The sequence below is a fragment of the Telmatherina bonti genome, assembly GCF_933228915.1.
Source record: "Telmatherina bonti genome assembly, chromosome: 23".
In the NCBI taxonomy this organism is placed as follows: Eukaryota; Metazoa; Chordata; class Actinopteri; order Atheriniformes; family Telmatherinidae; genus Telmatherina; species Telmatherina bonti.
Window position 1 is genome coordinate 7,557,685 of NC_136632.1, and position 72,089 is coordinate 7,629,773.

At 39.5% G+C, this 72,089-nt stretch overlaps 3 protein-coding genes across 3 annotated transcripts; all 3 read right to left on the minus strand.

Moving 5' to 3' along the window:
• Positions 1–7,753: 7,753 nt before the first annotated feature.
• kera (keratocan) lies at positions 7,754–8,902 on the minus strand (the record flags this gene model as incomplete). Its single annotated transcript, XM_079262887.1, has 2 exons — positions 7,754–7,923; positions 8,041–8,902. 2 exons carry the CDS (start codon positions 8,900–8,902, stop codon positions 7,754–7,756), a joined length of 1,032 nt encoding a protein of 343 aa, XP_079119013.1.
• A 7,592-nt stretch (positions 8,903–16,494) lies between these two features.
• lum (lumican) lies at positions 16,495–21,554 on the minus strand. Its single transcript, XM_079262917.1, has 3 exons — positions 21,436–21,554; positions 19,789–20,667; positions 16,495–17,670 (listed from the first exon to the last, which is right to left on the minus strand). Exons 2-3 carry the CDS (start codon positions 20,660–20,662, stop codon positions 17,516–17,518), a joined length of 1,029 nt encoding a protein of 342 aa, XP_079119043.1. The 5' UTR covers positions 20,663–20,667; positions 21,436–21,554; the 3' UTR covers positions 16,495–17,515.
• A 13,988-nt stretch (positions 21,555–35,542) lies between these two features.
• Positions 35,543–54,365, minus strand: dcn (decorin). Its single transcript, XM_079263310.1, has 8 exons — positions 53,975–54,365; positions 45,214–45,446; positions 41,942–42,054; positions 40,845–41,058; positions 39,374–39,487; positions 38,932–39,025; positions 38,034–38,172; positions 35,543–36,853 (listed from the first exon to the last, which is right to left on the minus strand). Exons 2-8 carry the CDS (start codon positions 45,425–45,427, stop codon positions 36,653–36,655), a joined length of 1,089 nt encoding a protein of 362 aa, XP_079119436.1. The 5' UTR covers positions 45,428–45,446; positions 53,975–54,365; the 3' UTR covers positions 35,543–36,652.
• Positions 54,366–72,089: the final 17,724 nt, after the last annotated feature.

The following is a 72,089-nucleotide window of genomic DNA, read 5'->3' on the forward strand; positions in this document are numbered from 1 at the left end:
GCATGTCCACTAAAGTGAGACAACACTAATGGACATTAGGGACTGGCTTCAAATAATCTCTGATTTTAGTTCAAAAAGGCATAAACCTCTGTCATGAAATATAATTAAAACAGATTAAATGAACTAAAAGGATTCCCTTCCTCTTTGTACTGGTGGTCGAAATAATTTAATAATCCAAAGGTAGAAATTGTCAGAGAAACCCACCTCTGTTTGGTCAGCTTACAAAGACAAGTTTCTCACTCTCAGCTTGTCACATACTGACACTTAAGGTTCTGTACATCAGTTTTTAATGCACATGGTACCTGCTTGTTTTAACTCACAACACACTGCGTGTTGTCCTTCTGTGGTGCCAACTTTTAGCTTTACTGTCATAAAACAAGTAACAAAAATCATATGGGGAGTTTGGATGGGACTTGGTTGATAGAGACTCATTCGAGTTCATCCATGAAACTGCTGTCTTTACCCTTTTTAATTTGACTTTTTTTTAAATTTACTCCTGTATTATTTCAGTGGGAATTAAAAGAACTTGGCTCAAGTTCGGGAATAGTCATGGCTAGAGGCTTCTAGAGGCTTACGAAGACACATCACAACTTGGGAAACCCTTTATTTTCAGATTGGATGTTTTTGGGCCAGCTTCATGATTCAACACCAATGCTTAAGGCTCCTGACCAAGTCTTAGAGATGTGTTAGCAATGCTAATGGCTAAATTCTTATCTAAATATGTAGTTTGGCTAATCGCCAAATGATGTCCATGTTTCATGGATTTGCCACAAATACAGATCAGACTGGTTTAAACTGATAAATGATCCTAGAAGAAACAAAGTTCCTGAGTTTGTTTGGAGTTATTTCCACCAAATGACTTTATGGCTTAGCTAGAGATAGGCACACAGACAAAGCTTCGGTTTTAGGTTAAAGTCATGTAAATTGAGTTTCCATACATTTATAAACCATTTAAAGAAGGCAGCAATGGGGTGAGGCTCATCCCCATGGAAACCAAGATAAAAATTAAGAAGCTTCCATGGTCCTTGCACGTTATGTTGACTTCACATTGGTGTTTCCGTCGACTAAAGCAGCATTTGAATTCCTGTGTTTTTGGCATTAGAGGCTTTGATTATTTTCCCCAATCAGACCAAAAAGCTGTTGGCAAGAACACAGAACCAAAGTCTTGGCAACAAAGTTAAAATAAAGACCCAGACAAGAATGCCTGCTTGAGTTTAAAATGAGCATGTTTGATTTTCATGCGCAGAGCTACTTTGCATTGCCCTGACCCAGATAGCAGCTGTTAATAATCTCATTAATTTCCTCTGCAGAACAGGCCTCATGAGTTAAGTTCACAAGGGCTATTTTACTGTGGGAAGAACAATGAAGACTAGCATATTTTAATTACTACTTAATTAGCTTGGCACCTGGGGATTAATCAACAGCGTGTCAGTATTTAAAGCACAATAACAGCAGCTGTTGCCATGTTGCAGCTCGCCTCAGGAAATAAATGTCAGGCCCAAGAAATGGCAGAAGAGTTTAAAGAGAGTCCTCCAGGCCAGGGCAGAGAAATGGAGAGCAAGGGAGGAGAAGAAGAAGAAAGGAAGAGCAGGACAGAAAAGGACATGCAGACAAGATGTTGGCCCTCAGGGTTAGATGGAGAAAGAGAGGAAAAGACGGAGAAGGAGAGCTCAAGTAAGTGAGAAAAAGAGAGACAGGTTTTAAGCTAACCCGACCCCTCGCCCTTTACAGAGGGCCTTTATGAGGCCCGGTCGCTGCCTGTCTCAGCACTCAAACTCCAAATTCCACCGAGGTTTGTGGACAGGATGGCTGCAAGTTACTGCTGCAAGGAAAAGCTTCATTCAGCAGCGACTGTGCTCATATACACACACACGTACACACACGTACACACACGTACATACACTCTTGGAAAGCTGCAATCCTCTCACAGATGCACACTCTGTCTTAACACACCTATCTTTCAGGGAGGGGAAAAAAAATGAAGAAACCTCAGAGGTTATTTTGGGAAAAGGACAGATATAAAACAAAAAGGAAACACCTTTCTTGTTGTTTTTAAAGTCACGAATACATCCATGTTGATATAAGGGCGAGGGGGCGGTGGGGGGGTTATTATGCAAACCAATCCCTTCATTATCTGCAAGGTGAACTTGGTGCACCATGTTAAGAAGATTGCAGCTGAAATAGACTTTCCATCATGAGGCATCCAGCAGCGCTGCTGAAAGAAGGACTACACTGAAGACAGCGCAGAGCTTTATGCAGGCCATCACAGCACACAGTGTGTGGAAAATGTATATGTATGTCCTCCAGACTACCTCCTTGTTATATTTGGCTTCACGCTGGACATTCCTGATTGCCAGTCAATCCACCTTTGCCCTTCAAAAACCACAAGCAAACTTAACGATGCCCCCTTTTTGCTGCAGGTTGCAGGACAATTAAGTTAATTTGCACCAGAAAAAAAAAAGATGTTTTCAAACCTCTGACCAAACAGGTGACTCATCAATGCAATAAATCACATGTGCATATGACTGGGTTAGATGTAACACATGGAGTTATCATTACAGTTTCTAGGGTTAGGAGTTCTTTAATGCAAAAGGTTCATCTGTAGAGATGAAATTTACTTTGCGACACTTGAAATTTAAGCAAAATAAGTTTTAAAAAAATTCAAAATAATAATTTACACCTGACCAAACAGAAGGTATTTTCAGACAGATGTAATTACAGAACAAACAATCAAAATTTTAGACAGCTATAAGACTCCCAAAGCGACCCAAGGAGTTCAATGAATGCATCTGCACCACCAACCAGTTAGTGAAACCGCTCCTGTTTAAACGCCTGACAGCAGTAGTTTTGAATGGGCCAGTCATGCACCTCTGCCTCCCTAATCCCCCGCACCAGAAAGCCACTTGGCCAGCGTGAACATAGCTCCAAGAACGCTTACCTCTGTCTCCTGCTTTCCCGAATGGCCCCTTCAGCCGTGATGGAGATGCTGAGGGCTCCGGGATTCGGCCAATGGTGAGAGGTCGCGCAGGGTGCCTTGAAAAGGGAGGGTGGGTGCGTAAAATGTGTAAAAGGTGTGTGTTTCTGTGTGTGAATGTGACAAGTGTCTAGGTGTGTGTATGGGTCGGTCTGTGCGCTCCGGCGGACCTGAGTGCCTTGCCGCTTATGTGTGAAGGTAGGCACTGAGGCTGATTGGGCCAGAGCAGATTGCTTTTGGTCACTCTGAGTGCACCCACCCCACACTGTACACCAGCATGCATAAGCCTCTCAAACACCACACACACACACACACACACACACATATCAGACACAAAGAGAAACTGAGAGCAAAGCCCCCCCCCCAATAGCAAAAAAGTGTTTTATCCTTTACAAGAGTACCTTTTATTTTTTTAAGAGTCAAATCAGACTGAAGTATTTGTCCTTCTTTTCCTGAGGTGAAACTCTGGCATGTGTTACTTTCATGTATGGGGGGATCCACGGGGCCCTTGTACACAATGGGACCTCTGTGAGGAGCCCCTGTTAGCATGGTGCTGAGAGGAAGTCCGAGCCTGGAGGAAGGCCTCTACCCTCCCTGTTGGTTGAGGCTGCTTTCTCTTTGCGTCGTAACTCGCTCAGTGATCTGCTAAAACTACGGATCTGCGTGCAGCCGTGGGAGAAGGGTAGCAGGGTCAGATCTGTGCTCAATGCGCCAAACAACCAAGGCATGTAGTTCTCTGCAGATCTACAAGTGGCTTCAGACAGTTTGTCATTGGAGTCTTTTGTTTAGGATAAATAAGAAACAAATTCCCCCCCCAAAAAAACCCAAAAAACCAGAACACACAGACACACAAAGACACAGGAAACCACTCAGTTTGATTTGGCCAGAACTTTGTCTAAACCTGCCCTCCTCTCCCACTCACTCATCCCATGGAAACTTTAGACCTTTTGATGACAGATAGGCAAAGGACGTGGAGGGATAGCCAGAAATCAGTCTGCACCTGTCATATAAGCAGCGATTTCTATTGCAGAGTTCTCCTACTGCTCAGTGTTTCAAGTAAAGCAAAGTACTGGATGAAATTTAGCTCTAAATATTTTGTCTTCGGATAATGATTGATGGATCCGAAACATGACAGAACGCATTGTGCTGTGGCTGAAAAGCCTTGAATAGCTGGATGCATTCGTGTAATAATTGATGATGAAATGGAAATTCTATAGCAGCAAAGGCAATGAGTTAATTAATCTAGCTAACTAGCTAACCAACAGAGCTGATCTCAGCATTTTGAATTAGGAAGAAGTGAGTCAGTGTTGTTTAGACCAGATCTGTCACTAACCTAATCATTACCATGAAGAACTCTGTTTAGAAGCTGACAGAGAAAGGATCAGTGGGTTGTGTGGAAACTTCAAGGGTTTAGAGAGAGGATTTTTTTAAATTACATTTTAGTTTTTAAAATCTCCTTCCTCACAGAGGCATGTAGAGGCAATCTCAGACTGATAGCCAGCTTTCCTAAAACAAAACAACTGCAGAAAATCTAAAAAAAGCTAAATGTAATAATCAGAAGTCACATGAAGTTTGTATTAAGTTTAACAATACAAAGGAATTCTTGCAAAGTTTCATTTCGAAACTTTGCAAGAAGGTCTTTTTAAAATGTTCATATTGAAACATTGGACTCTAGGCTATAAAACTATGTGAAGCAATAACCCAGAATAATGTATAATTTTTGCCTTTTGAAAATTCAGCTACATGCCATATATATTCAATGGGCGAGAAAGTTAGAAAAAAAAAGAGAGATCTTTTTAAGTGTTAGATATTTAGTTTTTTCCAATGACTTTTATTTTGAAACTGGAAGTCCTTTAGTAAGCTTTATGCTGCAACCAAATCCAGAATGTGGGATTTTGTTGGATTTCAATCTGTTCCCTGACTTCTGTTCTGGGTTCTTGTTTTATTTCATTCGGCATAATTTCTTCCTGCGTTCATTTCTACTTAACTACATCTGCTCTTCATTTGATTGTCACACCTGTTCTTCATTTGGCTCTTACCTCACTGTGCATTTATACCCCTTGGTTTCCTTTGTTCAGTGCTACATCGTCATCGTCAGCTCTATATTGGTTTTCCTTCATTTTCCCAGTTTCAAACTTCCAGTGTCTCACCCAATTTGTATTGGTGCATTCGGATTTTTGGTGATCTGCCTTTGCATCCCATTACTTTATTAAAAAAAAAATAAAACCAAACTTTTGGTGCGACTTAGCATAGAACTGGATTCAGCTGATATCAGATATGACTTAAACTTTACATTTCATTCATGAAATTAAAGAAATCTCAACCAATAATTTGACTTTATAATTAAATGACCCAGTGATGAACCTAAACAGTGATTTTATGACATTTACGTTCTCCCTGGATTATTTCACACTGTGTAACACAGATGCTTGGTGCAGATGTTTTCTTCATGCTCTTGCCACACAAAAAACTTCTACTTCCAGTCAGAGGAACTGTAGAGGAAGGCTCGGCAACCTGTACAGGTCTATGAAACTCATGCTAGAGAAAGACTACTAAAGCTCAACCAGACAGATCCTTGTTAACATTCTGCAACTTACTTCGACTCTGTAAAACCTCAGGAAGCATCTGCAGATGGTATGACCCCAACATATTAGAATGCTGTCAGTAAAAATATATTTGTGATGTACTTTACTTACTAAGGAATCATACTGAGATTAAGCCAGCTGCAGATGATGCGTCCAGAGGCAGAGGACATGTGTCGTTGTTATTGCGCTAGGTCTCATCATATTGCTGGAATCATCCAGCTGCTGGAAGTGTAATTCTAGCAACCCAACACGTGGTCTTTGTGCCATGAAATTGTTGAACCATTTTCCTCAGTCTTCTATTTCACAAAGGCTAGCTAATGGCTCTGCACCAAATTTTGCAACATACATAAAATTCACATCAGGATAGCCCGCTGGACTCGGTCCGATCGGTGACTCGATTCAGTTGTAGGGGGGTGTATCCATCCAGACTGAGATCGTATTCACGCTGTACTTTGGTCAAACAAGCCAAACCAGTAGAATAATATATCCCCATTCTTATAGAAGGTGGCACTGCTCTTAGCAAAAGAAAAGACAAGACTCACATGAAGAAGAAAACTCAGTTTCCTCCTCTTGCGTCCTAAACATGGAGACACTTCTTTGGTTCAAATCAGAATTTGTTTGGTGCATTCACATTTCCCAAAACAAAGTGGACTTTCCGGCAAACGAACTCGGATTCGAATAAAAAAGGCTGATGTGAATGTGTCCTCAGAGGCACAGCCATGACTTGGACAAAATGTGTGGCTTGACAGGATCTGTGTAATGTCTATAAGCCTCCAATGCCATTCAACAGCTTTACGGTGGGTGTGCAAAGTATCTAGTAATGGTGACAGATTGCAGGGTGTGGGTTTGTGCAACAGAAAGTCATGCAGCTAACATGGTCTGTAGACCAGGTGATCCTTTTCTATGGATGTTTTGGGCAAACTGGTTCTTTTTTTTGCTGCAGCAGAGGAGAAGTCTATCTTATGGCCAACCTCCCCCAGTACTTTCCCTACACTACTGGGCAGCATCCAGTAAACTGGAACATAGGTGACAGTTTTAGTCCCTCTGATGCAGCTTTGATTTTAAAAGCAAAGCCCCAGCATGTGTCTGGTATTCAGTAATGCCATGTGCACTGGGCACCATCCACCTGTCCAGAGGAGTTTAGGATGAAGCGTGGCATAAGAGGTTTGTTGGGCGTTGAGAGTGCAAAACCTGAAAGATACCATAACACAAACTTTATTTAAAGCTAAAATAGTTAGTCAATTAGACACTTGTTTCATGTCGTAGTTCATGAAATGGGCAACAGAATTCTGCAAATCAAGTTTTGCAATTCATGCCTTTTTAATTAACCTAAGTAAACTTAGACATCTCTTCTATTTCATGCATTTCCTATAGAACTTGCATAATGAGGTGAAAATCACAGCCTTCCTCCAAACAACAGGCGACATTTGCACATTCATGCAACTCAAAATCACTTCAGGAGAGATGCTTATTTTGAGGTGTTTTATTCATATTGAAGACAATTTTAACATCAAATCACCTGGTTAGTTTATTCAGAGAAACGACCAGAAATAAAAAGTGTGTTGGCATTTTCTCAAGAACAAGAATTCACATGTCTTTTTTGTATACAAAACATTAAGGAGTGTTGGCCATAAATATCCACAGGATTCTACCTATTTCCCCCCAGTGTTTTACAAAAATAAGTTACCTACAGTTATCTGCAAAAATGTAAAACAAAGAATTTGATTTAAGTAAATAAGAACACAAAACTAGAGCATAAAACCAGTCATTTTGCTTCAAGTCTACAAATATAAAGTTTTCAAAGAGGAAAAAAATCAAATGTTACATCTTGCAGACATATTCAGAAGCTTTGGTTCCTGCTCAGAGTGGTAAAATAACCCAGAGTCCTCGAAGCTCTGCTTGCTACAAGCAAATACCAACATTTTTTTGTTTGTTCATAAATGGATTCATGCAAATTTGGGTAAAAACTCTACATGCAAATATTTCTACCAGTATAAGGCACAACTAGCAGTCAGCAGATTGTCACAATTCCATCCACTAGCACAAATCCAAGATGTTTCCAAGATACAAGATGATGTCCACTAGCGTCGGATATTCCATAAAAATGTGAGTTTAGTTTAACGGGTATAATCAGCATCCAAGTGGGTTAATGAAATGTGGGAATTTACACCTAGCTTACAACACGATTTTGTGTTCAGATGACGATAGACCTGAGAAGACGGAAGCATGACATGATATCCCTGGGAATCGGAGGAGCAATCTCATTGCCATCCAACCTCAGGTACCGCAGTCGAGGTGTGCTTTCGTTGAGCGAGTCGTCCACAGCATCGACAGGGACTGGGCAGATGTTGGATGCACTCACATCTGCAAATTAGCAAATGTGAACAGAATAAGATTATTTTCTAATCAACAACTACTTGCATCGATAATTTTTAAAGAGATTTCCTGCATGTATCTATAGAAAGCAACACTTGATCTTACCTTTGATCTTGTTGTGGTCGAGGTGAAGGTGTTCAAGGCCTGAAGGGATGATGGGAACCTCAGTCAGCTGATTGTGGGACAACTGCAAGTCCAAAATACTGGAGACATTAAACACATCGTTTGGAATGCCGCTGCTGCCAAGCTTGTTGTAGTTGAGCCTTAGAAATGCCACTTTTGGCAACCCTTTAAAGTAGCCAGTTGGGATCTTATCGATGTTATTGCCATCTAGGAAAAGCTGGGTAGTGGTGGGTGGTAATCCAAGTGGCATGCTACTCAGCTGATTCTTGGCAAGATTGATCTGTACCAGGTTGTTGAGACCCTTTAGGCTCACTTCAGTCACCGCATCATCCATCAGCTTATTTCCCTGGAGATCCAGGAGGCTAAGCTTATCCAGACCAGCAAAGACACCCGCAGGGATCTTAGAGATCCGATTGCGAGAGAAACGTAGTTGCTCCAGGCTGGCTGGTAGAGGGGATGGCACAGAAGACAGGAGATTATCATCCATGTAAAGGTGTACCAGATGTGTCATTGCACCCAGGATGCCTTCTGCCACTCCTTCATTTGTGATTTTGTTGCGGTTTATGTTGAGCCAGCGCAGCTGCGTTGCATTCTGAAGGGCATCTGATGGCAGGGTTTCGATCAGATTGTTCTGCAGATAAAGGTACCAGGTGTAAGGAGGGATTTTGGGGACGCTCTTTAGGCTTTTATTGTCACAGTAGACGGCACGAGGGAAGTTTGGTGGGCAGTGGCATTCCTTGGGGCAGGCTTTGATCTGGGCCATAAATTCTTCATAAGGCATGTCCTGGCTGACAATGAGTCCTACCAGGCACAAGATGCAGAAAAGGTTCTGGAGAAGGGCCATTTCACTGCTCGATCTCTGTTGGTAAGAGAATAAAAACAATATTGTAAGTCAATTGCAGTGGGTTAGAATATCACAAAGGGTTAAGAAATAGTTTCATGAACATGTTAACGAATACAAAGCACCGGGAATTTTGAGAATTTACACCCATACTGTAACCAGTAACCTTGGTAGGACCATTTTGTGATGTTGTATAACTTAAACACAGGAATAATGGAGTTTGATATTCCACCAGCAAGCATCAAATGCACATGATTCAGCCAAGTGTGACTGTATGCAAACTGTGTCCTAAATTAGCCACCTCTAATGCAAGTAACCTACTCTGCCACTAATGCCATTATCGCTCATATAAAAGGTCAGCTGCCAGACTGAGGTTGCCAGGTCTTCCCAAATCATTACCTTACACGTCAGTGTTGTACTGTAGCTCAAGAATCAGGATGCAGAGACAGGTCAACTTTAATTGCATTAGACCGTCCTTAGAGTTTAGTCTTGAGGAGTTCGCCTGTCAGTTGTAAGATCTGTGGCAAGGCATGCCATACTTCTTCCCTGACCTGCTTTTATGCAGCTGATGCAATGATGCATAGAAATAATATATGCAATTTGTAGGAATAAGAAGTCGGAAAGGTAAAGGAATGGAGAAGGCGTCAATGCAATAAAACTGACAAAAATCGTAAAAAAAAAAAAATCTAATAGAATAAGCACAATCTTGAGTGAACTCTCCCCCATTTGTCTATCCATCTCTTAAACTTCCATTTGATTTCTCTCAGCTGCCATCTGGTGCTTGTTTAAATTCTTGATGCGCTCCACATCTGTCTGGAACTCATTTCAAGTGGGCCATGCTCTTTCCATCGGTGGGTGGACTTCAAAGACAAAGCCGGATCACTTCTTTTTAGAGTCTTGCCTTTGGTTACAGAAGACGGACCTTCATGACCCCGCATCAGAGTGCAAGATGTGGTTAAGTGGAAGAGATGTGATCACATAGAGTAATAACACTTTTAATAGAGCTGCAAGATAAAAACTACCTGCCAGCCCCTGCCACTAAAAACGCATCGCTATCAGCATCTTGGAGAATTTAATTAAAAATGGGCATTTTAAAAACAAACATCCTCACTAAGAATAGTAAAGAAACTATCTTTTCTTTTGGGCCATCCTTACCTTCAGCTCTACAAGTTTCTCTTGTACTTCCTGCAGTACTTTTCCTCAGCAAGTTATCAAGCGTGGTCTCAGATGACAAGGATGGAAGTCTCACCTCCCCAGTATTTGTACTACAGGCTCATTCATTCAGCGTGCGCCAACCAATTACTTAGCATGTCACCAAAGCTTCTCCTGGCCAATCAGCTTCCAGCATCAGGGGTCATAATCTTAAGGAGGTGTGTAGGTTGCTAAGCCTTTTTAGAACTTGAGACTTGGCCCACTTAATGCAGGTGTACCTGTTCTTAGATTGCTGATTTCCACATGTACAACCCTTGCTCCCTTTGATCTCCACCCACACATCTGATGTCCTCTGCCCACCTTTGTGCTAATTCTGGGCCTGTGTTGTCAGCAGCGTGATTGGGATTATTTACTTTGTAAATGTCAATGTCGGTTTGCAATCAACAGTGATCATGAAGTATACAAACACAAGTCAATAAGTATGTACAATGTATCATGTAAATATGATACACAAATGCTCTAACTAGAGTTAGAAACAGGTCCTGCAAGAGGCCCTTTCCGCCAAAACGGAGTAAGGGTAAATTTGGAAGGATAAAGCTTTCTGAAAGCTTGAATTTATTTTGAATATATTTAGCAGCTAAATGTACTTCTGTGCAAAGAATACATCCAAATGCAATAAAGCATCAGTATCTGCAGGATACTACAGAGTAAGAACATAAACATGGTTTAATGACTGGAGTTAATGGGAATTTGTTACTTGATAAAAGTCACTGAAGCTGAATCCATGTTTCTATTCATTTTTGACAGACATTTCAGTTATTGTTTATGTAGGAAAGACATGTTCAGCGCTAATTCTACTGCATCAAGTACAAAGATGACGCAGTCTAAGTACAAGATATTTCCTGCAGACATAAGAGATAAGGGTTTTATGAGAGAGAGGTCAGACTTAAGCTGAGGAGACTTTACTCCAAGCTGGCTACGCAAATCGTTTTTGCAGAAGCTAGCTAGCGTCGGGATTAGTGGACTTTCAACATGCCAGCGTGAACCCGTGCCAATGTCTTGTGATGACGGCAAAGAGAGCACTTATCCGTGATCAGCCTGCAAGCCCATTAGAGCTCCTCTGGTGTTTCCCAAGGTTCGTTTGTGTACGGTGGTAATTCCTCCACACACGTTAGTAATCTCGTGTGATCAATTAAACATCCATACACTGGAACAGTACAAAGATAAATGCCTTCCTTCATGAATGGAGACAGTTTTGTGTTAGATTAAAAGTACTTACAGTCTACCTGTTGATGTACAGATGAGCCTGTTGTTGAATCATGCAGCTAAAGTTTGAGCCATATTACATTTTTGTGAGATCAAACTGAGTAAAATTACTGCATCAGTTAGTTTTCTGCAGTTTTCTGACTGCAGAGACATGCTGTATAGTGTTGTATGTGTTTATATGATGTGAAGGACTGCTCCATTGTCTCCCTCAATTTATTTTTTGTGCAAATGACAAATGAACTGTAGAAAAGGATGTGTGTAAGATTTGCTGTTGAAAACGATGAGTCATGGTTTCACAGGTATCTGCAAAAGCCAGTGGACGTTTATTGAAATGCCGCATGCAATCTGCCTGACGGACTACGGAGAAACACGTGCAAAGGAATATGATGGTGTTAATTTCCTGCCAGGGGCTTTGATCCTAAGCCAGCTATTTTAATTACACAACAGCTTGTATTTGCTGTGCATGAGTTTGCAGGATTGTTTCCAGTGAACGACTTACAGTTAATCCACCTCATGACTTTGAAACTTTTAGCAGAGTTAGCGTGGCTTTCTGTATCCAGAACTGGGGGACTAACTATGTGTATAGGCTATTATTGGTATTTTAAAGAAAAACAAGGGGGAAAAAAAAACATTAAAAACGTAAAAATGAATTTCAAAGAGGTTTATAGTCTGAACTTTAAAAGACTGCAACTTTCCTTTGAAAGTATTTGACTTCCAGGTTTTATCCCCAAATTGAGACATTTTTAGTTTAAAAATTTCAAATAAAATCCAACTGGATGAAAATCCAAGCTCCTCTTTTCTCTGAGCATAATCATTACAAAGCAAATATAAGACATCTTTACCTGTTTTCTTCAAGTGATTCGATGCTGCAGCTTTCCCAGTTGACGTGTGCTGTCGTTGGTTTGTTCCCTTCAAGCCTGCATCTTTGGACGCCAGTTGAATTGAGGATGAAGCCTGCGTTGTTGGGAGGAAGATTGTGTGCGAGTTGGGAAGTCCTTTTAGAGATTGTGTCACATGCTTTTTTCCCAGCCCAGCAGTTTTTTCCCACCTATGGTGTTTTGTTTGCTCTTTTTTTTTTGTCATAGAAATTGAAGCCATTGGTATGCTGCTGAGGGTTAAACTGCTACCCCACCCATCTTACCCATTTGGTCTACTATGAAGGTAATGCTCTTCACCTATGACTCTGGGGGAAGGGTGCATGAGCACTTTATGGCTCATGTCAGCTCAGAGGCCTTGGGGTGTGTTCGTAGGCTCACAGGTGAGGTTACAGATGGATTTTTTTTTCAGAAGACAGTCCCACTCAAGATTTTTGAGGAACATTCCCTCTTTATTTTACAACCAAAGGCATTTTTGCCTATCTTTTCCCACCATCATGTCTGTCAGAAATGTTACCGTAAAGCAAGGACATATTTAAGCTGAGCCTTGTTGACCTGATTAACAACAAATCATCTGTCAGCCTCAGGCATTTTCATTAGTTTGAAGTCAACAATTCATCAAATGGTAAGAAAGCTATAAAAATCTTAATTAAATAGCAGATAGATATATTTCTGATAGTAAGACGTACAAGAAGGCAAAAGTTTGTTTTCAAGTTCTAAACCAAACTATCTCCAACTTCCAGTCAGAAATGTTTAAGATGGAAACTGATGCAAAATTATATTTTTACATTTACCAGGACTTTCAGTTCAGCACATAAATATGGAACCAACATATTTCATGTTTTTATTTCAGGCCAGCTTAATTTTCTTTGCTGATTGTTGGTAGTTATTGTTGGTAGCTATTTTGTTTTCCTGCATTTGTGTCATTTAATTTGGCCAAACCGCTATTCAACTTACTCTTGTGTGTTATCGTTTAAGGTCTGTTTTCCTCTGCTGGGTATGATTTGTGCAAGTGGCACCATCGTTTATTCATTGCTAATTTTTACGTCAATAAAAACATATTTGTAAAAAGATTTCTTGTGTCTTCGTTGCCAAACTGCTTCCTGACAGAATGAAATATGAAGATAATGAATGTATAGATTGAGGGAGAGAGGTGGAAGTGTGAAGGAGTGGGAGAAAAGACATGTAGGGGATGGTTGATGAATGAATGGATGGATGGATGGATGAATGAATGTGGGAGTATGAAGGGAAGATGAAAGAGGGAGGGGAGGTGAAAGGGATGAATGGATTGGAATGGAATACAAGATAAGAGGATGTTGGATGGATGTGTAAGGGAGGAAGGTGAAGATGGGTGGAAGGATAAATGGATGGATGAGTGGGAATAATGAAAAAAATGAACAAGTGAGGATGAATATAGTGAAGAAAGATAGATGCATTGATGAGAGAGGGAGGAAAACGTGGATGAGGGAGGATGAATGAAGACAGGAATAGGAAGAGAGCAGTTTAGAGAACAAGACTAACAGTACTGAGTGAAGCACATAAGACGGCTCAGCGGGTGATTAGAGGTGTGGTGGAGGTGCTCCCAAACCAGTTAATCGGTTAATTTAACTTGTCCATCAACTCAAGAAGTGGCTGGATGACAATTCTTAATGCTGGAAAGAGCATGGGTCTTCAACCTGTGCTTGTATCCTGTATGTGCTAAAACTCCTTCAGATTTGATAAATAGTTCAATGATATTGTACGATGTCGAAATATGCAAATAGTTTCCAATATTTGCAACATCATTTGTAAAGAGCTCAAATTTTGAGCCATTTATTGACAAACTGGGAATCCTGCTCACTTTTTTGCTCCTCAAAGACTTTTATTAGTGTATTTTTATGCAAAATAAAACCTACAAATTAAAAAAATTGACTAATAGAACCATTTTTTCTCCTGATTTAATGAGATTTTTTGCATAAACATTCATGGTTTTGAGATGGTGGCTTCTAAGTCCCTAGGGGCTGACATCAGACTTCTCATCTGGAAATGGGAGGGAAAAAGAGAAATTAAAGCAGATAGGAGAGAACTCAAAGCAAAAGAAGGAAGGAAATGTCAAAGATGAATTGGCCTTGGAGAAAAGTACAAAGTGTGAGCAGGAACTCTGCAGTGAGAAGTCAGAAAACAGATCAGGATGATGATGGATGGGCACAACAGTGAGCAGCTGGAGATGGTCTGGACTGAAGGAGGATCTTTGCAGTCACGCCGCCAGACTGCAACAGCTGATTGTACTTTCACTTACCGTCTCAAGCAAGAAGATTTCAGGCTTACGGCTTTATGAAAGACTTTATTGTCTAGACACCAGCAGCAAGAGCTCTACCCCTAGGATTTAAACCAGGGCAACAGCGGAGGAAGAGGAGGAAATTGTCCTAGATTGGGAATCGGTACATATGGCTGGAAAAAAAACATGTCAAATGTGAGAAAAACTGTTAAAGTAAACATGTTGCCAGATGTAATGGGGGATGCAGTGAGTCAAGTGCTAATTCACTTACCCCCTCACTGGTATCAGGTTTACAGTGGTAACAGTTAAAGTAGACCTTTAAATGACTCCATGACTCGACGGCAGAAGGAAGTGGTGTGCTTACAGAACCTCCTGACAGACAGACAGCCACTGGCATTCATTTTCACAAGTTGGTCAAACTTAAGTTTAACTGACTTTACTACTGGATCAGATTACAGACACCTCGCAGGAATGAAGCAAGACATTTGGAATCAGTTTGCACATAAACTATAAATGCCACAAATAATCATCTAAGTGTCTTTAAACAGAGGTTGGACTAATAAGAAACTGTTGAGCAACTCTGGTTCTCGAGAGCCACAGTCTCGCAAGTGTTAGCAGTTTCCCTGCTGCAACACCCCTGACTCACATCAGACCTAATATGCAGTTTGATATAAAACTGCAGGTCTGCGAAAAACCCATTGATTTGAGTCAGGTGTGTTGCAGCAGGGAAACTCCAACACTTGCCGGACTGCAGCTCTGGAGGACCCGAGTTGGCCATCCCTGCTCTAATTTTAAAATGCACTGCTGAACTTAACCCTAACATCAGTTAATACATCATTCATCTTGCATCCCGTCTCTTCGCGGAGCTCTTTCTAATTAAGGTCAATCTTATCTTGACTCTAGCCATTCAAGCTTGCCACTTTCTCTCTTTCCTTTACTTTATTACTTTCGACAATGTCTCATGCATACCTGAATCAGCCACACTGCTGTGTTTTATATTCGCTTGCTAGTGTGTGACACAGTGCGTAAAGTGAAACTCAGCTGCAACACCACACGGCAACCTGGAAGGAAAAGTTGTGCAGGGCAGTTTCTCAGTCTTATGCAGAGATGTATAATCCAGGTACCATAAAGTAAAAGTCCTGTTACAACCAGTCACTAAACCAGCTGAATTTAATTAGCTCAGCTCCACCGAAAGGCAGATGAGGCTGAAAACAGGTAGATCCAGAAACATGGCAGGACTTTTACTTTATGGCACCAGGATTTCCACTTCTGGCCTTGGGACATTGCTGGGTGGTGATGGCTCCAGAGATCAACCTTTATACGGTAATAACATATCAATCATTATAATATGTTGTCAGCATATTATTCAAGACAAAAAAATAATTCTTTCTGATAATGCAAAGCTAGCAGTTAGCTGGTAATGATTCAGTTGGGGAAATCCTACTCATCAATTAACATTAATCATAATAATTTGTATATTTAGAATATCAATATCTTATCACCTGCGATGGACTGGCGAACTGTCCAGGGTGTACCTTGCCTTTCGCCCAAAGACTGCTGGGATAGGCTCCAGCTTCCCCACGACCCTTCATCGGACTGAGCGGTTAGGATAATGAATGAATGAATGAGTATCTCATCACTTTCTGCAAAAAGTAGACCTACTCTTCAAGAAAGAGGTGAAAATGTGATTTTTCTTCTTTCTTGCTGACATGTAACACTGAAGTAATCAACCAAAACTTTGAGCTTGCTGTTTTTCAGTCAACAACTTTTGGCACCAAATTTATACAATATGACCTATAGGAACAGTTTTTTTTTAATGTTATACTATGTTAAAGCTTAATAAACTATAACCAGGGGCTTTATTGCGCCATTCTCTTTAACAATCCAGTAAAAGGATTAATGAACATTAATAAGCCATTATGAAAAAGAGGATTTGATAAGTTATTAGTGTGTAAACAAAGGTTTCTTTGATACTTATAGAATTCAGTAAGTGTTGATGAGCCTTAGGAAAGAATCATAAAAGGGACATCATGCAAATACGTTCAAAACATAGTTTATTCAGCTGTGTTTTTTTTCCACAGTGAATCCAAAAACAGTTACCAAGTCAAAGGCCTCAAATGAAAAATGACCCATAATCTAACAACAACAATGGTTATATGATTTATCAACATGACACTGGAGCCAAGCTGGTGTAATGTTAGCATGAAGCATTTATCACTCAAGGCTGGGTTACTACTGGGTTATAATGAAAGCACCTTAATTGCAGAAGCCGTAGTTTATTATCAGAAACTGGCAACATTTGGTGCTTGTAAATGATGGAAAGTTAACAAAGATATCGGTTATATTTATGATGGCATGTCATTAATGCAAAAACAATGCGAGACATGACTTGAAACCTCTTATTTCAAGGCACAACTGGACAGATGATGTAATTTCAAACACAACTAGTGCTTTAAGTACATTCCATTGATAACAAAAATGCTTTTTATTGGAAGGTGGTTGTTTATTTAAAATCTAAGTCAGCCATTGGGACGTCATGATTGACATTACTGGTACTGAAGTAGGCAGAAATGAGTTCACAACACTGTTATTTTCCTTCAGCCTGCTATGATGCATTCAAGATGTTGAAAATGAGACTGCCGTGTGAGTATGCAGTCCTTCCCTAAAGGTCCTTTGCACATAAGAGGATTAATGATTGTGCCAACAGAATAATAATACAAGACAAACAAAAAATATCAGAGGACTCAAGCTTTTATGTCTGCTTTTGGTGCTCTCCAATGTAATTTTGGAATGTTTAAAGTGTGTGTTTTCATTTAAACATGTTTGTTTTGTTTTTTGTTTTTTGTTTTCTTAGCATTTTTCGCTTACTTTTTGTATATTTTTTCATTTGTTTTGAATAATTACAGCAATAAGTCATACTTCCAAATATTAAGAAAAATATTTGAAATGCTGTTTTTTTTCTGTATACTATATTACAAATAGAAAAACAGCTGATAAGTTTTATAACCAGAAGGATTTGGGATGAGCAATGCTGTTGCAGTAAAAATCATATTTACAGATCTTTCCTCATTCAAACATGATGTCAGAAGCTTGACGCAGACAGTTGGGATATTCAACGGGCATGCTTTGGTGTGTGAGGTTGTTGCCGTCCAGACGCAGATGCTTCAGACGTGAGTAGTTGAGGGGTCCAATGAACTTGCAGAAACTTGTCAGCTCAAACTCTGCAGAGCATCAAAAAGAAGAGTTTGTTAGAAGAGCAGGTAGACAACTGAAAATGTTACTTTGAGTTGTATAATCCTTCAGAATTTAGCACAACAGAAGTGTTTTTCATTCTTTTTCAGAAACTGTTACTGTGTCCATAAATGTATGTGCTGCAATGTATTTTATTACCCAACAACCATGCCAATGCAAAGGAAGCATGGGAGTATGTGGGCAGTGACATTTGGCAATGTTTAACACAGATGTACCCATTTACATGCATAAAGGAAGCATAATGCCAAATTTCCACCAAGTGTGCGACCTCCGTGGTGTGCCAATTTACACTGTGTGTCTCTAAGATGTCTCTTAAAAAGATGTCTGGTGTCCTATAAGCGCTTGTGATTCTCCACTTTCATGAGAACTTTCTTGCCATCCATGATAAAAAAAACAAAAAAAACAAAACAAAACAAAATGCGGAGACCCCCTGACAAACTTTATTTTTAACCTGGTGTAATGATGTAAAGCAGGGCTATCCAAAGTTGGTCCTGCAGGTTTTCAATGTATCCCTGCTCCAACACACCTGGCTTTAATTAAATGGATTCAACAGCCAATGAAGTTTTGCAAAATGAATAATTAGTTTGAGTCAGGTGTGTTGGAACAGGGACACATGGGAAACCTGCGGGATTGTGGCCATCAAGGACCGGAGATGGGCACTTCTGATGTAATGTTTACCGAGTTTAGCCATCGTAAACCTACAGGAAGATTTTATTTTTAAATTTACTGGATGTTTTCCTGTCTGGCTCAATGTTGGGCTCCATTTGTCCTGAAAGTGTGGTTCATAAAAAAGAGACCTGGCGCGTGTATTTCATGGAGGGCCATGATGAGACACTTCTACGCACCTGACAAACCTGTTGTAAACCACACCATTGGCTAAAACAGGCATGATTATGTCCAGAGGCCATAGCACACGCACCTGGTGGAAGTTGGACTTTAAAGAGGCTTTAGACGTGAGAAGAACAGAGTGACTATTGCAATGAAGAGTTTGCAACTGGCTTTTATTGCAGAAGTGCTTGAATATCTGCTGCTAGTGATGATATCGACTGGGCACTGCAGGGTTCAGCTCCCTCAGATCTTGAAATTTAAACCATTGATCGTGCTCAAATTGTGTGATCTGTGCACTTATATTAATAACATACGTCGTAAACTCTTTGCCGGACATTTAAACAACTTTATGGAACAAGGAAGTGTGTTGTTATGTAAACGCAGGGCAGAGGTACCCAAGTCTGGTCCTCAAGATCCATTATCCTTCAACTTTAAGATGCAGCCTTTCTCTAACACACCTAACTCAAATGAATGCTTCGCTACCAGGGGGGAAGGTATTCCGCCATTTTATTTAGGTGTGTTAGAGAAGAGATGCATCTAAAAGTTGAAGGATGTAGATCTTGAGTACTTGGACTTGGGCACCCCTGCTGTAGGGAGTTGTTTACACCCACAGGTCATGAATGACCAATCAACACTGACCAATGTATGGTATGTATGGACCTTTGGCTAAGGTAGTACCAAACACCAGTGAAGGATAGCATCACTCCCTATAAAAGAGCCATACCTTACAATGTAATGAGGTGTGGTTCACTTTTTATTTGGCAAATAAGTTTTTACACTTTAAAAAGTTGTTAAAAATCTAATTGGCTTAATTGATCCATATTCCCCTTCTCACAATACTGCCACATTAAACTCTATATCTCTAAAGAGTATATGGTCTGTATAGTGTGGTGCAAAACCACACACATTTATCATCAGTTGACTGAAACTGTAGAATTAAACAAAGATAAATGGAACTTTTCCATCCAACTTTCTTCAAGAAAACAAGTTGATTTAGCTCTGGGCCCTTTAAGACCAGCTGACCTAAAAGGCCCCCATGCTTGTGATTGGTTGATTTTGTACTTCATATTGCCTCAAAAATTTGCTGGTGTGCAGGTTCTCTTGAGCAGCTTGTTGAGTCCTATACATGCCTACATGTTCTCCAACCCAAATTCAATAAATAACTTTCACAGATACATTAAGCTTGACAGGTAACCTTTACAAACACATTCAACTCAAATGCAATGCTACAATGCTAAGGAGAAAACTTCGCCACTCACTGCTGATCTCATTGGCCTGAAGGTAGAGTTGCTCCAGCTGGTCGTTAATTTCAGGGATGGACTGTAGTTTGTTGAAAGAGAGGTCCAGCTCAACCAGTGATGTTACGTTGAACACTCCAGCGGGAATCCCAGAGTCCACCAGCTTGTTGTGGGAGATCCTCAGGTACTTCAGTGTGGGCAGCTTGTTCAAGTATCCTGCTCCGACACCCTCAATGTCGTTGTAGTCAGCATAGAGGATTTCCAGTGAACTAGGGACTCCAGCTGGCAGCTTCTTCAGCTTGTTATGGCTAACGTCCAAAGAAAGCAGCTTCTTTGGCCCTTTGAAAGCCCCTCCAATGGCTTCAGAGGTTAATTCGTTGTGCTGAACATTGATGGAGGTCAAATTCTCCTTGTCTGTCAAAAGACCTGAAGGAAACTTGGTCAACTTGTTGTGCATAATCTTCAGCTCCTCAAGGGCTTTTGAGGGTGGGATGACTGGCTCTGTAAGGTTGTTATGACTGAAGAATAGCTTCTCCAGTCCTGTGAGTTTGTCAATAGTGCCCTTCTCTATCCTAGCATTGGTGATTTGGTTGTTGTCAAGTATCAGCCAACGCAGAGTATCGGTAACATTATCAAACACTCCTGCCTTGACCTCTTCAATCAGGTTGTTCTGCAGGTACAGGTACTTTATCCCTGTTGGGACTACAGGGACAACTTTAAGCTTGCGGCTATCGCAGTACATCGCACTAGGGAAATGGATTGGGCACTCGCACTCTTGATTACAGTTTGGGCCTGATGGCCCCAGCATGGAATATGGCCGGTAGTCATAGTCATCATACTGGCTTAGGGTCAGGCTGATCAGTGCAGCCATGAGGGGTACACGGAGAGGAAACATGGCTTCTGTGGAAGGGAGGAAAGGAAAGGGGTGAAGGGGGGGTGGTGGATAAAAACAGATCAATATTTAAAATACAAACCTTTAACATAACCATCACATTATTAAAAATGATTAAATAGAGGTTGAATGACAACACTGGCATTTTGACAATTTTAGCTTTTTATTGGAGTCATATTTAAATATTTCTTGATTTAAATGGACTAATTAAAACAAAGGTAAAAAGTTGCTAAACCTGCCCACTAACAAACAATGGCCACACCCAATCTTGGGTGCATCAAACAGTTAAAGGCTCATTTAAAACCAAGTGGGGACAAATGAGTCCAATTCATCATCCTGAGCCATATCACTACATCTGCAGCATTAAGCAGACTGTTTTATAGACTAAACCTATAATACATAAAAGAAGTTCCAGTATATCCATGCATCCTTTCCCCTTTCCAATAGCAAGTTGAGTTTAATCTTTTGTAAATGCACCGGTCGTGCAAAGTACAGTCTGATAAATTCCAGATCCATGAAAAATGCAGAGAGACACTGGATCCAAGAGAAGCTGATCATTTTCCAAAGGCATAAAAGGATACTGGTGAGCTTTATAAACGTGTTAGGTTGTGACTGGTAAACCACCAAAATGCAAATGACCGCAGTTTTTTGTACTTATTTTTCTTTAGTGCACAAGTATTTTATCCTTTTCTCTTGCAGAACCATGCAGTACCCATGGCCCAAAGCCCATCAGGAGACCGAAATAAAGAGGAATAGTCAAATGCATGCAAGCCTACCTGTGCTTCTCTTTCTTCGTGTGCATGGGGTGGAGGGCCAAGAGGTAAGAACAGTGTGGTGTTCAAAAACTGGAAGTCTCTGGAGAAAAACAGAGAAAGAAAGAAAGAGGGGGAGGAGAGACGAGTTGATGGAGAGACAGAAGGGGAAAGGGGAGGGAAGGATAGGAAGTGGTGGGATGGAAGACTTAAACAGGAGTCAGTACATTCATCAGCACGAGTGTCTCAGAGGAGCATCGCCCAAAAACTGTACATTAACCAAGAGCAGGTGTGACAAAGAAAAAGAATATTTTACAACTGTGTTTCCTAATGTCTATTTGTGATCTTTACAAGCAAACTTCCTGATTATTTTGCTTGTTTGAAAACTAAACCTGCGTTTCACTTTAGTAAGGCTGTGCATGGAAAAATCTAATGAGTAGGAGAGGTTGTGCGGAAAAATGTGAAAACAATCTTTGGCAGCCATTTAACCCAGGCGCATGCCAGTTCAGAATAAATTTGCTTGAGCTGCAAATTAGGCTTTGGAAAGTCTGACAAAATGGCAATAAAAACAGCCAGAACAGACTTACGTAAGAGTTCACGCAAACATGTCTTCTCTTCTGTTTTTGACCAGAAAGAAAAATACAATGACTGATTAAAGTAGATCCAAACTAATCCCATATGTCTGTCATAACTTCTACTTTCCATTGTTGCACCCTCATATTTATTTTATATCCTTCAAAAAGCCTGCATGGTAGATCCAGGTGCAGGTGAAGAGGAATTGAGGAGTGAATAACCAAATGTTTACCCAATTTGTTCATGAACGTCCATCACAATATTAGTGCATACTTGGAGCTGGCACCTGGATTTGATTGGTCGCAGTGTGATCTGGTTCTCTTCTCGCATACCATTCTCAGACACCATCTTAGACACACTTCTCACCATGTGGAAAACGTTCATACTTTCTTCATTCTACAGTGTAAACCCTTCTAAATTTTCCCATTTTTCTTGTTGGAAAGCAGATATTTTAGCCAGGTAATCTTTGTCTTTAGATTTTAGCTTAACAACATTTAGCCTGTTCAAACATTAAGTCTACACCAGCTTTAACCAGACAACATCCTTCAGTTTTCTGAAGTTTAATTCTGTTTCTGCAGATGCCATGCAGTTATTCCTTGTTTTATGAATGCTGCTTCCACATACGCTGGAATAAAGTATTTTCCCAATACACCAAGATCTTGGTAAACCTGTAGCAACAAGAATGTCACAAAAAACCTTCAATAAATCTTAATCAATTAGAAGAGATATCAAGCATATTCATTGTACATGCACACAAAACACACAATGCTTGACATGTGGACAATTTTCAAACAAACCCTTTGAGGTTTTAAATTAGAAGGATGGAAAGAAATGTCTCACAACCTCCACAGAGAGAAGGTAAACAAGATTCCTCCTTTAGTTTAGTTTAGTATGTCAGAGACCTTAAACTTGGCACTTTCATTTGATTTTTGTATTTACTTTGGTCTCTGTGCATTTTTTCCCTTTTGTTATAAGACACTTTTCTTTTGAACATTGTTGCTTTTACAGAGGTATACCTTAACTAGTAAATATGTAAAGCATCTTTTAACATCATCATTGTCTGGTTTGATCGTCCACTGACTTGTTTATGGAAGAAAAAGTTGAGTGAATTGTGATAAAACACTGTCAAAAACAAACAGCTGTGTGGACTTGTAATGAGAAGACATGGTTGGAGGGATTTTAACTGCAGAGTCAGAGCAGATGACCCAAAGGCCATGTGAGCAAGTCATTAGTCTTGTTGGGTCACTTGTTGAGGAACTCATGGATCACGTAACACATGCAGACTGTTTCACATGCAGTGACATCTTTTGGAATCTGAGCCTTCCAAACACAACTTGTTTTCACTTGCATCACGTACTGTTGTTAATTGGAGCCCCTCTCTACCATCAAAATCAATACAGAGGGAATCCTTTTAGTGGCACCAGTGTAGACATGGTGGAACTACATCTTCATCCTTCCTTACTGGTCCAGATAGATGCTTTGAAACAGTGAATTTTAAACTATTTTACAATCCTGCCTGAATGTTTTTAATTCCTAAATCTAGATGAAATTGTTTTGGCCAAACCTAACTAAAGTGTAAGTAAAACCAAATAAAACAGAAAAAAGTGAAAAACACAACTGACTCTGACTGGTCTAAAGGTCACATCTCATGACTCTTCACTTGTTAGGAGAGCTTCCATCATTAAATCTCAGGATGCCCCGATACCGGCTCAATACCAAGCATGTGTATTCGTACTTAGTATTAATAAAAGTGTACCGATACCACAACTGATACCACACTAGTCAAGCTAGTGCAAATGTTATTATATTTGTATTGGTGAGGTAACTTCAGGAAGAAAGGGTAATTTATTTCAACCTAATGAAATCTTATACAGTTATAACAGCAATAATAACCATAGTCACAATAATGTTCACATAAACAGATTTGGTATTGGCAAATATCGATATCGGCAGATATTCAAATTTCAGATATCTGTATCGGATTGGAACTCCCAAAGAGTGGATTGGTTAATCCCTAAGTAAATCCATTTCTATGCAGAGACTTCTTATGCGGAGTCTCTGGAGGGCGAGAGCCTGTTCCAGCTACCAGGCGAGAGGCGAGGTAGACCAAATACAAGTCACCAACCCATCGCAGGGCCAACACAGGCATTATGAAGACGTGCTGAACTATAAATACATAAACACTCAATGAAGGTGTTAAACAATTAGTGGTCAGGTTCTGTAATTCATGAGGCCAATACTTCAGGATCCTCAGGTTGAAGGACGTCGTAGGAAGGTTCCTAACTGACTAAAATGACTGGAAATGTCTGAATAGATACTTTGAATTTTGGTGAAATCTTTCTAAATAAAAAGTAAAGCAGTTCTTTGTAGCCTGATTTTTTTTCTACATAACCTTGAGCTTTGGGTTTATGTTTTGTTCTTATTTTTTCTTATGTAGTCTGCTCTTAATTTCTGCTCTTTGTTGTCTTTTAACTTCCTATCCTTTTTTTTATATTTTATTTTGAAGAGTTTAACTCTTAATACATTCTCTTCAGTTTACTTCCTGCTCCTTTCATTCTGGTTCCCTGCTTCTCATTTTGTAATTAGCCCCTGTGTAATAGTGCTCCATGTTTTCCTTTCCTTCCTGCCAGTTTGTTGTATTGTTTATTGTTAATATTACAAATAGTCTGTCTTACCATGAAGTGGGGTGTAATGGGGTCATGTCCAGGGTGTATCCTGCCCTGCATCAAACAACTGTAGCCAGTGGAAAGACCCAATCCCCCCTATAAACTCTTAATTGGATTAAGCAGGTTTAGAAAATGAATGACCTTTTAGTAAACACCTCAAACTTGACAGAAACAGGATAACTAATTAAACTCTCCCATAGTGACTATAATGCCAGTCTTGGCAATTCATGGTAATTTACACAGACTGAAGAATATTTGTGAGTTTATGATATCATAAATGATATAATTTATCGTTATATTATCATATATTTGACCTGGCTGTACATTTGCATAATTTTTATAACCAAAGTGAAATATTTCCTGACAGTGGACTGCACAACACGCTGGCTGTAAATTGTTCATGGGAAAAATTGAGAAGTTTCTTTCTGAATAATCGGCTTAATCTGCACGGGCTGGACCAGAAGGTTGGCCTATTGGGGTCATGGTCCAACCCCTAAGATCAGACTGGCCCTTCCAGTGGCACCCCAAAAATGAATAATGAAAGTGGATGGATGCACTTCAGAGTTAATCTCCACTCACTCTGCCATGTTGTTGATCCTAATTCTGCATTTATACAACATTAAACATTATGCAAGCCCTATGATGGACTGGCGAGCTGTCTAGGTTATACCCCGCCTCGTGCCCAAAGCCTGCTGGGATAGGCTTCAGCTCCCTGCAACCCTAAATTGGACTAAACGATTCAGATAATGAATGAGTGATGAACATTACGCAACATTAAAGCCCTTGTTAGAAAAAACTGTAAAAGAAAACACCATTGTTTTATAGTTTTTGCTTTACTTTTTAAATGAGACGACCTACTTAGTTGTATTGATTAGGTAATTATTTAATAAAGGACTCTTTTCCTAGTCGGGTCTGAGGTTTCTTTTGAAAGATCTAAACTTTTCTTTTTATACAACAGTTCATGTCAGAAGGGAGAGTTTTCACAGTAGAAATGCAGGATAATCATAAATGGAACAACTAATGTTATTTACATTTTCTAAGAGAAAAGCCTGTCTATAATGTCGATAAAATGCCTTTTATTGAGAATGGTTGGCTGTCAATTTACTGTACTAATACTCAGAGGCCTGTTGATAACTTTCGTTTTATGAGAAAATATTCTTGTTTTTTCATAAAATCTCACTTTACTGCTGTTGGACACAGATTTAATAGACACCGTGATGTTAAATCAAATCAATAAAACTCTGGGCTGTAAAATTGAGACAATAGGCTTTAAAATGCTGAAAGTGCTCGGCTGAGTTGAGGAAAGCTAAGCAAAAAAATGTGCTTGGTTTCATAATTATTCACAAGTATTTTCACATTACAATTATCATTAATTATTCTTAATCTGATGACAAGAAATGTTCAAGAATGGGTGCACACCAATTCTTCAATTGGCTCTCTGTGCCTGCTTTCTTTCTTTGTCTTCATACACTGATATATTTCCATTGGTTCAGACACAGTTGACATTGGTGCCACTTCATCAGTAAGCAGCCAAAAATATTTATTTCTTTGAGGCTGCTGTGTTTTTACCTCTGTTACTGGCAGTACTTTCTGTAAACACACATTTAAATGATTCCAGACAGGTCTGGAGACAGAAAGAGACATTTTGTCATTTTGCTTGGTCACTGTGCTCCTGTTGAGAATCTGTGGATATTTACTTTGATGCTTTCATATCCTTTCCATTGGACCAGAAGGGAGATGTTGGCTTCGATCAGCGTTTTCCTACTATTTTGTTAGCAGCAAAATATTACTTGTATGAGGGTGTTACGCTCATAGTGACAGTTGTGTTTACTTTTATGCTTCATACAGCATGTAGAAATAACAGAATATTGTGTTTTAAATGGCAAAAGCTTTTCTATACACATCAAATCCCAGTGACCATGCTAAAAAGATTTTGCTGCACCATTTATCTAATTTTCCTTGCAAACAGACATGCAATTCCTTTATATTTGCCAATCTTTTCATATGTTTTCTCCCTCACCGAGGCGGCATAGATATAAATGTTCTTAGAGCTATACAGGACTATGCTCATTATCTTTTATAAATTAATGCCGTCCTGCATTTTAAAGCCTTCTCACCCCAGTGGGTGAGAATTACTCTCATGTAGTGATGCCAACCTTCAGCGGCTAAAAGTGAAGTCTTCGCAGAAGTGCCAAAAATTACAGTTCACCCTTCATCCACTAGGGGCTCCAAAACAGAGCAAACCCCCATAGACTCCCATGTTAGAAAGACCAACTTCACAGCAGATATAAACATGTTTACAGGCTGGTACAAAAATCCATTTTAGGTTTAATAGGTTTACCTTCATGACAACTGTGAGGGCAGTGAATTTATTATAACTCCTCTGTTTTTAAGTAATTTATTCTCGAAATTCTATATAATTAGGAGCATGTCCTTTTGATTGATGGTTATCTGATATCTGGCTGCAAGGAGGAGGAATGTAGCACAACCATGGATTTTAGCCGGTTAATATGTGGGCTAAAGCAAATTCACACTATCTCCATTAGCTGGTTATCTCCTGTTAGCTTTGGGTCAGGTTGGTTAGCGCAGAGCTACAGGAATGTTGGAGTTTGACAGACGTCAATAATTTACCTCCACGCTTACACCTTCCCTCTCAGCTCCACTTCTTGGCCCATTTTTTTTTTTTTCCTGGAGAAGCGGCACATGTGATCCTGCCAAGATGGTGATGTCTGAACCGCCCATTGACCTTCAATTCAGCTCTATAGAAACCTACGGGTGACGTCTATTCATCTTTTATTTACACGCTGAGTGGTGCGCTAATCAAATGCAAACATCCGAGTAGTGCTCTGGCCCCTTGCTGTTTAAGCACATTATTACTACTACCTAAGCCACCAAAAAATGTGACTATTTTAACATTTTGCACAAGTTTGACTGTCCTATAAGGGGACGTGGTTCAGAACAATATTTAATTCTGTTTCGTCCCTCCATGTATCTGGTACTAAGCTACTGCTAATTGCTAATGCAATTTTTTTTAAAATACATAAATGATGAAACACAAGTGAAAACTCTCAAAACATAAATCTGAAAAAAACGCATGGTGGACTGCTGGTATGACTTCTGTGAAGAGTAACAGCAAGCGCAAACTGTTGCAATGGAGCTTTTCCATTGCAAGCTAACTCACAAATTAGCATCTCTGCTATCATTTTATACAGCACGTAACAGTAAATGACTCAACGTAGACAGGAGGATAAAGTAGCTGCTGGACTACCTGCTGAATTTCTAACAAAACACCAAAATAAATTCCATTGTTATATTGAATCAACTTACCTGTCCAGCAGAAAGCTGCAACCTCCACCTCAGTTCTGAAGTCCCTCATTAACTGTATCCACCTGGTAAACGCTACAGCCATGTAGACTCACATTTTCTCCTGGTTATTATTTCTTTTTCTCTTTTTGGCTATTTTTCGTCCCTCTCGTGAGGCTGGAAGTAGTGGTGGTCCTCCATTTATATGGAAAATGGCAAGTTTTCCATTGAATCCAAATTAGTTCTGCACTGTACATTTGAAAACAATTTACAAAATTAAAGTGTTGCCTTGCATTTGTGATATGTTGATATATGGAAAAGACACATACAAAGCCAAACTCCGTTCAATGGAAACACCTGCAAATTGCAATGTTTGTTTGTCAAAGCTTTTATTTAGTAAAAAACTGTAATGGAAATGTAGCTATAGACTCTATATAAAAGAAGTTGAGGACACAGCCAGAAGAGTCCTCAATCCTGTGTGCAAGAATGAAATGACAATTGTTAACTGACCTTGAAAACGAGAACTTTTTTTCTCGTTTCTCTTGAATTATGTTGCAGGTTCATCGGACATCTTTTACAATCCCAATTTTAGTACTTTTGTTAGTGTTTGAAAGTAATGTAAACAATATTCCAACACCAAGTGGAATTCATTCAGACTTGCCTGTTTGGTTAAGAACTCATGAATCTGTTGGCAGTTTAACAGGCCTGAGCATGTTAAGCTTATTCATTCATGTGCTCCCATTTCCACTTCACTCAATTCCTATTCCTATTAACATAGATTAATATCGCGTGCTAGTTATGCTAACATGACATGTTGCAACACAACCATAAATGGACTTTAAAGTTAGTTGGTTTAATGATATAATCTCATGTATTGTTTACATGTCTTGCCTGTAAATGGGCTTCACTCAGTAGTTTGAAATTTATTGGCAAACAAGCTTCTGTGCTTTATTTGCTTGGGATTTGTTTTGTGACACCAGTCTGCCAAGGATTGTCGTTGAATGTTAGCCTGAATGGCTAAATCAGACGTGATCCTGACTGGTCATGCAATTAACCCATTAAGCTCTTGGCTATTTTTTCCTAAAATTGAAAGCATCTAAATGTGCGGTCCTTTCCACAACTTTAAGGTTAACTGGATGACCTTGGGCTTTAAGAATAAAAGCCACTTGGGAGGATTTTAAAATACAAATAGTCTCTTGATCCTTGTGACCAGGTTGTGTTAAGATAAAAAGAAAAATAGACATTTTCACATTAGCCCCAAGTCTCATAGCAATGAACCGATTGAAGTCATGTCACTAAAACTTTTCTAAATGGTTTATTAAACTTTCTGCAATAGAAAAGAAACCCAACAAATAAATGGTTAATTTTAGTTCAATCTAAGTATGTCATGCTTAGAAACCAGTAAGCTTTTGCAACCAGAGGTGGTATAGGAAGAATCAGAGAAGAAAATATTTCTTTAATAAACTTTTTTCCACGTCTGAGCCAGTTGTTAACATTAAGATAAGCTTGTAGACATTTTTATCAACCCGCTTGAAGTAAAGGTAAAACTAAGAAGTGTGAATTTAGATGTGGATTTATTTACTTTTATGCATACTGCAACAACACTGCGCTGACGGCAACAGTAACTACAGAAATGGAGCCAAAACAATTACATCTGGGAAACATGAGTTAATGTATCTTTGAAAAAGATTTAAAGACACTATTCTTCTGTACATAAAATCTTTGCTTTTGTAAAATATTCTCAAATGATCTTATAGAAAGCTTTACAGTTGTTCTTGTATCACAGCATGAAGGTATTTGCATGTTCTCCCCATTGATTGCGACATTTACAGTTGATGAAAAGAGGTAATCTGCAGAGAATGGTTGATCTTGTTTTCTTCCATTTTGAAGAACATCTGGGTCTTTTCATGACTGATTGCTGAAGCTAAATAAATGAAATTGTTTATTGCATGAATGAAACAAAATGTAAAAACTGGCTCATGGTCGTACACTGAAAATTTAAACTTTTCAGCTTGTCAGCCTTTCTCTCCAACACCACACATATTCTTCGCACATGTAAAGAGGTAAAAATACTACACAACTAGTGCACACATGCACATGCTCCCAGAGAGGGACACAGATGGAGATCCAAGCAAGCATATTAACAAACAGGATATTCTTGGACCTGTTGGCGCAGAAACACAGAAGCTTCTAATAAAACCTCAGACAGCACCCAGACACCACCTTCTGTTCCTGCTGTGTGGTCATGTGTTAAGTACTGTGCTTAAAACAGAGACTCATCCCTGTGCAGGCCGAGTGATTCTCTCACCTTGTGTCTCATGGGCTTGCATGTGCTTAAAGACTGACCCTGTGAATGAAATCCAATGAGATGATCTTGTTAGCGCAGAGGACCTCTGATCTGCTTTGCTGAAATCATCTTACATCACAGAAACACAACCTAAATTTCTTTTAATTCCTAAATGATGGGGTGTACTGTAATTTAGATTAAAGTGAAGTCCTTTGTTTTTATATGAAAAGGCCTTAAATGCAGTAATAGCTGGGTTGAACCTATTGGTCCAGTGTTAGAATTTTGGGAACTTGACGAAAATGACATCAAAACAAGGTATAAACCCTTGTTTAAGCTGCATTTAATTGGTGCAGTGTGAAACGTCCCCATAGATGTATGAGACATCTGCTTTTCTGCAGGATCTCACCGCTCATCTCTTGGTTAAAGAGCTCAGGTTACTTTAGTTGCATAAGAGCAACAGGATGAAACACACACTCACACCTACAGACACATGCACAAGCAGAAACACAAGCAAGAACTGAGCGTGTGTGTGCAAATGTGATCTGATGGTGCAGCCATTCCTCTTCAAGACGTATAGCCACCAGATACACAAACACACACACACACACTGGCAAAAAGCCTAAATCAACAAGTCTAAGTGCTTGAGGTCTGGAAGATAGATGTCTGCTCAGAACATCAAGTTGTGAGCTGCTTATACGCGTGTGTTTGATTCATGTGAAGAGAGGGATGGAAAATTGAAAGTGCTTGTCTGATAATCACCACATGGGGGCAACAGATTGAAGTGCATTCATGTTTCTGGGCTGAACTCGCTCCGAGGTTCTGGGATGAGCTCCAGAGCTCAAACACTGATGCTTTGTCCTGGTGTAAAGGAAGTAGATGTCCCAAGTCACATCAGAAAGAGGGAGAAGACGAGCGAGACCTAATCCTTGTCTTATTTATCATTTATTGATATTAAATTGTTTTCAAATTTACCTACCTTTATTTCACATAATTTCTCCACTTTATCTCACATTTATTATGTTTGTAGCAGAAACACTCTGAAGATGCAGCTGAGTTTAGTCAAGCTACTAGAGGTGGGTGAGACTTGATCAGCAGGGCCATGTACTAAGACAGGAATGTTTCTCTAACTCACGCACTCACTTACACTGCTGTGATAACAGCGGCCACACTAGAGACATGACAAATAAAATATCTTTACATTATTACTGTGGGTTAAGTGGATATGCTTATATACAGAAAGACAAGCTAGCAGCTTTGAATTACTGTCTGGTGGTGCTGACAGGCTGGATACTTGTGTCTGACTACAATGACTAATGTGGCTAGCTTCACAATGGTGTTGGAGTCTATCTAGGCCTGATCTGTGTCATTCCTCTTTACTCAAAAGTCATCAATATCCTAATTTTTCCTCATTTTTATATCTTCCTATACAAACTAAGGGGTTACAGACTATATTTGGCCATATTTTTATGCCATTGCCTAATTCAAAGCCAACTAGCATCCTTGCTAGCTATCTGAAAATCAAACTGGATCGTGTAGCTCTAGCTTAGTCAGCAAAGACATTTGCCTCATCTTTAAAATGTATCTTTAGCTCCATTGTGAAACTCTTGTTTAATTTAGTGACCCTGTATTCCTGTAATACTTTCACTTAAAACTAAATATCCGATGATTTCCTCACATTATCTGAAACCAATCTAGCGCCGCCATGTAACTAGATTAGGTTAGCTTCAAGCTAACATCTGGTTAATGGCCTTACACAACATTAGAACTGTAATTCACAGGGACTAAACTCTTTCATTAACAAGTCACCAAATGCCAATATTTTAAAAGATAACTAATCAAGAAATAACTTTAAATTCACTTAAACTTATGCAGAGACAATAGTGATTTATGTGTGTATAGAAAGACATTTTTGTGTAAGGTGGCACCAGGGGTATCACATCAGATTTTTTAGATGACCACCCCTGTGGTTCCACCCTGCTACCGCCATCTCAGTACAATTGCAATACAGTATACAGTGTGCATATATATATATATATATATATATATATATATATATATATATATATATATATATATATATATATATATATATATATATATATATATTTATAGAGAGAGAGAGATATAGAGAGTTCCAGTGTTCTGATAAAACTGGAAAGTACTGTTCCTTTCACCCACTAGGCCATCTCTGATTCTTCTTTAAGTCCTTGGTATTTCTCCAGTTTCTTGTGTTTACCATTGGGGGTGGCTACTTCTATTGCTATTTAGTTTTCAGGATAAAATACCAGGTAACAATAACGATTATTATTTGTTTTGTCATGAAAACTGGGGTATATCAGCTGTTCAGTTTGGGAAAAAAAAGTGAATTCTATCAGTTCTTTACTGTAATCACAAGATAAGGGAATGTCTCTGAGGACTGAGAGTAAGAAGCGTAAAAGGAACCAGACTAACTTTTTTTTTTTCAGTTTTTCTGCAGTATTGTGAGATAATGGGGAAAATTAGTCTTGTTATCTTAATATCAATGTTTTCATAAGATAAGACTAATTAAATTCTTATCTGAACACACCAAAATGATCAGTTTGTGAAATCAGGATGTCACCAGAATAGATCATTTAAACCATGATCTCTCTCGGCATCATTATAAAAGCACAAAGACTGTTATTGCACTGAGGAAGCTGTCAATTTAATGTTTTAATCACTTCATAATATGAACCAGTTGAGTGGGTTGTAGGAACAAGAATAAAAGAAAAGCTAAAGAGTAAATGATTAGCGTTGTAATATTTCATATCTGTTTTACACACCGTGTCTGCAATGTGAAAAGGAGCCTGAAGAATCTCAGATTTGTGAGAAATGATAAAATCCCTCCCTGCATTCTTCACTCAGGCATCTCAGCTATGAAATATTTCATGGGAGTTTGCCTTTTTTTTCTCTCTTTAACCTAAATATCCCATTCATCTTAAATGATTAAAGGTTTGTGTGCTCAAAGCTCATAAATATTCCTTGTGCAAACAAATGCATCCACAAAACTAACCAATAAAATGTGGAGGCTGTAGATATGTTTGTATACAGATTTATTTTTCTTTACAACCTTCACCCACTCACCTTATGAACTGTACAGTAATTCTACGATGGCTCAGTGTTGGTCAGTTTACGACCCACATTGTCCGTTCACAGAGGCCTGACTGCACATGTTCACTCTGTGTGTGTGATCCCCGCTGGGAGGTCTGGTTGCCTCCCACAAGCTGGACTAGAGACTCCAAACTGAAAGCATTTGCTGTCTATTTGTATATATTGATGCATATAATATGCACAGACCATCTTCTTATAGACTGGCGACCTGTACAGAAACCCTGAGAGCAAGCTAGGAACATCTCCAGAAAAAACAAGTTATCCATTCACCACTTTTATCCTTGTAGCTTGCAAAAAGCTTGAATACACAGTGATGCTTTATTTATGGTTAAAAAACAGCACGTAAGTGAGATTAATTTATTGTTGCCTCTTCATGAAAGCCTGCCAACATGCTGAGCATTTGGGCTTAATAAACTGCTGTCATGGTACAAATCTTTAGAAGAAGGGGAATCTGTATTTATTCCTTGACAGGAGTAGTTTCTGTGGTCTGAAGGAACATCTGTAATGGGACTTATTGTTACCAGATGGGAAGAAACCAATGCTTTGCTCAAAGGCAGGAAGTGACAGAAGCAAAATTGAATTAGGACCCTTTGAAGTTGAAGCGTGTAAAAATGGTGTATTCTTATGTAAAAATCTTAGACGTCATCTGGTCAAAACCTGTATGTAAAATGAAATATTGACTGTTTGGGCTCATTTCTTTTCATTTAGCAAATCCTTGCCTTTATATCACTTATTGTGGATATCTCAACCTTTCATGAATTGTGTCCACTAGTAGACACCTCTATAAATGCTGTTATCTAGCATATGCAGGTGCTCATATTTGTTTTTCAGAATAGATAAAACTACACAAAAACTGATAATAAAAAAAAAAAAAAAATTATATATATATATATATATATATATATATATATATATATATATATATATATATATATATATATATATATATATAATTATGACTGACTCTGTTTTTATTAATGGGTCAAAAGGTTAAGAAAGTTAATCTGCACATTTTAAGCAGTCCACCATTTTAGCAATGTGCTTACTTTTTAGGCCCCTACTGAAAATTGCATTCCTGTACTGACATAAGTACCCTTCTGCAACCACAAGGTCTATTACATTTGATTATAAGTATTATTCTTTTTTAATAATTTTCATGGTTACCAACGTGGACTTGGGTCTGGCAAACCCTGGTTTGACTCCCTGGTGTACAAACAGACGTTAACCACTGTGGGCCCTCGTGCAGGGCCCTTAATACCTCCCAACTGCTCCCTCGGCACCAAAACATGGCAGCCACTTCTCTTTAAAAAAGCCAAAGTTCCCAATCTGGATTAATAAATAAAAGAAATGTCAAATTAAATAAAAAAATGTTGGAGTCATAGCATAGACTGAACATAAAAAGATGGATGGAGCCTCCGTTATGTCACCCAAAGATTTCTGAAGAGCTGAGTTGAAGCTTGGTGGGCGGTTCCTACCATCGCCATCTTGGCAGCGTCATGCGTGTCGTCTCACCCGGAAAATACAAATATGGGCCAAGAGGTGGAGCTGAGAGGGGGGCTGTGAGCGTCATGGTGGATGATTGACATCGAGCGAACTACGAGCTGCCTGTAGCTAAGAACTAACCAAGCTAACCTGGTGATAACAGGAGCTAACCAGCTACCGGATGTAAGCGGGCTAAAGATAAGTCACGTTGTTAACTGGCTAAAAACCGCGGTTGTTCTACGTTCTTCTGATGGTAAGCAGGAGATCGGGTACCTTACTACGACTCAACCGAAGGTTGCTGCTTGAGTCACACTAAAGGGAACACTTGTATGATGTGTAGTTATCAGTTTATGTGCTAGAAGAGTAAATGAAGATGGCACATAGAACAAATTAATAAAAAACAAAACAAAACAAAAACAAGACAAAGTTTAAACTTATCTGAATCATAATACGATACTCTGCTAAGGCCATCTCTGATAAAAGTGAAACGGAACAAAACTCGAGATGTTTTAATTGTGACGTTTTAGGTTTTTGACAGACATCCTATTCTGCGTCACTTTAGCCTTCTGTAATCATTTTGTACCTATTCCTGATCAACCAGAAGCCTGCTGCCCCACCATCCTTTCAGCTGTTTGTAGTGAAGTCCCATCCAGCGCCATCATCGATAATTATGCAACCATTAAAAAGCTGCTACTTTTTTCATTAGTATTTTTATTTTGTTTAGGACACCTTAGCTGGAGCCCCTGCTCCGGGAGAAACAAAAACAAAAGAAAACAAAAAAAAAAGAGGAGGAATCAATTTGTTGCAGATATATTAAGTCTGAGCTACTGTAAGTGCTAGTGCCTTTAAGCAACGAGAGGTTTTTACACAGCATTTATATACAGCGTCTATACATACAACATTCACACCGACACGGGCGCTTCTGGCACACCCTCCAATTTTTCTTAACTGTTAAAAAAAGGCAGAAATCAAAGAGCAGGTGAACAATGAGAGAAATACATAGGCATTAACGAGACTCCAGAAAGCAGTAGGTTCAAGTCGAAAAGCAAAACAAACAAAAAAAACTATTAAAAGCATGCATATAATCTTTCGGGAAAGCTTCTATTTAGAACGTTTATGGTTTATTCTACATTTTTAGAAGCTATTTTCACCTTGTTTCGTGGCACACACACACACACACACACTCTGAGAGGAAGGGGTGGAATGTTATGAAGTAAAGTGTACAAACTGTAAAACTAAAACAGCACAAGAAATCCCAATGTAACAAAAGTACTGGTTGCTTTTACCTCTACTGGAATAGAGTACAATACAAACAGAAACTTCAGTACTTTAATGGAGTGCAGTCATGTCACAATGTGAACACTGTTCCTAGTACACAGGCAGTATTTACTACATTCTAAAAGACCAGTCACTTGGGTTATCCTCGCTGCCTGCTCTACAGGTCAGCTTTACTAGATTTCATACAAAAGTTGATCAAACTGGGATTTGCAACGTCGGATCTTTTTGGTATGGGTTTATCTCTGCATGAATGCAGAAACACACCTGGGATGGAAATGCTTCTTTAAGTGGCTGTGTGGATTTTGAGCTGTGTGTGTGTGTGTGTGTGTGTGTGTGTGTGTGTGTGTGTAGTGATCTGGAGTTTACCCTAAGCCATGTTAACTTTGATGCTAAGTATTGTGCGGAGTGTGCGGAGGGGATAGGGGGGGCAGTATCGTAGGGCTGTGATCAAAACACACACACTTAGAAAATGTTCATGCGTTCATGTACAAACACACACTTCCTTGGGGGAGACACGTCTTCTTTACTTCTTCCTGTAGTTTCCGAGCTGGATGGCGGAGCTGTCGAAGACGCAGCGGAAGGTGACCGGCTGGACGTCCCAGTAATTCACTGGGTTGCTGAACAGGCTGATGCCAGAGTACATGGCCTTCTTGGTGTTGAAGTCAGGAGGACAGAAGTCCTGTGTTCCCACAGCAGCGATCTTGTTGGCGTGGAGGTAGACCACCTGTGGAAAGGATTTAAATAATGACATCATGGCAGTAATTTAGGTTTTTCCGCAGTAAAACAAATAAAGATAAAAATGACATGACTGGCTTTGGGTGCCTGAATAATTTTCTTTTCTTATTCTTTTTGCTGAAAAGGAAAAGGATGAAGATGTCTTGCATGTATTAAACTGACATTAAAACATAATTTCAGTTAAATACAGACTGTCTCTGGATGAACGGCTGGCATATTGTGCTTACTGTCTAAACAAGTTTCCTTCAATTGAGCAAATTAACCAAAACATGAGCAGAACATCTATGTTCTCTTCAGGTACTTCCTCCCACTGTCCAAAGACATGCATGTTCCTCTAAATTGTCCTTAGGAGTGAGTATATGAGAGGCAGGTTGCACCCCCCCCGACCCTTAATTGGACGAAACGGTTCGGAAAATGAATGAATGTGTAGAATTTTCGCCAACTTTTAAGTTGAACAAAGAGACCGATCACACAGTGATGTGTTGTATTTTGGATAAAGTGGGAAAAATATGAGCAATAGAAATTAAATAATTGGGACAGACTATATCATTGTTACTACAGATGGAAAAGAAATAATATAGATAAATATTCTAATATTTAAATTATTAACGGCCACATTTCTCCTCTGATTTATCACAATTTAATCAGACGGTAAGATTTTAGACACCAGGAAATCATTCTCTGGTGTTCTTCCTGGACACCAGGATCATGCATATAAACGCTGTTATTGGAGAACAATTCTTCATTAACTTTTGCCATTTCTAAAGGAAGTTTTCTAAAGATATGGCCAGGACTTTGACTACTAAACACCTCTAAAAGCCTGTTCATACTTTAATATATCACACTGGACACACAGCCTTTTAAAATCTATTAAAAGTTACCTGAGATCAGATGAGGTTTAATTAAGGTTGAACTGGTTAAACTCCAACTTGCTTGCATCGAATAATAACAGGCTACAAACCATTAATTAAAATAAAACTAAGTGATTTCATGTGACTTTGAAAGTTGTTTCACAAAATGAGCTGTATGTGATCACACACTGTAACACAACAAAGAGACTCAAACTTTTTGCAAAGATAATCTTTTTTTTAATCCAGTTATGTATTTTCACTCCCAACTTCAGCATAGAAATGGACTGTAATTCTAGTGTTGATCTAACCTGTATGTACCTGAATGTACTTATGGTCGGGAAGGCCTGCAGGAACGCTGGTCAGAGCGTTGTTGTCCAGGTGCAGCTCTCGCAGGTGAGGCATGTTAGCCAGAGTGCCGTTTTCCACAGAGTTGATTGCGTTGTAGCTCAGACCCAGTCTGCAAGAGAAACCAGCACATGGATGAATCGTGTGTGTGACCAAACAAGCAACAAATGAGGACCAGTTGCATGAGTTGCGAAATGAAGCAAACGGCTTCCAAGCTAGTCCCCTGCTGCCAAAAGCATTGTTAGCTAATAAAAAGGAGATTTAGTCAGGAAATGAGCATGCAGAAAAAATACACATTATGGCTTTTCCAATAAATCACTTAATTATAAAAACATAAAAATGGAAATCATCTTGTTCTTAGACCTTCTTTTCCATCTAAAGTATTATTATGCAAGCTCAGGACTGAGACCCTGTGACTTCAGGGTTAACATTAACAATATACTTTTTAATATTAGATGATCACTTTAGTTGGACCAATATGGATTTTTTTTTATTTAGGTCTCAGTTACATGTATCATCTTCATCCTTGTCTGTGTCCGTGTCCCTTCCTCTGTCAACCAGAAGTTAGATATAATATATACCAGCGCACATACACACTACATGTTTATCTGTTCCCAGCAGACACACAATCTTTAAAATTTAAAATCTCAAAAATCTTAGTATCTCTAATATGTAGAGTATCTAGAATAGAATATATAGATAGATTATCTAGAGTCTAATATCTTAGTATCTCTAATATCTAAAATCTCAAAGGCTTCTTCAGCAATAATATCAACGTTCCCGTTTAGCTTGTAGCATACAAACGCACAAAGCAGCTGAAGGGAGAAAACGAGAAAATCAAAGAGAAAAAGAGAATGACAACTTTCATTACTTTGCCAAGTTCTTCAGGCCTTTCAGCCCATCGGCTGTCACCTTGGTGATCTTGTTTCCATCCAGGTGGAGCTCAGACAGAGAACTGGGCAGACCTGCAAACCCACAAGAGACGACATCAATAAAGAGGTAATTGTCTGAGTAATAACTAGCTTTACGATTGTACGACAATATAGCAAAGTTCTGCAACCTGAAATTTGTCATCCTCTTAGTGAAAAGTATAAATCTTTCTTGTCTGTCATATAAAAGACCTTTAAGGCATAATATTACTAAATACTCCCACCTGGGATCTGGTTGGCTTGAATTACTATGCAGCTCAGTGTGTTCCAATCCAGTCATCCCTTCTCTTGACAGAAGACCATTGTTTTTGGCTGAATCTGACTTCACATGAATCCAAATCCTAGATTTGGATTTACTTTTGGAAACAGTCATGAGGGCTTTACCTTTGGGGATCTCTGTGATGTTAGTGTCAGAGATGCGTATGTAAGAGACCCTCTTCAAGTCAGCAAAAGCACCGGCCTCAACTCCGACACTCTTCAGAGGGTTGGACCCAAGCTCTGGAAGAAAAAGTTTAAGTTGCATCAAGAGTAGAGAAGAGAAAGAAGAGCAGTAATGTCATGAATATGAGGTTAGCTGCTTTTCTCCAAATGCTTCTGTTCGTCATATTTGAACATTTATTTCCATCTTAAAAGGTGGTGAAAGATTATCTCTGTAAGAGGCAGGTGAAGCAGGAGAGGAAGAACGAAACTTTGGTACATCAACAGGTTGCCAGGCTTCCTGAAGACCACCATGCTATGAGCTAGCCTCGTTATAGTGAGATTAGGAAGTCTTTCTTCTATGTAGCCAAAATAGTTTGGCCGGTTATTGTCCCAAAAGCAAAAGATCAGGAGCAGTACCATGGTGCTGATATGTTTGGGCGGATTAGCAGGACTGTGAACCAGGTCTATAAGTCCATCAAATTCACATCACCATATATGATGCTAACCTTGGCTTTGGACTGCTTGTGCTTTCTAAAAACAATATTCTTTACACCAGGGGTGCCCAATACCTGTTCGCAAATTCTACTACCCTACAACATTTAGATACATCCCCTTTCCCTCACACCTGAATTCCCTCATGCACATCATTCAGCTCTATAGAGGCCTCGTAACGAGTCATTCGCTTAAGGGTGAATTCACATCAGAATAGTCTGTTAGACTTGGTCCGCTTGGGGACTCAGGTCAGTTGTAGAGGTATGTATTCATGCGAACCGAGACTGCGTTCATGCTGCGCTCTGGTCAAATGAGCCAAACTATAAGAATAATACATCCTCATTCCCACCAAAGGTAGCGCTGCACTAGAATTTAGCAAAAAAGTGAACAGGACCCACATGAAGAAGAAAACTCTGTTTCCTCCACTTTCAAGCCAAACATGGAGATGATACAATCACTGTTTTTATTTTTTTGTTTTGTGTCTTATGCAAGTATACTGTAGAAATACACTGCAACAATGGACGCAGTATGAACAACAGACAAGGCAGAGGACCATTAATGCCATCGCTATATATTTACCCACAATGCAATGCTATGTCAAATGCAGGAAGTGACTTTTTTTATTGTCCATTTCCTGTATTTGGTCCGTTTGAAGGTGGTCGAGATCTGCGTTAGTAGGCGGACAGGGTCCACTTCTTTAATCCGAATCAGAATTTGTTCGGCGCATTCGTATTTCCCTAAATGAAGCGGGCTTTCCGAGCAAACAGACTCAGATTCGGATCAGAAATGCTGATGTGAATGTGTCCTAAGTCAGGTGTGCAGGAGGGTTGCATCTGAAAGTAAGAGGATAGTAGATCTTCGGGACCGGACTTGGGAACCCTTGCTGTGCACTGTTTCTGTTTGTCCATTCTGGAAAATAGTCTCAGATCCCTACATGTCATACCCATGACGATGATTTGGGCCATGCCCTGGAAGGAGGCCTTTTTGATCTTGGTGATCTCGTTCTCATGAATACGAAGCTCCTGCAGGCTCTTTGGCATGTTGGCGGGCATATCCTTCAGCATGTTCTTTGACAGGTACAGGCGCTGCAGCTTGCCCAGAGGGTTGAAGGCTTTAGGATGGATGGTAGAGATTTTGTTGTTCACGAGGATCAGAGCCTGTAGGGGGGAAATGGGAAATATTCCCTCTGACTGCTGAGTGATTGTGTAAATCACATAAGACAAGGTTAAAACATGAAGTCTGGTGAAAAGGAAAGTTTGAGGCTGTTGAAAATAATATTATTGTTGAGAATTCTTTTCTAATGGAATTTCAACTTTACCCCCGAGTGCTTTCTGACTTCCAGTTCCAGTGAGAAATATTCACTTCTTATTGCAACATGAGGGTTAAAAAATGTCCAGATGAGGTTTTACAGGGATGTTTTGAACACAGCAGCTGCTAGATCCTTCAGTCTGGTGCCTGTATGTGTTTTCAGAGAAAGAGGACCAAGTTCAAGTCCACTATGATTAATTCTTAATGCAGTTTCTGCTGGAAAAGCAGGCAGGATGCAATGTGAAGTATGTGGACCATTCCCCTAAAGAGGCCATTTACATTATAGTGGAAACAGCCCCGGCCGACAGACAGAGGTATTTATTATGGGTAGGAAAGCCACAGGAGTTCGGAGGTGTAAGGCTGTAAGACCTTCGGGTGAATAGTTTCCTTGCACCTGGTGACTGGGGGAGGGGTAGTGCCGGGATTCACTGTGTCATAGGTGTCATGGGCAGCTGAGGAGGGGTTGTTTGGTTGGGACATGGTTGAATTTTACTCTGCAAATGTTTCAACATAGTTTAAGTAACAGATTTATCAAATCAAGTTGTATGACTCAGGTTTGTCCACCATCCAAAACCGCTTTTCCTTCCTCAGAAAGCACAAATAAAATTCCAGAGGGATTTCCCGAGGGCATCATCGCGGTTTCATACAATGGTTATATAAGAATGCATGATAGAAAACACTGGAAATGACTTCAAGTGTGCAGACATGGAGCTCTACAGAAAGACGTCTTACATGAAGGCCTCTTAGGTTCTTGAAGTCGTTCTCCTTGATCTCAGAGATCTTGTTGTTCTGCAGGTCCAGCAGAGTGGTGTCATCAGGGATGTCTGTTGGGACTGCCTTCAGACCTGATGGGGAATTTCAATAAAGAAAAAGGGATTAGCTGGATGTGCTGTGTAAGAGTTAGCAGCATGCTGGAGCAATATGTCCATCAGAGTGATGGATGACAGAAAGGAGTCATTAAACTTACATTTTTCTTAATCTTAAACTGTTTCCCAAATATTGACTGTGCATTGACTGTTTTTGGACTGGTGACATTCCTGAGAGACAAAGTAACGTTTTGATGTGCTCTGAGGCACACATGGAGGAAATTGACCTTAAAACAAATTTCCTTTGGACCGAATAAGTAATGGCATACCTGGACACCAAAGTCACATAAAGCTGTTTTTCTTGGACTTTACCATGGCACACAGAACCACCTGCGCTGCATCATCATTCACTCGAGTCGACTGTTTTTAACAACTGAGCTTAGACCGCTAGGAGATACGCCTTCATGCATCTGTGGTGACATGAAACACACGCTGAGATTCATAATAGGTAGTTTACGTTTGAGGGGAAGACGCGTACAATAAACTGTTTGACAAAGAAGCACATGCTCTGCGTCGCGTCTCTGGTCTTTTCTGGCCAGAATTTGGCTTGAAAACTTGTGACGACTTCTTTTCAGCTCACCCAAACATTACATCCAGCTAGGTTTGTTTTCTCGTCAGCTTTTCCAGCTCAACAGTGAGCGACCAACAAACCATCCCAGCTGTCTGTGGTCGGCGTCATCCTCACAGCTCGACCACATTGTATACCTCGGCTCTTGCACATCTTCTTTTCTCATTGTTTTGCAAAAGTCAGACAGTCACAACCTTTGCTGGTTAACAGTTTCCTTCTGATGTGTCTCCTACAAAGACACCAGCAGCCTCTATTCATTCCTGTAATCATGTACTGGAACACGGTCTCCTTCCAGAAACAAATCTATTGGCTCATTTGCATTATTTCAGATCATCAACAATTGCATTGACTTATTTTCTTTTCATTGTCTGGCAATGATTAGTTGCAAAAACAGTCAAAAACATGATTGTAACAACATATCTGAGTCGATTTGGATTCTTTAGCAGGTCCATCAACAAAAGGCTTTTCAGTTCGTCACTCAGCTAAAACTCTTTCTGTTTGCTAATATTGGCTGATATATGATTACTTTAAGGTCACATTTTCTTTTTGACATGTTTACGCTGTCATCTAGCTGCAAACTCAGAGAAAAACCCGATTTGCCAAAAACATGCTTCTGAATGGTGAGCAGATTCAGTTGTGCGTGTTGAAGCACATATGTTTGCTCCTGTGTGTGTCTGAGCCTGTGAGTGTGTGTTTGTGTGCATGCCAGCAGGTCTGGGAAGCAGATGGGGGGGGGGGGGGGGGATCCAGGCATGGGACTGAATCTTCGGGGAAGGCGCTGCTGCTAAGCTGCCTGGACCAGAGCAATGATGTAATGGAACTGCTTTTTACAGGCCGTCATTCTCTCCCACTGTCTCCCTCGCTGCCTTGCTATAGCATGAACGTATGGACCACCTGCTAACCTCACTGTCAGCATTATAGTTCATACTCTTGTTTCTTTTAATCCCTAACAGTTTTTGTTTACTTACATCCTTCAACTCCTCTTTTCTTGTCATCCTTACGCAATCCCTTCTTGTTATCACTGACCTCTACTTAATCTATCTTGTTCAAGATGGCGCCTCTCCCTTTCCAAACAACACCAGAGCCAGTAAAACGCTTTTTTCAGAGCGCTTTTCCATTAAAAAACACAAGAAAAAATTAAGTCAGAGTTTTTTCTGGGGCAGTGTTTGTTGAGATGACTCAAACAGCCGTGTATGCTTTACATCAGATTAGACAAACATAGCGCATAATCTCCAAGCAACAAAGATGACAACTGACTAAACTGTTATGGCTCTGTTGAAGTAAAAAAAAAAAAAAAAAAAAAAAGCTGATTTAGTAAATGAAGTGTTTAGTCATCAGTGCGTAAATTTAGGTAAGCTTTACACTGAGAAGCGAGTTTTGGATCATTAGAGGGACCAAAGTTTCTTCAGGGTTTTCCAAAGTCCAGGCAAAGCTTTAATCTTGACCTCTGTTTGAAGAAAACAAATTGCCCAGAAAGAGCAGATAATGACTTTCTAACAGGATGTGAAGTTAGACGCAGAGCATCTGTGTGTGTTTAACATATCAACGCTGGCGACTTTACAGGAATGAGTAACACAATACACCCTCCCAGTGACCCAGTAGGTTAGGGTGGAGTGAGGAAAATCAGTGACTTTTCTTTGCTCTTAAAACCCAGCAGAGGTGCAGTAAAACGACTACCACTCATCTGACCTCTGCATCCGATCCATCAAAACTGACTCAGTCCTCGGGAATCCAGACCAGAATCAACAGGGAGTCCAGAGAAAGAAAACGATTGTTACATTTTCTTCTTACCTTTATAGTTTATAAAACTGTCAGAAGGAAAACTGGAATCCAACAAGTTCTGTCTGATGGTTTTCGATGGTTTAAAAAAGCAAAATGCTTCATTAAAAAAGATAAAAAAGAACTGCAGATCCTCATATTGTTTGCAGTGTAGCTTTATCAGCCCAGCTGCCAGATGGCTTCTGATGGTGTACCAGGAACCTTTTATATCGAGAGCAAAAATGTATATTTTCATCTCAAACTCTTTACATGCTGCCATTTTGGTTCAAAAAAGGCCTTAGATCAGTTTGCAATGCACTGATTTCCACTTTGGTATGACTTACTAACATGTAGGGAACTATTTTACAGCTCCATGTTACTGGGTAACCTTGTGCACCACCAGCAATCAGGAATAAGAGAGAGTTGTCTTATTGTGCTCACTTATTAGCAACTAACATCAACCGTGTGAGAATGTCAGACAAAAACAAGCTTGCATGCCTGGTTGAGAACCAACGTGTTCAACTAGGAGAGAAAGCTTTGGCAAAACATGTTATGCTCCCATAATATTGTGTCTCTTAGCTGTTGTGCTACCAGCATGGGAAGCCATGCACACACAAAAGTGATGCTCTACAGTCACCATCTCCACTCAAACCAATACAGCGAGCTTCACTGAGAAGAAGTTTTGATCAGCATCGCAGGATTGGTTTCCTCGTCAATGAGGACTGGAGGGGTTGGTGGTGGAATGAACCTGTTTCCACATACATATAAATATAAATGAGATGTCTCTAGCTTGGAAAGGTGTGTTGCCTTACCAATGTCAGAGCACTGGACCACACGCAGGTGGCACTGGCATCTAAACGGGCACTTGGGTCCTTCGACTACAGGAGGGAGGTATGGCATTCTAGGGTCTGGAGTCACACCCGATCCAGCTTCATCCTCCATCATGAAGTCCATGAAGCCAGATTGACGGAAGGGCAGAGCCCAGCAGGCGGTGACAAGGAGCAGAGAGAGACAGGCTGACCTCATGGCGCTGCGAACCTGGAGCCTGCAGTGACACAGTTTAAAAATGTTGGATTAGCGGTGATGCTGCTGCAGATCTGCTGTTTCACAGTTTCTTGCTTTGTTTGGGGTAAAAAAAAAAAAAGGAGTAGCACAGGACTATTTTATACTTTAAGTGCTGCAGTAAATCAGTGGCAGAGAGAGGGATGCAGAGAAAGAAAGATGCATCAGAGCAATGAACTTAAGTCCAGAGGCAAAGTGCACAGGTGATGGGTGCAGAGCAGGGACTAAAAGGTTAAATACTTTAGCATAAGAGTTAAATGATGGTCAAATAGCTTCCTCTGTTTGTGGCTAAGGGTGAAAGTTTGCAGAGCAAAGACTGGAAGGGCCATATGAGAAAACTGCACAGTATTACTCCGCCAGAAGGGACTGATTAGGTGTAGAAAAGATGTTCTTTCGTAATGAAAGCAGAGCTGTTTAGACAGTAAAACTTTACATTCTTTAATATTTGTCTTGGTGTCACTACAGCAGTTTTTTAAAGTAGCTGAATAATTATGATGATAATCAAAAAGCAATGCAAAGACAAAAGGAACATGCTGTTCAGTGTGATAGGAGTCACTATCTAATGTTTTTACATTTCAGATTAAAGGAAAACATGCAGAAGAATGTTACATGAAATGAAAACAGTTGTTTCACCATCAATATGCAGAAAACACTGAGATTATGTTTGTTTGTCAGTTTTATGGTTCTTAATATTTTAGCATAATTACATACTTATTAACATAATCATATTTTATTGATAGATAAATCTCAGTTATTTTTCCTTTTTAAAAGATAAATTTTATTTTACCATTAGTAAATATCACACCAGATGGGACTCAAGCCAACATACTATGGAAGGCATGATGTTTAATGATGTAACACCATCATATTTGTCATTGGAAACACATTTGAAATCTATTGACTTTGAAAAGCTGGCAGGCTTACAAATTTTCCTGTGCCTCTGAGAAAAGGTGGTAACTTATAAAGTTTTAAACCTTTTTATGGCAAAAATGCAGCTTTTTTTGTACTGTCGACTACCGTTACTGTTTCAAGTTCTAGACTGTGTCTGAATGGTCTAATGATGCCTGAATTGGCTACCAGTGGCACCAGTGGAAGGTTGGTGGCGTCCTTAGCAAGATACTGAATCCCAGTATTTGGTCTACTTACAGTAGACTTACAGAAGATTTTGGACTACTTCTGGGGCTTACTTGCTTTAACTGTATCAAATTTCAGCTATTTATGATGTTATTTTAGGTAGCTCTTTCTCTACAAATCAAATGAAACCTTATTTGTAAAGCACTTTTCATAGAAAAGGACAATAAAAGCTCCACACACTCTTTGTTGTTTGATCAATGTAGCTCTTTATTGTCACTCTTTCTTCTTGGTTGATATAAGTAAAGTTATACCACGGTCAGTAAGAGTTCTAATGCAAAAAGGTGTGCATTATTTTTTTTTTTAATATACACAAAAGTAGTTTGGCAAGTTAAATAACTGTAATATCACCCTGTTACTGGGCGTCACCACAGCAACGTGTTAACCAACTGGTTCAGATCAGCTGACTTTTGACAGGTGAATGAGAGAAACTTGCTGTACCTTGACAGCGGTTGTTTACCGTAAAAAGTACATTGAGGCCAACATAAAATAGTTCCTATACCTTAGCATATTTAGCAAGTTTTGTAAAAAAGAAATAAGCATTTGTTATAAAATGTTTATTGTGTGGGACCATGTTAGAAGCGGATTCATGAACTCGGACCCGTGCATTACACAGTTTTAATGCATTTAGTGGAGTAACACGTTCTGAATTCCGTATCGTGCATTAAAACTGTATAACGCACGGCTCCTCATTGTTTAATCTTTACACAGACGTAAATGGTTAAAAGACCACATACAAACATGTTACAGGTTTCTTTGTAACAAATCATGTTAATTTAGTCTTTTTATGGGTGCTCCTCCTGTTTAGAGATTTGATACATGTTTTTTAGATGGTATAAAAAAAACTATCTTGTCATTTTCAAACTCAATTATTCAAATGGTGGCTAAGATAAGATGCAAATCTTCGATCAATGTAAAAATGCTGCCAAGCAACACTTTGTAATGAGTTACACAGCTTCTTCCTTCAGGCATTAAAGTATAAAAAAAAAGTATAATAAGTGGTGAAAACTATACAACAAGAAATTAGCCTGAAACAAAAACCAACTCTTGGTTAAATAATATTGCTATTAAGTAAAAAAACAAGCAATCAATCTTAAATAGAAGAAACTAAAGTGAAAGACTGAATAAACAACTAGAATATGAAACTAAAATATGCATTTAATATATTGTTCCCAAGCAACACATGCTCAGTAGAAACACTGGCTGCTGCAACATCTGTATTAGCTTTCATACAAACACACAGGGGATATATCACAGGAAATTTCATGCCTGCAACTGTATACCACTGTTCCACATTTTCTTCTGTGCAAACACAATAAATCATATTTGCTTTCCAAGTACTTTGTTATTAGTGTGCATCAAAAACACAAAAAAACATGTATCTACTGCATATGTGGAGTTAACGGGAGAATCCTTCTTCCTTGCCGTTGTCTGTTTCCAGACTCAACCACAGGTCAGATTACACATACAGTCTTTTAAACTCAAAGACAGCGTGGACCTCCATCCAAACTTCCTGACCTCTTACGCTCAGATTCAAACTTGCTTACAGTATTTCATTCTGTCTTTCACACACAGCAGAGTCCTAAAAACCCAGCAATCTGCTGCCTGTGCATAAAGCCATAAGCTGCTGCTTCCATCGCGGTGCCACAATAATTAAAGGCCTCGTTTGAGCCGCAGCTCCAGTGGACCTTGACCTGATCATGGCCAAGATGATGAAACCTACCCAAAACCATCATGCCTTAAAGTGACTTTCAGTTGATTTTTATGGTCTGTGAAAATGATGCTCATATGCTGATTTTATGTTCTCATTAACTGAGCATTGCCATGTTTGAAGTATTAATAATCCTCATAATTTTATGTGCATTTATGCAACATAGAAGCATGACTGTCATTCCTTTAAAAGGTTTAAAGAGCATTTGAGAGACAAAGTGATGGGCTGACGTAGTCTATATCTACTTTGAGGTTACTTCAGGTCACAAAGGTGACCACTCTTCAGGGTGACTCTCGACACAATCAGTAATTATAGCCTTTGTCCACAAAACAGCCACTGCTTTAACAAACTGCGCTGCTTTGGTTTGGTAGTTACAGTGCTTGCTTACAATACGTTCAAGCTTGAAATCCCTTCCATTCACAGGGGAATATTGTTGCATCTCTGTAGGTCGTCTCCTGTTACAATGAAGCTGACAGAAAACTTAAAAAACACTCAGAACGGTGATTAGCCAGAAACTGGAGCCTGGAATTGTGTTACAGTTTTTAATATCAATATGCAGTTTTCCATGTATTTGGAAAAATTACATATGTAGTGCTTTGGACAAAGCTCAGGTCTGAAAATACTCCAGATCCAGAGGATGGCTTGTTCCAGCGTTTGACAGGCTGAGTAGTTTTGGCAACGTTTGCTTGTTCTATCTCAGCAAAGCTGATGGTTCAATCCAACCGAAATCTTGTCTGCAGACTTGGCAGCAGCGCTCTGTCGTCTATCTGGATTAAGAGATGTAAGGCATCCCTCGGTCAAATAGTTCTAGTAGATGCCTTTGAGGGGTTATTTTAATGCTAGAAAGGCTATACCAAAGCTCTCATCACCAACACTGTTTCCTTAAAGCGTGCTACGATGCATGCCAAATAACTTTATCAGGCATGTAAAAGAGCCAGTGATGCTGTAAACTCCTCACATCTGGCACATCTTGAAGGGTCAAGCATTTTTGCAACATCTACACAGGAAACGTGCCAGCTACGCTTGAAGAAGCAGCTATGCACATAAAATAACATTTTCACCGCTGATTACTGAACCTTATCTCCCTGCTTTGACCTGTGGCAACGGGCAGGAACGTGAGCATGCTCTTTGGTGCAGCATTTCCAATGGCCCTCCATGTGTCCTGCCATCAATCCGTCAGCCTTTTCCATAAACATTTCTGCAGCCTTTAATGCGAGCCAGACAGGCAAGAAAGCCATCTCTGACTAAACTCTGTAAGCATTTAATGGGAACAACTTTCCTGCAAACACAAGAGTTACTGCTGCTCTTTGAGTCATAATCAGGCTCAAGTTGATGAGAAGTTCATGATGAGGATTAAACCATTTGTGAAGAAAGCCAGGAAAAAAAAGGTATCCAGGGGATTTTGAAGATTACAGTCAAGCCAATTCAGCAACTTTCACTGCTGAATCAGGATAAACAAAGAGGTATATGGTAATGATGTCTGATATTATCGGCATACCGATATCGGCCGATATCAACATTAAAATGCTATATTGGAAATGATCGGTATGTTTTGGCTTTTTTAATGACATAACTTTTACACAATATGCACTTATTATATATCAAACTCCTTAGCTACGCCCCCCCCCTAACTTGAAAGGATAAATGTAAGAAATGTCATGTATAGTTTATTTCTATTTGATCGGCCCAACTGACTCCAAAAATATCAGTATCGGTAGATAATAGGAACGCTAGAGTTGGACAAAATTGGTTTGTCGGTAAAAAAAAAACAATATCAAACATCCCCAGTCTATAGCTTTAATATTAGGTAAAAAATATCCTCACTCAAGGTGTTCCACACAAATAAAGGTGTTATAAACCAAGATTTTCACACCTTTCCCAAGTGGGATCAATGTTTGGACACAACCTGCTGCGCTCCAGGCATCATTTTCGTCTTCACCAGTCTACTCAGATATGTCAGATGAACCTGGGAGATGCTCCTTTCTGGGACGATTCCCCCCTTTTCCTTCACGAATGCACACACATACACATACCAACCTGGCAAACCTGACACTGACTCATCAAATAACACACTTCTGAGTATGCTCAGCTTATAGAGCTGACGGGGCAACATGCTGGAACATGACTGGACCAAGCAAACTTTATGTCTCACCAGTATCTGCATTTCTGCTTCAAAGACGATGATGCTTTCTGATATAAGATAAAAGCCATCCATTTGAACATCTTTACTGTTGCAGACATGTCCGGAAATTAAACTTTGATGATACAAATGGCTCAAATTCTACACCCTGCAGCCTGAAAGATAAAACTCAGTGGGGTATGGAAGGAAAAGGTTATGCATGAAGGGATGAGTGCAGCCAAGTCTCCAGTATTTGGATTAAAAATCATAATGAAGAAAACTGTTAGTGTTTATAACAGCAACTGACTGGTGTAAATATACTTGGTATAAAATGGCAAAGATCAGAACTACTGGCATAAACAGGTTTATAAAAAATAACCTAATTTTTCCTCCACAAACCATTGCTATAACAAGGAACAAGACCAGTATCATGTTCTAAGTTTGGACAGGCTTTACTCATAGGAAGCAGGACTGACTGTAAACTTGATGCTCAGTTGAAGAAGCTGAAAGGATAAAAAAAACAAAAAAAAACTAGATCATACCGAAGCAAAGAGGCTCAGCCAGGGTGTAATATGTTAAAGTACTCCGTTTTGGACCTAACTGTGATGAAAAATGCTGGAATATTGATGTACTTGGAAGATTTTTCATCATTTCTCTCTAAACATGAGTCACAGACAACTGGTGGTTTAATGGACTCTGTAGACTAAATAAGGGCTTCAGATGATAAAAAAAAAAAAAAAAAAAAACCAGCAGCATAAGTGGCAGAAAAACCTCGGCTAGGTAGTGGAAAGCCGTAGTGAAACAACAAAAACCGTGACAAACTTCACGACCACGATGATACAAGTTGTGAATAAGTTGTTTCTTCTCTCCTCTGCTGCGATTTATCATCGTGCTGCTGACCAAGAGCAAAGGGGCAGAGGAGGACATTTCCTGTGGTGGCGGCATCCTTGTCAGTTCTCCTGTCTCCCCTCATCCTTCTCATCCCTCCTTCCTCATTCCCCCTGAGTCTGGCCCTAGCATTACTAATGATTCCCAGACAGGAAGGAGGGCTCGCATGAGGGTGGAAAGTAATTTTCCCTTCTTTGCTTTGTCACTTTCCTTTCATTTCTTGCTGCTTTTCATTGAAATGTTCAAACTTAGGCCATCAGTGTGGCACCAGCAGCAAGAGGACCAGACTGGCTGCAGCTTTCACATCAAATCAGACACTAACTACCAGCTTCCACCTTTTTCTGCTGCCTCCCCCATTTTCTCTAACTTTCCTCCGGCCTGTATCTGCCTCTGCAGAGTGTCTGTCGGCAATTAATCACTGGAAGGTATTTACAAGGCCACAGGACATTTAAAACACGTGTGGCCCTTTTAACCCATCAGCCCATGAATGCGCACCTCCCTCCCACGTTGTTTCATAAAGACGCAATAATAAAAATACTGAAATGGACTCAATTTAGCATGTTTATTTGAAAAAAGTGCCCATCGTTAAGGAATGTCTGATATAATTTCGGGAATCTGGGTGTGAGAGCATGTTCATCTGCAAATATGCAAAGAAACAGCCAAGGAGTTGTTGTAATATGATTAAATCAGTCTGGTCTTCGATTTCTGGGGATGGTTTTGGCCCTAAATGGACCCTCGCAATCAGAGCAAAATGCCTTCTACAGCCAAAAAAGGAAAAAAAAAAGTGAACAATTTATTAGATTACTTAAACTCTTTAAAGCTGGTGTGTTCTGCTGCAGCTAGAAAGCCAGCGAGTAGTTAAACCACATTACAGCTGTTCCATGAGAGGAGCTGTCAGCCTGCCATCGGTCTCAGTCCCTGTATCAACAATCTGCGCCGCACAGACCTGGACCAACTGGCCAACCTTTTCTCTCTTTCTTCTCTTTCCATCTCCTCCTCTCATTCGGCGCTCCTTTCCTTCCTTTCCCATGCTGCTCCATAGCTTATGGTATTTTCTTTCTCCGTCTGACCCTTCAAACTTTGGCTGTAAAAGACTGATATGTGGAATTTTCTAGTGTTACACTGAGCCAACGGAGGGAGGGGTGGGGAGTCTTCATGGCTGATGTCCTTGCAGCTCCATTGTTCCTTAGCTGTTTTTGACCTGGAGAGCTGAAGTCCAGATGGAAAAAAAAAAAACAACTCAAACCTCCCTGGGTGCAAATCTCAGGCCTGCTCTGCTCCAACCTTCCATTCGGTCATTTCTGGTTCAAATGGTCAACATCTGCTCAGCTCAACATCAAAGTGTGAATCTTTTCACTTAAAGTGTCATTTCTTTTTGGTTGTCTTAGCTTTCCCTTTGTTCAGTCTCACTTCATTTCATTCAGTGCAGCTGAACTATTTTTTTTCTTTTTGCTTCGTCTGCTGGCAAAGAGGATGTAATGAGTTAACTCAGAGCTGTGTAGAGGCTTGCCGGGAAGCATTCAGTCGTCTATTTGATAGAGAAAGCTGTACCATTACAGGATTAATGGCACTCTGTGTTGCCAGTTACAACCTTTTCTTCATTGCCGCTTCAAAGTCTCTTACTTCAAGTTGCCCCTGGCAATTTAGGTCCTGTTCTGCTTCTGTGAAAACACAGCAGCTTTAGCTACACTGGGCAAGGAAGCTCCATGTCAAAAAGAAACAGGTTCTTGCAGGGCAGACAGATAAGATATTGGGGTGAAAAGACTCAATGAACTGCTGAAATGGAAAGTGTTAGAAGGAGCAGGAACAACTTTTTCCCATCAAAGTCGTGACAGGCTGTAATAGGGTGGATCAACACAAAGAAATCCTCTTTGTTGCTTTGACCTCGTTGGTTTGCAGACCACCCAACACACCAGGAAAGAAGAGGAAAAACACAAAGAATGCTACAAACAGAAGACACACAGAGAAATAAATGCAGCAAATCTCCTAAATTCCCACTGATGTTGGTAGAAGATAAGAAAAAGAAGCAAACTTGCTCTCCTCAACTCAATCTAACCCCTTGTTTTGAATAAATTTCACAAAACAACCAAATCTTTGCCAGATGTCCAAACACTTCCCCAGAAAGACATAAGCTGGAACAAAGAGTCATTACATGAGCCTGAGCGGCAGATACTTTGAAGACTAACGATGGGCCAGAAGAATACGCTTTCTGGCAGAGACGAGAGGTACCAGCATGAGCAGCACCACCACACCCCCTTCCCCCAGTCACTGCTCTTTTCGCTGTGCTGTAAGCAGACTGGACTGATTAAGGTCTCTCATCACAAAGCCAAGAGTAGTGTGGGAAAAGGACTTGGCAGCATGTCTGGAATAAAACAACACAAGGGCCGAAGAGGGAGGATGAACGGTGCGGTGCATGAAAAAGAGACGAAAACACACTAAAGTCAAAGATAACACGCTTACATTCATGCACACATATATTATTCATGTTATTTTACTCTTCAGTTTCAGTTCATGGAAGGGAAAACAGTTGCAGCAGGTTTATAAAGTGTATTGTCTATGCACAACAAAAAAAAAAAAGAAGTATTTTCCAAAAGCTCTTTATTATCAACTCAAAGATCAGAACTCATGCTGTATTCTTCTTCTAGATAAAGCAGTAACATACCTGTTCTTGGCAGAAGCAAGGCAAAGAAGAGGAGAAGCCGGTTAGATGTGCCTGACTCCCAAAATCCAGTCAAGTGGGGGGATGAAACTGTGGAGTGGCTCAGAAGGCCTGTGGGGTAATTGGACTCGGAGCGCGTGCAGCCAAAATCAAGCAGGTGTGCTCTCTCACAAGCAAGGGGGAGGAGAGAAAACACGATAGAGGAAGAGAGCAACAGAGCAGAGACGGGAGAGAGAGACGGGAGGAGGGTGGGGTCCAACCGCCGAGCTCCTCTCAGGACCGAGACAATTGGTGGAGAGCTCCTCTCGTTCTCGCTTCGCGCTCCACAAACAGCTGGAAATGCAGAAAGGAAAAGGAAGGGGAATGCGTGAGGGAAAGGGAGACAGAGAGAGTGAGAAAAGGAAGAAGGAAGGAGAGGAAGAGAAAGAGGCAGAGGGCTGGAGTGTTTCGACTGGCAGCCACCCTTACTGGGACATCTGGTAATGATAGGTCCTGTGGAGCTTTGCAGAGAGTGTTGCTCCACAAACTCTTCTCCCTCTTTCAGGCAGTGTCATTCATCCTCATCCAGCCCTGATACCGACAACCCACAGGACAAACACACACAAACACACATCAGCACACTTTTGTGACACACACTGAGACTCATGACTTCTTCTTTTTTTCTATCAAGTAGTTTTTTAACATTTTCCCCCACATTTTAATCAGGATGAGTTAGATAAACACAATGAACTTGGTTGGTGAAGCTTCATTGAACACGAAGAGAGGAGGAGGCACTCTGGGTGGTGTGGACGGGGGTCTCTGTGGGAGGTAGAAGAAGGCTTTTATTCTGAGCCCTTTCTTTGGCTTGTTTTTCTCCCTAATCCTAAATAAAGAATGTCAAAGGACAACTCTACAAAACTTTCAATGACTTCAAACCATGCCTTACTACGATTTTACTGCGGTAGCATCACAGACATGAAACGGACGCATTTTAGTTCATTACAACATGTGAGATGAATGAAGTGCAAACAGCGCAGCCACATAAATTTCCTTGCTGAAGGCAACAAAAAGAGTTCAAGCCCATCAGGTCTCTTAGATACACCAGGTCCTCTCTGGTGTTGGTGTCGTGGCAATGCAAGATGCCCTCTTACCAAAGCGAAAAGTTAATGCTTCGGGACTCAGACGGGCTGGGATTTTTGTCCAAAACTGTGGGCAGATCCAGTCCGGAGATTATAAACTATTTCACTGAATAATACCCTTTTTACTCTAAATTAGCATGTACACTGATTCTTTTTCAAAGCACATCCACTCAAACAAGCAATTGACTCCTTTTCCATTGCCAGGGGCAGCATGGTTAACCTCAATGCACTGGTTCCATTCATTCCAGTTAGCTATTCCAGCAACCACCCAGTTGCTTCTGCATTTGGTGGACAAAAACTGGAAAGCAATAACCAACCTATGATCTATAACCAATTTTAATCTCAAAATTTAGCATAATTAGGCGCATTTCCTTTTGATTGACAGGTGCCCGATATCCCGCTGCAAGAAGGCAGAATGCAGTACAACTGCAGTTTTAGTCAGCTAATAACTGACTGATTTAGCTTTAGCCCCCCTGCCTCTGTTATCCTGTTAGCTCCCGTTAGCTCTGGTTTAGTTCAAATAGCTTTTAGCTACAGATAAGTCAGAGTTTGATAGACATCACGGAGGCTCTGTCTATCTTTTATATATATGGTCTATGTTCAAAACCCAAAACTGTTCATGTGCATTGGTGTTGTAGTGCCAAAAAAGAGAAAAAGTAACTAACCTTTTTGGGGAAAATGTAAGGAGTAGAAAGTACTTATATTTATGTTGAAAATGTAGTGGAGTAAAAGTAAAAGTCATAGAAATAAATAAAAGTACAGACTACCTGAAAATCTCTGCTTAACATGACATATCCAATAAGAACTCGAGTGTCGCCTTCGTGTTGTACATGCACCACTGCAGGTCATTCCTCTGGTAAAGACTTCCTGAAGTAAAGAATAACCAGTGACTCCTGTAAAGTCATCTGACATGAAAGAATATGCAGCATTTCCATTCATCCATGAAGAAAAAGGCCAGATGTTTGCAGGTGCTGGAGAGTGTCTGCCTATCATGAAAACTTTAAACTGCTGGTGGCAGAATTACAGGATTTTATCATCATCTGCTGGAGGCCATTTGTGCAGCTACGTGTTCCTGGAGACTGTATCTTGCTGTTGTGTTTGGGTCAGATCAAGTTTAACTTCTGCATTAGCCAGTAATTCCATCAGCAGCCATGTGTTCAACTGGTAAGTCGCTCAGCCTCTATCTGCTTCCTCGTTTAGGTATTGTTGGATGGAAACAATGAAACGGGGATCATACCTTTAAATCACTAAATCTCTATTCTTGAAAAAAAAAAAAAACGTCCTGAGATCTGCTTGACGCCTCTAATAACGTTTCCATTTTCCAGCCATTCAGGAATCCAGGAGTTGGCTGATATACGCCGTATGTCTGGAACGATGACAGGCCTCTTCATCACCGCTTTTCTAAATCACTGGCCTTTTCTAACATATGACTGATTATATTGTTTTGTCTCTGATATTTATGTTGTGTTTATGCATATTTATGCATTGATAATGTGTACTTTTTTATTTTCTATCTTTTTTATTTTTTATTTTTTTTCTATCCTGTACTCTTATTTTGAAATAAGAGTCCAAAATTGGTCCAAAATTTAAATATGGTCCAAAATTGTGGAATGAGCTTTCCTTCCACATTAGACAAGCCTCCTCCCTGTCCATTTTTAAAACTCATCTTAAAAGCCATTTTTATTCCTTGGCTTTTAACCCAACGTCAGACAGCTTTCGGTCATTATTGGTTTTTTACTTACTATTTATTTAGTTTGTTTTATTGTTTTAATTCTATATTCTTTGTATGACCTCTTGTTTTTATGTTATTTATTTGCCTTTGAACTGTTTTACTGTTTTTCTGTTTTTATTTTGCCGATTGTGTACAGCACTTTGTTTCAACTCTGGTTGTTTTAAAGGGCTTTATAAATAAAGTTGAGTTGAAATGAACTTAATCTTCTGTCATTTGCTCTCTGCGGCACTTTGGCGCATTTGCTTTAAACGTGTTTGTTAAAAAAATTGGATTTAACAGCTAACATTGCCAAAGATGCTGGTCAAGTATCTTTGTGAATCATATTAGAGCTTTCTAGAATATAAAAAAATGGATTTAAATCAAAACTTTTTCCTGGATACTATGTTGTGATTTTAACCCTTGTTTTGGACAAGAATAAACCAGAATAAAGGTTTATAGCAAATGGTTAAGATGTCGAAAAGAAGAAATTAATAATAATGTAAAAGCAGAAGCTAATAATAATGTAACAACAGTGAAATTGTTGAAATTTGAATCAGTGGTGTTATAACAAACACTTAATTTGGGGTTTACATATCAAAACCAATTGGTAGAGATGCTCAGGCAGGTTTATTTCCAGAATTCATTAAAGGAATTCATCCGTCACTGCAAATTTACCTCCCAAATGGTAGACCAGGACCTTAAAGGGTTAAACACTTTCAGTGATTAAAGTTGTTGCTTTCTTTGGATTGTACGTAAAAGTTTAACATCAACATTTCTTCCTTTTACAATTAAATTTCTAGTAATTGATTGTTCTAAGGTACAGAACAAAAACTTTACTAGGAAATATGAGCTGGAATATAAGTCACCCTAAACCTCACAAACAAACATTTAATTGTTCTGTATTCTACAGAAAAGCTGTTGGGTGACTATTTGTGGAGATTAAACTCCAACAGCTACTGTCTGTCTTCGGTTTTTCCTTTTTTGCTCTTTCAGATTGACACAGTAAGGGACGAACAGCAGGTCCCGTCCTGTCTGGCCATTACTCTCTCAATGGAACAGTCTTTTTTCTGCAGGAAAAGCAAAGGGCAGACCACACATACAGTGGCTTTAAGTGTTTTGCACTGGCCCATATTTATCTTTAAAACCTTTGCTTTTGAATGCATAAGTAAGTTTTTTTTTAAATTCTTTGTGAACTCATGATTACAGAAAGTGTTTTGCCATCTGGGATCCATGCTGTTATCCTTGAGATTTTCTTGCACAGAAGAAAGGAAGCAGGTGAATAATTATGCCTACAGGTCAGAGTCGAAGACGGTAACAGAATGACATGGAGAAGTGGATGAAACATAGTGTCCAATACAAACATTTAGGCTATTTCTGGCATATTTTTCCAGTAATGGGTTTAAGAGTTGAAAAATCCTGTCTGTATCCTTCATTCTTTGGCAGGTGATGGAAAACAGACTGTCATAACCAAAAGCAGGCACTTTTGCCATGACATGTGACTGTTACGGAGATGTGATTGTGTTGTAACCCCTGAACTTCTCAGTTGCAGGCCTCATTGGACTTCTAGCTGCCGAGTTCACACAGCGAGACAGAACGAGGATATACTTAAAATGGATCATTCAAAATGAGTCACATTAACAAAATGAAAGTATGGAGCCTTTGTTTTCATCATCTTAAAGAAAAGACTACATGAAAGGATGATTGACTGTGGTAGAATAATGATGCAAACATAACAGGTGAGATGGGAGAAGAAGGGAGCTTTATGGGAGAAGAATTAAGGGGTTTTAGGTTTGTGTGTATAGAGAAGAGAATTGTAAAGGTTGCACATATTATATTTTAACAAGAAAACAAGTTCCAGCACGAGTTTCCAGAGTTTCGGTCAACTTATGATCTTGATGTAGACTATTTGTTTCCCATAAACTGTACTGGATCAGCCAAAAGCAAAAGGGCAACGCAGTTATCTTACTGTTAACATTTAATTTTCTGGCCAGAAAAAGAAGCCACGTTTTTTACAGCCTGCCTCAAAGAAGCCGCTGGCTGTTTTTACTCAGTGACACATGGTTTCAAATACTTTGATAGATCATTTTAAGACTTTCTGAGCATCATTTACAAATATTTTTCTTGTGAAATGCAAATGTTAGCTTGCAGACATCACTACAAAGAGACATCTTGGGTCTTATGACATATTCCTTATATCTATCTGACCTTTGGTTCTTTACTAGACAGTTTCAGACATGTCATTGCTGATCCACTAATAAAGAAACTCAGTTAAGATCCTATATCTTAAAGACAGACTGCAGAACTTTAGCCCTTTTCTTTTTTTTAACCGATCTCCGTGAAGTAGCTGAGGTGTGGCCTGATCTTGGTATTAAGTGTTGTTTTGTGATTTTAATGTGCTAGCATGAAAGCACCCAAACTTCAGGGTCATTTTGTACATTAAATGAAGTATACAAATATAATCATTTGCTCACCCATAACTTTCTGCTGAGTCCAGATAAAGGATGCAGATTATTTAAGGATTGAGTGTAATCTTTAATAGCGTCAATAACCAAAACCCTCCACAACTGTATATGTATAATTTTTTTTAAAAATTTCTTTCTTTTTTTATTATTAATTAATTTTTCTTACAGTTGTTCTATCATTTATTTTATACTTTTGTAATATTATTTCCTTTATTTCTGTGGGTGTGTTATAATGTCTTTGTCGTAGGATACATTACGACAGACATTATTCCTCCTCTTAGGACACTGTTTTTTTTTTGTTATCTCTGTGTGTGTGCCAACTAATATTTTTAAGGAATATAATATTTCATGTTGTTATGGGCACTAGACACTTTTTTTTGTAAATGCTGTTAAAGCTGAAAAACTCAATAAATAAACAAGAGGAAAAAAAATAACAAGAACCCTTTACGCCAACATGGTTTGGAGTCTAGTTTTAAATAATGGATTTAGCTCTTAGCTTGAAACACATGAAACATTTTCTGTCTCTGAATAACTTTACTTCCTCATCAGCTGAGCTGACAAGGGGCTCAGTTCTTGCCCCCCTTCTGTCCTCTATTTACAAGCTCTTGGGCAGCTTGTACACAAACACATTTATATGCTGATGACACTCAGCTGTGCATGGTGATAAAACCAGAGATTTTATGTGTTTTATTTGTTTAATTACATGTTGACCAATACAGAAAAAAAGAGATAAGTCATATAATTTTGTTGAAAAGTCTTTCAATCCAATTTTGTAAAAAATATACACATTCACCATGATCAAATACATTTAATCTTTAGTCTTTATAAGGCAGGGAAGAGATACATTTAGGCCAGTCAATCACTACCTTGGGAAATACTCTGTGCATTAATGCCGTGACATAGATCCTGATGGAAACATGCTGTTTTGGATTATCTCTTAGTGCAGGTTTGACAGAAGGGAGCAGGTGAAGTTTGAATAAGATATGTAGCCCTGGGGAACATATAGGGGAACTTGTTAAAACACCTCACCTTTTTCAATATTAAAATGAAAACATTTTCTTAGATGTTTGATAGAATATCAAATGCCAAACACCAGTGAAAATGTGTGGTAGCAAATGCATTTTACCACTTTCATGAAATATACTGAAACAATCAATTTACTGAAAAAAAAATTGATATTATCAGAATTGGGCAAAATATTTAGTGACAATCAAAACATATGGTGGCCAGAGCTTTGTACATATTTTAAAATACTTTATTTTTCTACAAAGCTGAAGGAACTGAGTATGGATACTATACGTTTCAAATGTTTCAAAGTTGTAGAAAAAAGATGGAAAACAATGGAGATCACGATAAAATTGAAATTACGTATGAATTGCCTTAGTTAAAAAAAAAAAATCTAAGATGTGCTGTTTACGTTGCTATGAAAATATAATACATATTTGGGGAAAAAGGTGGATCTGAGCCACTTTTTCTTGCTCTGTGCACATTCCGTCAAAGGTGAGTGTTGTCAGGTTAGCATCTGTAACTTCACTTCCCCATTAATATGCTCCACCAATGGCTACAGCAATAACATGTGCATCATAAATACCTGGATACAGTTTGACTTTTACAGCCAAATTTATAAAAAAAAAAAAAATCCATACAAGCATTTTGTTTTAGCTCAATCCTCTGAGTCATTACTTTGCCTAACCCTTTTGTTGACACAGCAGTATTTTGATTTGACGGTGGCATTGCCATAAGAAAAAGAAAAAAACAAAACAAAAAAAACTAAACTTTTCTCAAAAAAAGATGGATGTACAACCTGAAAAATCATCAACTCTGGGCAAAAAACTTCTCTGTCATGTTCTCACATACCAGGAATGACCTAGCATGGTGTTTGTGGTCAGCTAGACAGCTAACTCTGCATCGCTATAATGAGCCGGAATGATGATTCATTTAGAAAGTCAGCTCACAGGCAGCCTTGATGTGGACTGATTTACAAGTTAGAGAGGGTTCTGGATGGATGCATGTGTGAAACTGTATGTCCAGATGGAGCAAAATGAAATGCTTACACCAGATTTTAGCTCAGTTAGCTTAAATTGTGTGTTAAGCATGATTCTGGATTGCCTTTCTGTAGGAATAAAGTTTTCCTGCTGTACCTTTCTCCTGTATTAAATACTAAACACAACACATAAACATTCCTGTACAAAGAGTTTGCTTGATTTGTGTTTGCCATTGTCAGCAGTAAACCAAGGGAAGCTCTGAACGTAGCGCGTGCAGCGCTAAACACACAGATCTCAGAGTGATTCCCCAGCAGTGAGATCTGCAATTCCCATCTCTGAATGGAGTATCTCAGCAGTGATGGAAAAAACAGACCAGATCACATGCACATACTCAGACACAAAAACAGAGGAGAAGCAGTGGGGATGGCAGTGACAGGCTGACAATCGAGCTCTGGGCCAGCAGTACTGTGGGAAATGACCTTGGTTGGACCAATCAAAGTGGGTTTGTGTGGTGATACTTATTCATATGATAATTGCTGTGGAAGAATCCCATCAGTGCAGGATGCTGTTTACATCCTTTTCTTTACGTTGCTCTGGGCCTCACACACAAACAGATATGCAAAGCTGGGTCAGTTATTTTCCAAATTTAAGGGCTGTTTTCAATGTTTGAGATGAGATGAGTGCACGCTGCCATTGCAAGAAATTTTCACTTTGCTTTCCCAGTATTGTTTTTTTTTTCAACAAATCTAAGGTGGATGACAACTGAGTATATGAATGCACAAATAGGTTGTTAAAACCATCATAACTAAAAGGAATCTAAACCAAAACACTTTAAATGAATGTGGTGGAAAATGACATGTTAAATATCACTGACAGCAACTAGATAGCATTGAAATGATTTGTTATTAAATAATTAATGTCCATCCACACAAAGCCCTTTTCAAAGTGACGATCATGGTATTCATCAGTCAACCTCAAACCCACATGGATTTAGAATTAAAGGAGAAAAAAAAAAGCACCGAAATGGAAACACGCTGAAGTGGTTTTTTGGTATAAACATGGCCATTCAGGACATTTTGTCTCCATGGTGACAGACTCCCGTGGAGCAGAAAGCAAAGTGAAAGACGGAATACTTTACACCTGGCCAAGTTTACACCCCATCCTGTAATGAAGAAGAAGGATATGGTGAAACTGGCAAACATGGCTGCCTGTCTAGTGAACGGCTCACTTTTAAAAAGCTGATTTATTGTGATTGCTTGGTTTTAAAAGTAGGGAAAAGCGTTTGTTACAGATGGAGAACTTCCCAGCTGAGTGTGTAAAATGAATGAGAATGAGGATAAATATGTGTTAATGATCAGCCATAGCTACTGTCTGCACAGTGAATCATAAGAAAATTATTCACACAGTCACATCAGAAAAACTTAGTCAAGCAAAACTGCCTGGCAGCTGGATAATAAAGTATTATAACATTGGATTAAATATGATTGCATGTTTTTAAAATGGAGGGTCTGGTTTATGATGTCGAGCCGTCCAGCAATGTGACTTGTTTCCCAAAAGGAAAAACATAAAAGGCTGCTTCAGTTATATTTTCTATGAGGTTAATGTCAGCTACAGCCTTGATAATTTTACAATTAGGACTGACTCATTCTAAAGCTTTATGCATTTATCTGGAATTTGAGAAACAGGATCTCTGTGGGAATGCAGACATAACACACCAAGTCTGTGTTAAAATTACCTTCCACACAACCAGTCTTATCTGAACAATCAAGCTGGGATGGATTTGGAGTAACTCAAACTGACCTTATCGCATATTGTTAATTTCCTGTGATTAATAATGAATTAGCCGATGAAAAGAGCAGATTAATTTTACATCAGAGATGAGAAATGGTTTTATTATTATTTAAACCGAAGGCATTTGGTTAAAACTGGATTTCAGAACCTGCCTCGTCTCTGTGAGTGAGACAGTAGTAAACAGTTTGCGCTACACTGTTTAAACCATGACTTGGTGTGATGTTCATATTTATTTAAATGCAGACACGATGCTCCAAAGCAATGTAAAAGCCTCAAACAGAGTGATTACTGATTACATACATGCTTTAATTGGAAAATACCATCACCAAAGGTTTGTCAGTATACAAAGAAATAATGAGAATATATGCAGAAACACAATTAATTAAGTACATATTTACACATTTTTAAAAAACCAAACTACCAAAATCACACTAATTAGCTCGACCAATGACTAACTAGACAATATAGCCCAAATACAAGTCCCCTAAGGCCCAATTCCATTGACAGATGAAGAAGATGCCATTGGTGTTGGTGCCAGACAGATGGTACACAGAGGTTCATAAACCCCCAGGGACCCTTAGCGCTGTTAGCAGACATCAAAATAAAAAGCTTTTATTGTCAAAGAACTGGCGTCCTGGCACAGCAAAATTTCTTCCAGTCCAACCCGTCCACCTTCCAGTACAACTCGTCCAGCTTCCAGTACAACCTGTCCAACTTCCAGTACAACCCATCCAGCTTACAGTACAACCATACACTGTATATGAAAGATGGATGGAAGTGCAGAAAACTGCAGTTCCCCCGACATCCACTAGGGGCTCCAAAACAGAGCAAATCCCCATAGACCCCCATGTTAAAAAGACCAACTTCACAGCGGGAATAAACATGTTTACAGCCTTGTTCAAAAATCCATTTTAGGTTTAATGGGTCAGGTTTACCTCCATGACAACTGTGGGGGGACTGAATTTTTTTTTCTAACTCGCCCGTTTTAAAGTAATTTAATCTCGAAGTTTCCCATATTTAGGGGCGTGTCCTGTTGATTGACAGGTACCCGATCTCCCGCTTTAAGTCAGAAAAATGTAGAACAACCGCAGTTTTTAGCCGGTTAACAATTTGACTTAGCTTTAGCCCGCTTACCTCCATTAGCTGGTTAGCTCCTGTTATCTCTGGGTTAGCTCGGTTAGCTTTTAGCTACAGCCAGCTCGGAGTTCACTCAATGTCAGTCATCCACCATGATGCTTATAGCCCACTGAGCTTCAATTCAGCTCTTTAGAAACCTATGGGTAACATCACGGAGGCTACGTCCATCTTTTTATATACAGTCTATGAGTACAACCCATCCAGTTTACAGAACAACCCATCCAATAAGTCAGAGGAAGTGAGAGAATTACTTTTTCAATACTTTTATTTCAAACTTAATCATATGAAAATAGACCAGCAGATCACACTTTGGTGCTATGTATGGTTAGTTCAGCTTCTGGTTTCTTCTGAGCTTTCTCCAGGATGTAAAAGTCAGTCCAGTATTTTCTCTTCTTATCTTTTTTTTTTTTTTTTTTTTTTTTTTTTTAACTTTTTGTCTTTCTTTTCCTCGCTTCCTCTGATAATGTCCATTTGCATTTTTTCAGCCATGTCAGCCATGATGCTGATATCCAGTTGTTGACATCTAGGTGCAGTAAAGCAAAAAGAAGCTGTCACATATATGTGCACACATGCATCACACGAGAATAAATAAAAAATTGAGACATACAAAAGAAAGAAATATAAAAAATATAAATAGAAAAGAAACCATTTTAACTCACAGTAAGTCTTCAGCAGACCCTAAGCTTATTAGAGGGAAAACACACACATAAATTGGCAGGTGTTTATGCTGGGGAATGCCACAAATAAAGCATTTAAAATACACATTTTATTGTTCCAATTCTTTGGGGCAGCAGCTTAAAAAAAAAGGAAAGAATGGATTTTATGACATTTTTCACCACAAACAGAGTCATAAGGACACAATTAAAGAAAAAAGTAATAAGTGATTGTGAAAGTGTGGGAAGTCAGAAGGACTGATTGTTTTTCTATTTAATTACATCTTTAACTTTAATTTCATCCATTGTGGTTTACGTTAATTGCGATTTTAAATATAACCTTTTTTCATATCCTGTTTTTTTTTTCTTTTATAGTGAAAAATAAATTTGGTGCACTTCAGGATAATATTTCTGTGGTGGAAAAATATAACCTTCTTCATCACTCATATCCCAAAAATATTCTCCAGCTGATGCAGGTCTAACTTCTCGATTCAGTTCCATCCTGCATCATATGTGGCTTTAATGTTCACAGACTTCATTAATCTCTTGAAATGGCCCTGGATACTGTATGTTTGCTGGGCATTTTCCTTTCTTTCCATTTCAGCCTGTTTCTGATTTACTGGGCCGAGGTGAGCAGCCAAGCAGCTCTCTTGTCTGCCAATGAAGTGAATGTGACCCTTCTAGAGGAGTCTGTGTTAGCTGCCAGGCTTTTTCACAGAAAGGAACTTTGACATGTCTGCATTTCCCTGACTCTTTAAGTTAGATGTCATGAAAACAAAGAAAAAATACACTTATGATTCCCAAAAACACAATGTAAAAAATATCCCACCCTGTCTGGTTAAGCTAGCCTATTTAGCTGTGAGGGGCCTTAGCTTGTTTGTGTGTTTGCTGTAGCATTAAGTCTATATCTTAATATTCTCTAAGACACAGTCCTTGACAGCCAGTATCCTGCAGGCTTTTGTTGAGTCCACGCTCCAACTCACCTGATTGAAACTCATTAATAGGTTGACAAGAAGCTGTTGGCTCCATTTGATTTTAATGTGTTGATTGAGGAAAACAACAAAAACGTGCAGGATACAGGCACCTCGAGGACTCGAGTTTGACACCCCTGTTTTAATAGGTGTGTTTGAAGGAAAAGTGAAATCTTTCCTAAATAGATTTGGTGCTTAAACCTAAACATCTAATGAGCTGACGTCAAACAGTGACCAATGGCCTCCAAAAAACATCAAATGATAAATATAATGTAGAACATAAGTTGCCCAATATAAATATGCATTGTGTTCCAAAGCAAATGTTGACAGCAGAGTTAAAATACTCATGTTGTTAAATAAATAAAATAACACCTTAAAAGGACCATAGAAGAAGAAAGTATAAAAGTATACAATGTTGAAGTAGTTACTTGTTGTGCAGTCATCACTACACCTGAGGCCACTGAATCCACTCACAGATAAAAATTTTATTTTGTCTATTTTTTGGCTACTGATTGCTACCATACATATAATTCTATTCCCATTTTTACCACTGTATGTCAGTATTTCTTTCACACTGTACTTGTAAAAGTAAGTATATCTGGGTCGATCACCCAGCTGCACCAAAATCCTTCTGTACCACGCCAAATAAACCTAACCAGTTCAAATCGACAAATGGTAAGAAGAATGGTGAGTGGGGTTGGTTTACTAAGTTAGAACACAGTTGAATGGTCTAACTTCACCTTTTTCTAAGTTGCAGCAATGTGCTAACCCATAAAATGCAACTATTTGCATGAATACACACTATCTTATATTTATTTAATTTAACCTTTTGTTGCCAGAATTATTGACAATGACTTTGCATTGGGGCGTCTTTGAGGTGAACGCTTGGAGCACATTCACAACATGTTATGTGTGTGCTGGGTGCGCACTTGGGGGTGCATTTGGAGGCGTTCTGACGTGCGCCTGGCTAAATCGGTTTTCCATATACAGAAACTTCAAAAGCATAAAAGATGTCAAAAGACATCTTTGACAGCCAATGAGTTAAAGATCCTAGTTAAACTTTATGAATTTGCAATAGGGGAAATTTGTCTTAGGTTTTAACTCCAGGAAAGCCATAGACCATGGGTGGGTGGCTCCATTCCTCGAGTTCTGCAGGCCTGTTTTTTTTTTTTTTTTTTTTTTTTTTTAGGAGTTTCCCTGCTGCAACACATCCTTATTACCACACTGGTATAGAGCTTAATTACCAGGTCAGGTGTGTTGCAGCAGGAAAACTCCTAACACTTGCAGGACTGTGGCCCTCGTGGATCAGAGTTGCCCACCCCTGCCAAAGAGTGATGCTAAAACACTAATGTTCACACCTACAACTAAAACTTATGCGTACAAGAATAACAAAAAGCGAGATATAATGCACAAATTATGTAAATAAATTCCTAAATCGTTGATCAGAAAAAAAGCAAAAGCATTTATAGACTGGAAATAAATTGTAAAAACATAGAAAAGATTGTTTAAAATGTCAGTAAAAGACAGATAAAAAAAAAAATCTGATATATTCCCCCTCACCTCTGGTGTTCCGCAAGGTTCTGTTCTTGGCCCCCTTTTGTTCATTATCTACCTACTCCCTCTCGGTCACATTTTCAGAAAACATCATATCCACTTCCACTGCTATACGGATGACACCCAGCTCTACATTTCTAGTAAACCTAACTCTACACTTCCACCATCTTCCCTTACTAACTGTCTCTCAGAAATAAAAACCTGGTTCACCTCAAACGTCCTAAAATTAATCAGCAATAAAACTGAACTTTTACTCATTGGCACCAAATCCACCCTCAACAAAATCAAACCATTTTCCATTTCCATTGATGGTGCCTCCATCTCCCCCTCCCCTCAGGTAAAGAGTCTGGGTGTCATCCTTGACAGTTCTCTTTCTCTTTCCTTCACCTCACACATTAACAACATCATCCACTCCGCCTATTTTCACCTCCGCAACATCCACCGCCTCCATCCCTCTCTCACTCCTCACTCCACCTCTGTTCTTGTCCAAAGCCTCGTCACCTCTCGCCTTGACTACTGCAACTCCCTCCTGTTTGGTCTCCCTCACAAAACTCTCCATAAACTACAACTGGTCCAAAACTCTGCCGCCCGCTCCATAAACCATATCCCACCAGTCCTTCAACAGCTCCACTGGCTCCCCATCTCACACCGCATCCTCTACAAAATCCTGTTCCTCACATTCAAAGCCATGCACAACCTCGCCCCTCCATACCTGACTGAACTTATTCAAATCAGCTCACCTGCTGGCTCCCTCCGCTCTTCCTCCTCTCTCCAGCTCTCTGTCCCTCCTGCCCGACTCATCACTATGGGGAGCAGGGCATTCAGCCGCTCTGCTCCCCAGCTCTGGAACTCTCTTCCCCCTGACCTCCGCAACACCGATTCACTAACAGGGTTCAAATCAAGACTCAAAACTTATCTGTTTAGACAAGCCTACTCACTTCACCCATAATTGCACTGTGTTTTAATGTATGTTTTAATGTCTGTTGTTTTAATTTGTTTTAATGCAATCATGTATAATGTAAGGCGACCTTGAGTGTCTAGAAAGGCGCCAAACAAATAAAATGTATTATTATTATTATTAAACTTATTCACTGAGTATGATAGTGAGAGTTGGAAAAATACCCTTCGTTCCACATTTGTGTGTCTGTGAAAAAGCAGATTTATCTCATGGGTGCATTTTAATGTACTTTACATGCATGTTGAAACATCCATTTTTTCCAGTAGCTTCATGTTTTTATCGCTTTAGATTGAACAAAAATATCTAAATAAAGACGTGCTTTCATCTGTCGGCACAGAGCTAACAGCTTGAGACAGTGATCACTGGTAAACGGGATGGCTTCCGACAGAAACGCTCATCGCATGTCCGGTGAAGACAGCAGCATTATTTGACGTACTGTCTGGTCTTTGGTGAAATAAAATAAAAAAGAAACTCAACAGCTACCTAAAGCAAAACAAAAAAATCTAAAAGATATATTTACTTAGAGTCTTAACTAAATGTTTACCATTAGAGAACGTCTAATGCAACTTCCTCCGTCCCATTTGATCTTTTTAAATTTGCTTTGACACACTTCAAACACCTGAACACAATGATCTGATGTCTGTCTTATTTAAATTAAAGAGAGTATCCAGGCTTTATGCACCTTCTGCTTAACTCAACCTGTCTGTGTCTGGAATATTCAACCGCTGTTGTGATGAGTCGGTCAAATAATGTGCGCATCTGTAGAGAATTGTGTTGCAGTAAGTGCCTGAGTGGCATTTATCGTGCCAAGCTCGGGCCGTCTCATGGATATATCAAAAGAATTCAAGTCTGGGATGAATCAGACTTTGCAGATGGATTGATTTATGCTTTTTTTTTCTCCCATGTGTGTTCAGTAAAGTAAAATATGCTCAAAGCAGCACAGGAGTTGGCAGTGCCATGAACTCCAGCCATTTTCTTTCATTCCAGCTTGCATACACTTTACCTTAACATGTTCTCACATTACCTGGACCTAATGTCTTCGCAGGATTTATTTACATTAAATCCATATTTAAACAATTCTCCTTTTGGGGAGAAAATCAGTGCTTTAGTGGAAAAAACTGGCTGTAAAATGGGTGATTTCTTCATCGCACAATCCAAGGCTCTCGGGTGTCATTTGGCAGTTCGGAAGGAGAAAGCGTCTGCCTGGGAAAGATGTCTGCAGCCAAAACGTGTTGTCGGCTCGGCAGCAGAGATCATCCCTTACAAGGACTTTTTTTTTTTTAAAAAAAAGAAGCGCAAAAATACTGTTTTGTAGATATGAAGTAGTTATGAAATGTGGAAAAGAAAAACTTCCAAGTTTTAGGAAGCCACCAAAAATTCATCTTTTTTTTTTTTTTTAATAATATTCTCTTGCTTTGTCATCCAGATTACGAAATGACAGTGAGAATAAATGGGATGGTGTCTACTTAGGCGCCAAGTCATCCAATTCTGTGACTTTGGAGACAAGACAGCTGCCAAATAACAAGATAAACAGATGTTGATGCTCATACACGCTCTCCTGGGTGGCTGCGTTAAGCAACATCTAATGCAAGAGTCCAGCAGAGATCCGTCCTGTCCAGCCAGAGCAGATGTTGATGTGAGAGGCCAGTCATTTATTTCTTTAAATGTCAAGTATCTCCAGCGTGCTGCAGCCGAGAACAAAACAACATTACGTAAAGCGGAGCACCTCATGCATCACATGCAAAGGGGGCGGATCATAAACAAGGTGTCAAAAATATGAGACCAAACTGTTCCGAAGTGTGAACAACAGCTTTTTAAGTCGTTCGCGGACGGAAAACATGGCTCATGCAAAACAGATATACCCTGTGGATATGACTGAACACTGTTGCAGCTGCTTATGACTGTAACCCCCCCCTCCATATCCACACCACCCACACTTCCCCGAATTCACACCACTCTTGCACACGTTTTCCAGAGCAAATTGCCATTCATCTTCAATCATTTCAGGATAAAGATAGTTGTATAATTCTCTTTTTTTTGTATTCCAGGATATAATTCTCCAATATTTATTATTTTTTACAAACAGATTTTTTTTTTCTTTTTGGTAAATCTTGATGATCCTTTATAAATTTGGCAACATCCAACTCTGACTTGTGAATCTCTTACACAATTTTTCACTTTATTCTGCATTGAACACTGTAAGTACCCTTAAAACCTCTGAAACCTTTGTCTATATTCAGGCTTTAGCTTGAAAGTTACATCCCTTATAATAAGATAAGTACAAGTCTGCAACCACATTTTAATATTTTTTTAGTCATAGAAGCGAGGTTTAAGATTAATGTACGAATTATAGTTCATGTGTTACTGGTGAGGAATAAATGATGGCACAAATGAAAAAGATTTTGGGCTCTCCTGAAAAAAAGAGAAGAAGAAAAAAAGAAAAACTCCCTGGTTATATATAAATATAGCTTTGAAATGACACAAGTTGTTGCTCTCTGGACACATTCACACCACCTGTTTTAATTCAAATCCTTGTTCATTTGCTTGGAAAATCCGCTTTATTCGGGGTATTGAATGAATGAATGAATGAATGAATGAAAAATATTTTATTAACAATTAATCCCCAAAAGGGAAATCCAATATTGTAGTATATAATAATAATAATTAATTTGAGGGGGTCTTGTTCCGGAGGCTGATGGCTGCAGGCAGCAATGATCTTCTGTATCTTTCAGTCTTACATCGGACCTGAAGAAGCCTCTCACTGAACACACTTTGTTGTTTCATCACTGTGTTGTGGAGAGGGTGTGAAGAATCCTCCATCATCTTCATCAGCTTGTGCAGCATTCTTCTTTGGACAATCAGCTCCAGCGGCTCCAGAGTTACTCCAAGCACAGAAGCAGCTTTCTGGATCAGTTTGTTGATTCTCTTCAAGTCTCTGGTTCCGATGCTACTACCCCAGCAGATGCTGCAAAGCTGACTGCACTCTCCACAACAGACTTATAGAAGATATGCAACATCTCGGTGCAGACGTTAAACGATCTCAGCCTCCTTAAGAAGTACAGTCTGCTCTGACCTTTCTTGTAGATGTAGTCAGTGTTGCACTTCCAGTCCAGTTTGTTGTCCAGCTGAACGCCAAGATACTTGTATTCCTCCACCACCTCCACCTCCTCTCCCAGGATGGAAACAGTGCTTTGTTTATTCTTGTTCCTCCTGAAGTCAACAATCATCTCTTTTCTTTTGCTGGTATTTAATATAAGATGATTGTCACCGCACCATTTAACAAACTGACTGACCAGTTCTCTGTACTCTGCTTCTTGTCCATCCCTGATACACCCCACAACTGCAGAGTCATCAGAGTATTTCTGCAGATGACAGGACTCAGAGTTGTACTGGAAGTCTGAGGTGTACAGAGTGAAGAGGAATGGTGAGAGTACAGTTCCTTGTGGTGCACCAGTGCTGCTGACCTCCATCTCAGACACACAACCTTTCAGTCTCACAAAATGGGGTCTGTTTTTGAGGTAGTCATAGATCCAGGTGGTTGTGGAGGTATCCACCTGGAATTCATGGAGCTTCCCACATAACAAAGCAGGCTGAATGGTATTAAAAGCACTTGAGAACTCAAAGAACATGACCTTCAAAGTGCTGCCTGAATGGTCACGTGAATGACCAAACAAATGCATAAACAAATTCTGACTCGAATCAAAGCAATGGACTCGGTCCACCTTCAAACGCAGGTCTCGGCTCACTTCCAGCAGACCAGATATAAAGAAAGGTGAAT

Excerpts from the sequence above, each read along its gene's own strand:
- lum (XM_079262917.1), bottom strand. The coding sequence starts at position 20,662 with ATGTTTCCTCTCCGTGTACCCCTCATGGCTGCACTGATCAGCCTGACC. Across the intron at positions 17,671-19,788 it reads TCAGGCCAATGAGATCAGCA|AGTTTGAGCTGACAAGTTTC; the intron begins GTGAGTGGCGAA and ends GATGCTCTGCAG.
- dcn (XM_079263310.1), bottom strand. The coding sequence starts at position 45,427 with ATGAGGTCAGCCTGTCTCTCTCTGCTCCTTGTCACCGCCTGCTGGGCT. Across the intron at positions 41,059-41,941 it reads AGAACCTAAGAGGCCTTCAT|GCTCTGATCCTCGTGAACAA; the intron begins GTAAGACGTCTT and ends TCCCCCCTACAG. Across the intron at positions 36,854-38,033 it reads CCGACCATAAGTACATTCAG|GTGGTCTACCTCCACGCCAA; the intron begins GTACATACAGGT and ends TCCTTTCCACAG.